This window comes from Panthera tigris, chromosome A2, assembly GCF_018350195.1.
Source record: "Panthera tigris isolate Pti1 chromosome A2, P.tigris_Pti1_mat1.1, whole genome shotgun sequence".
Lineage (NCBI taxonomy): Eukaryota > Metazoa > Chordata > Mammalia > Carnivora > Felidae > Panthera > Panthera tigris.
The window spans coordinates 133,522,940-133,595,028 of NC_056661.1; the positions used below are offsets into that span (position 1 = coordinate 133,522,940).

The 72,089-nt window shown below is 39.6% G+C and overlaps 1 protein-coding gene across 2 annotated transcripts; it reads left to right on the forward strand.

Annotated features, from left to right (window-relative positions):
• The first annotated feature begins 16,214 nt into the window (after positions 1-16,214).
• Positions 16,215-51,111, forward strand: CAV1 (caveolin 1). 2 transcript variants are annotated; one of them, XM_007089158.3, is made up of 3 exons: positions 16,215-16,401; positions 17,828-17,992; positions 48,893-51,111. In XM_007089158.3, the coding sequence occupies exons 1-3, from the start codon at positions 16,372-16,374 to the stop codon at positions 49,232-49,234; spliced, it is 537 nt and encodes a 178-aa protein (XP_007089220.1). In that variant the 5' UTR covers positions 16,215-16,371; the 3' UTR covers positions 49,235-51,111. The 2 variants fall into 2 exon arrangements, with proteins under 2 accessions (XP_007089220.1, XP_015396166.1); XM_015540680.2 differs by lacking the exon at positions 16,215-16,401 and adding an exon at positions 16,935-17,112.
• The last annotated feature ends 20,978 nt before the right edge of the window (positions 51,112-72,089 follow it).

Sequence of the window (72,089 nt, forward strand, 5' to 3'; positions counted from 1 at the left end):
AGCTCAAACCCACAAACTGTGAGATCATGACCTGAGCCGAAGTTGGATGCTTAACCGACTGAGCCAGCCAGGCACCCTACATTTTATTTAGATGAGAGGAAGATCCTATCATAATTAAAAATTTGAAATAGACCACTGAAAAAGAGCCAGTTATTGGTACTATTTACTCTAAAAGTGATTAAAGGGCCACATGAAACATGAAAGATAACGATTCTATTAAAACTATTTTTTTTCTGAGAGAAAGCCTAAGTGGAATTCTCTTAATGAAAATTCTATTACAGTAGATATATACACACAATAAGATTGTGATCATAAATATATTCAAACAAAGGGAAATGGTAAAAAGAAGATTGTAAAATATTTTTCCTGCAAGAACTTTGGGGATGATGAGCATTAATCTATCTGGGACAGATTAAATGTAGGCAGGTTCAATGCTGCATATTCATTTAACTAGGGATTAAATGAATGAACCAGGAATTCTGAGGTTTGCCCAGCATGAAACACTTCATGGTTCAAGACGAGGTTGGGCTACTTTAAAGCAGTCCCTAAGAAACTGCTCTGTCTTCTTATAAAGTTAACAGGCTAGTTCTGCCTCAATTCTTATTACTGGCCAATACTTTTTGGGTGTGGCTAACAGGATAGTTTAATATAGCTCAAGACCTTCATAGCAAAAAAAAAAAAAAAAAAAAAAAAAAAAAATCATGTTGGCTGCTACCCAGTTTGTAATTCTTGATTTCACAATCCAAGAAGCCTTCAGTTTATAGAAATGAAAAGAACTGCCAGTTCTCTGCAAGCAACTTGGCCAACTAAGCCTGTAGGGTTCCCCCTTAAATGATGCTTCCTTCAACATGTTTACAAATATTTCTTTAATAGTATGCTTGTTACTTCCTCTTGTGGAGTTGGGATTCCCTGTTAAGTCATCTAGGCTTCAGTTCTACTGTTCTTCCCATCACATAAAGGTTATTTTTGCATGTAATTGTGGTGGTGGGGGGGGGGGTCTTCAATTATAGTTCTTATATTGGAAAGTAGTATTTGCTGTCATAACTCTTGCTTTTAAAATGCCCTCAGAGTGTGCATTTTCAAGTTTCCCCTAGATCACAGCTTCTCATAGTTTAAAGTGCATACAAATAACCTGGAGACCTTGTGAAAGTCAAGATTTGGATTCAGTAAATCAGGAACTGGGCCTGAGATTCTGAATTCTAACAAGTTCTCAGGCCATGCTGATGCCGATGCTGTGGCTCCCTGGACCGCACTTTGAGTAATATAGTCCTAGTAAAGCTTGAGTAAGACATGGAGAGAGAAGACCATGAAGCAGCTGCAGACAGAAAAGAAGAAACTGACAGAGATATTTGTTGGGCCCTATCAAAGGATTCTACAATCTGTCCATAACTATAATCCCCCACACCTGCTTTTAAAACACATTCACATTTCCTCTGAAGTGAGCTGAATTGATTGAAGGCAAAGCCAGCAGTGCAGAATTAATCCCTTCCTCCAGTATGTGATTAGCAATCACAAATTGTCTCTGAAATTAGTGAAAAAACTTAATGGTCAAATTAACTTATGTGTGTGTGTGCACACACACACATTTTTTTAAGTGTGAAATGTTTTATGATTAAGCATCATTGCTTCAAAGGGAGTGGCTGTAGAGATAAATTTCCCCAGGTAAAAGCAACTCCTGGTAAATACTTTATTTACTAGGGAAAGGGCCAAAAGGAAAGAGAGTTTCCTTTGTTATATAATGGAGCTCTGACTTAAAGCCAGATGATTACAAAACAAAGGGCTTTTGTGGAGGCATCCTCCCAAATATTTACATTAACTTAAGAAAAATACAGCATCTGTATCTCCTTATAATTTTTAGTAGTATTCAGGGGATAATGTTATTTTATTCTTTATCATTTCATTATAGTTAAAATGGAATTTTTAAATTTGTAAAAATAAAATATGTGATATTCTAATATGCTGTTTAAACACTCTAACAGTATATTATAAAATGGTAAATATTGCACATATATGTTATATTACTTTATATCATATTGTATTTCATTATCCTACTAGGTTTTTCTATGAGTTAGTCGTAAGTTGGATAAGACTTATAGTTTCCATATTTCTAAAGGGTGCTCATAATTTTGTTTTGCTTGAATAGAAGGAAATGTAGTCATTGTCCACATATCTAAATATTCTACCTCTCTCAGTTAGATGTAATGTAGTAATCTTGTTCACCACTTGACCCCAATTTTTCTGAAAATTGCTATATCCAAGCATTACATTAAATATTTTCAGTCTTGGATTAGATAAGACTGGAATTACTACTTTTATTATTGATATAAATCTATCTAGATGAAAAAATGAGCCAAATATTTATTTACCTCTTATTTCATGCTTTCTGAATGCATTATGCCTAGGTTATATTACCATTTCACTCTAAGTTTGGACTAAGATTTTCCCTATTTAAAGAATACTAGACCAGTTATTTTCTTAGGGCTATTATAATCTGGTTATTAAAATAGTCAAGGTAGGTAGATAGCTCAATTTCACAGCAGTTAATTTGATTTCTTATGTCATCATAATGAGATCCTAAATTGAACCTGGAATTTTGCATGGATCTAAGCACAAATTAAAAAGAACTCAATGTGATTTGTGTTTGCTTATAATTTATCATTTTCTCAATATTTAAATTTACTTTGAAGATGAAAAACCAGATTGTTCTATGATTTTGTTTTTAATATAATTTGTTAAAGACAACGTCTCAAAGAAAAAATTTTACAGGTAAAAGAAAATGTAAGGCTGTAGGTTTTGAACACCTACTTTTAGAGATATTTTGCTACATTTTCAAAGAAAACCACAAGTTTCATCAGAACAATAATAATAAAAGTAATCCAGAACAATTAATCCAGAATAATAATAATGGCAATGACAATGATAACAAGAGATAGCCTAATGTTTTGAAACTGTCAACTATCTGGAAAATCACATTCTGCTTTAAGGCAAGAGAGTGCATCCTGTGACTGGTCTAGGCTCCTCTCTCTGAGGCCTTCTGTCAAGCATCATATGTGAGAATCTTCATATTGAAGTTTGCATTTGAGACTAAGAGATATTTTTTTGTTACCAACTATTTAATGGGAAGATTTTTAATATATAAAGCTTTATGAGAATTAAATAAAAGATAGCAAAAGGTTATAGCTCAGAAACTAGATTAAAACATGGAAAATTGAAAACCAAAAACCAGTTCCTAATGACTAATACATTTAATGTAGATTTGTGCTCTTCACACCTTCCTGTATTCACATCCTTGTTATGACCTCATCATTGATGAAAGTTGCTTGACTTTAGGGGAGGTCATGTGACTTGCCTTGGTCCACAGAAGGGGGTAGAAGAAACAATGTGTTATTTCCAGCTCTAGGCTTCTAGGAACCTGTTCATATTTTTCCTTCTCCCTTTTTGTGGCTGTGTTAGAAATAAGCCCATTGACACAATCAAAGGAGGGACACCGAGACTGGGAGCACAATGAAGGGAGGCTCTCATCAACGTTCTTGCAAGAGCAGGTATCTGAAGGACAGGCATACTCTGGGCAGTTAGGGCTGAAAATTTATCTCCTAGTGTGCAAGTCCCTCCCCTGGTTCCTCATTGGCTGAGTACTACAGAGGTTACAGCCTTACCAGGAAGTTGCCTATGCCAATCTAAGGCAAGAAGTAGTCTGATTGGAATAAATGTACATTCTCTAAGGTGACACAGAGATTTTCAGTCCCTCCTCCCTCTGTTCTTTGGCGCATGCTCATTGCAATGAATATAAGCCCTGAAAATGGAGAAGGTAAGAAGAACCAGAAAGTGAAGTGTCCAAGGGTTTGGAACTCCATTTGAGGTCGGGGCAGTTTGTACATATTTCAAATAGGTTGCAAACCTATTGCTAATTAGACCAGACAGCTTTTATTTGGTATTTCTGAAAATGAATCATCTCCCTTACTTCTCATAGCTGCTACTTCTTGATCATGAGAAGAACCTTATCCAATAGCTTGCTGGTCTAAGGAGGACAGAGACATGGAACAGAGACAGCACAGACTTGGAATGAAAAGCAGAGTTGCCCCAGAGCCACCTTAGACTACTTCAACTGAGCCCCAGACCACCCAACCCGTAGAATTACATAAATAAATGGTTGTTCTTGAGCTACTCAGTTTTATAGTTTATTTATGTCCAGTTATTGTAGCAATAGTTGATTGAAACACCCTAAAATTCAGTTTTAAAATACGCATTGGATATATGATGACAAAAAAAGTGTTGGTTGAGGGGCACATGGGTGGCTGTCAGTTAAGTGTCCGACCACAGTTTGTCAGTTATGATCTCACAGTTCTTGAGTTCAAGCCCTGAATCCTCTGTCTCCCTCTCTCTCTGCCTCTCCATCCCCCCAAAATAAATCAAATTAAAAAATAAACAAAATCTTAAAAATTTCTTAATTTTTAAAAAAGTTTTAAAAAGTATTCGTTCTCATCATCTTTCACTTTTAATCAGCTATTGTGATATCACTCAGACATAGCCATAAAGCTTCACCTGCACTGATTTAGTGTGTACAATACAACTATACCTTTACCAATTTTAGTTAGGACACAAAAAAGAATTGTATTTTTCTACACAGGATTTGCTACCCAAAAGTTTTCCCAAGAATTAATCTTCTTTCAATCATATTACATAACCAGCCAGATTGATTTGGTCTTGAATAACAAAATATTTGATACAAAAATTATAAAGTAAACAGACATGATAGGTAAAGGCCAGATATATAATTCCACCATCAATATTTTTAGTTAATTAGAAGGATAAAAGCCTTAATGCAAGGCTATCAATAAAATATAAATATTGGCAGAAGTTCTACTATATTTAAATTTTGAGTTTTAGGCTTTGTTATAATTCAGAAATACCAGATAGAACTTAAGAGTAATGTTACTGGCAAAATCTTGGCAGGATTTGGTTGAAGGGAAAAAAGAAAACTGAATGATGACACTTACGAGATTTTAACTTAGGTTCTTTTCTGGATGCCCCTGGAGCCCTCCCCTGTCCCCACCCACCCCATGCCTAGGGAAGGATCTTACAGCAGAAAAGCAGAGATAAAGCTTTTCATGATTCCAAAAGCCTTGGTGAATGCCCTGGGGGAATTCAGGGCATGTTAAAAAAAAAAAAAAAAAAGTTGGGTGTTGATGTAAGAAACAAAGACAGAAGGAAATGGCAGATAAAATTAAATTTCCTTATAACCTGCAGCCTACTGACAAATACTTGGGGCAGGTGGAGTATAATATTTCTCCAGGAACTCCCTACCGTCTTAATGTGAATGCTTTGCTAGAGGGTGAAACAACCTTAGCTTGACAATAGGTAGGCCTCCAGGATCCTGTGAGTCTTCTTTAGCATATGAAAATCCCTTTGGAAACTTCCTCTTGACTTTACCTCCCCCCAACTCCCAAGTATATAACCAGTCTCTCCTCAAGGTCCCAGAGCAGGTCTTCCTGCCCCTGGGTCCTGTCCCTTTCCTTTAATAAAATCACCTTTTTTGCATCAAAGACATCTCAAAAATTCTTTCTTGGCCATCAGCTCTGAACCCATCACTCCAAAATCCCATCAGGTGATATGTGAGTATGCCTTCCTGTGCAAGGGAGAGGAAAAAAAAGCAAAATGATTTTTGACACATGTGTGTCTTTAGCCCAGGCCCAGATAAATGAAGAGGATCTAATAGCTGAGTTATTTGTGCTCAGAGCCTGTGAGACAGCAACCCACTAGAGTTTCTCTGCACCAAGGAAGGGCATTTCTTCTCTACACCACACTCACCAAGGGAGGCTCCATGCTGCTACATCAGCCTGCCCACCCAAATTCATTAGATGTAAATAGAGCCCAAGAAAAAAACAAAAGTAGCAAAAAGTGTCTTTAGTCCTAACAGGTGTATTGAATGACCATGAAGGACAGGGTAGCAGTGCCCTGAGTGGACCAATGATTGAGGACAGATAGGATGATGTACCTATCAGCAGATCTAAGATGCACAGCTAAGGAAGAGACTCCTCCATAGATTCACCCTGAGATGCGTTGGCAATTCATATACCCCTGGAATTTAGGCGCAATCCTAACAAAATGACAAAAACCAGAAATGGACTGAGCTGAAGTTTCTGCCATCTGAAGGAATGGGGGTTTGTGAAAGAAATTAAATTCAGTTATGTTGTAGGTTTTTTTTTTTTTTTTTTTTTTTTTTTTTACCACAATACCCATGATTCGTTATCTCACTACTTCGAAGAATGAGAGGTGGACACAAAATGAGCAGTAGGCAAAAGTTTATTAGAGTATAAGATTAGAAAGGAAGAATAGTAGGAAAGCTCTCCTTACCTTCGAAAGTGAAAGCCTCCCGACAATAGGCAAGGGTCCTTGTTTTATAAAGTTCTGGTCGCCCCTCCCCTGTCCTTCCCCTTTGTTTCTTCTCAGGTTTTATCCTTATTGGCTGCATAACTCTAGGTGCTGGGTTGTCCATTCCTGATTGGCTCATTTCCATTGTATGAGGGGTCTATGGCCATACCAGTTCTTTGTGGGTCATAGGTTTTACTTACTTTTAGTCAGGTCTTTTGTCAAATTCCTGAAGGAAACCTGAGGGGGAGTCACCTGAAGGGTTTTGCTGTGGGCAGACACTCCCAGCATTGTTCCAAAATAGGTCTTTCTCCACCCAGGGACCTCAGGTCCTAATCCTTTCCCTCTCTGCCTATTTTATCCTATTTTTTTTACTATCATAGTTACAAAAAACAGAGAAAGTTACATCCCACAAAGGAATTCAGTAGTATCTATATTTTCCATTTTAAAACAATCTGAAGCAAATAAAGCAAAATGATGTTATTTGATCAAACTTGATAGTGGGTGTTCATTACACTATTTGCTGTACCTTGGGTGGATAAACTATTTTACAATAAAAATACTTTAAAGTAAAATACATTTATTTTAATTCTGAATCTGTAGGCTGATATGTGTCCTTAACCCTAGCATCTGGAATGATTTAGGCATTATCCTCAGCACTTTAAATGCATCTACCTCATTAAATGTTCATAGCACTGCTACTGGGTAGATATCAATATGTTTTCCATTTTACAAATAAGCAGAATGAAGTTAATTTAAAGAAATAGTATGAAAAGAATATTTTCTCATCCATCGTGATCAGAAAGGTCTTTAAATGTAAAAATAGTTGTTTATTTTTTAAGAAAATAAATTTTAAAAAATCATTTAAAATACTCAAAATGGAAAGGCCCAAGACAACCCGCCAATGTCAAGAGGTGCCCGAAATATCTCTGAGAGAAGATAGGCAAGAAACAGACAAAGTGAGTGTGTGTCTTCTCCAAATTAGTCCTTCCCTTCCCCCTTTTTCCTCTCTTGTGCATGAAAGCTGTCCCTTAGTGGGAGGAAATGGGTAGAAAGCAGAGTAAACTGATTCCCCTGGAGTGTATGTTGAGGAATTCCAAAAGGGATATTCAGGTGGTTGTGGTATGAAATTAACTCCTGAAAAGCTCCAGACATTTTGTGAAATTGATTGGCCATCATTCAGGGTGGGCTGGCCCTCCAAAGATTCACTTGATAAGGGCCAACACTAGTTGGCCCTAGTGTTCAGGGTCATTGTGGGGGGTCCAGGCCACCCCAACCAATTTCCTTACATTGACTGTTGGCAAAACCTGGTCCTATCCAGCCTGCCTTGGCTGAAAGTCTGTTTTGAAGAGAACTGTAAAGTTATGATGGCTCGTGTCATGGCTTCTTCCAAATGCTAGCCCAAAACTGAAAAACCCATACCATTGGGAGAGCCTGCGGAAACCTCACTGCCATATGCCCCATTGTACCCCTCACTGCCACCTGCGCCTCCAGCCACCTCAGCTGCTGAAAACCCACCAGAGCCTGCCCCTAGTCCGAAGGCCTTGCCACCTCTAGCACCACTGGCCTCTCCCGATGTGACTGGCTCTCCCGGACCACCAGTCCTAACCTCATATACCACTCCCAGAAGGCAATTAGAAGATCAGTCCAATGGAGACAGTCCCTCCTTGCAGCAACACCAGGGAGCCCTACAGATGCCACTGAGGGAAACTAGGGGACCCATCTATTATGATTAGGAAGGCCATATCCGAGGAGGCCAGAGTGTTTTTGTGGACCCTTTACCACTTTGCCCTTTACCTTTATGGACCTTTACCACTTTACTACTTTGGACCTCCTAAATTAGAAGCGCCATACTCCCTCCTATATGGAGAAGCTGCAGGCCATGATTGAACCAATGCAGTCCATATTTCAAACCCATAAACGTACCTGGAGGGACTGCCACCAACTCTTCCTGACCCCCTTTGACATGGAGGAGCATTGCTGAATTACCCAAGTGGCCCTAAAATGGTTAGAGGAGAGTGCCCTGGCTGGTATGCTAGACACCCAGGCTTATGCTAGGGCTCACTTCCCCGGGGAGGACCCCAAGTGGGACCCAAATGACTCAAGTGTAGATGGAGAGCTTGCAAAGGCTGAATGGTATCAAGGAACCCTTCTAAATGGCATGAAGGAAGTGGGGAAAAGGCCATAAATATGAGTAAAACATCAGAAGTGCTCCAGGGACCCAAGGAGAGCCAGAGTCAGTTCTGAGAGACTATGTGAGGCATTTCATCTCTACACCCCTTTTGATCCAGAGGCACCATTAAGCAGCTGATGGTCAATGTGGCTTTCATAGGTCAGCCCCAAGGGACATCTGGTACAAGCTGCAAAAGCTAGAAGGTTTTGCCAGCATGAATGCTGTTCAGTTGCTGGAAGTAGCAACTAAAGTGTTTGTCAACCGTGACCAGGGGGCGCGGAGGGAAGAACACCCAAAGACAAGGGCCAGTTGATTTGGACAAGACTGCCTCAGGGGTTCAAAAATTCCCCAACTATTTTTGGCACTGCATTAGCCTCAGACCTAAGAGCCTTCCCAGCAGATCAATATGGCTGTGTCTTGCTTCAATATGTAGATGACTTACTGCTGGCTGGAAGGGCTCGGAGGGTTGCATGGAAGGAACTCCTTACTCTCCTATGGGAAACTGGCTATAAGGTCTCAAGGAAAAAGGCCCAAATCTGTCAAAAGAAAATCAAGTACTTTGGCTTTTACCTCTCCCAGGGCAGTGCCAACTCAGCCCACCCGGAGAGAAAACAAGCTGTTTGTTCCATCCCCACCCCGTTGACTTGTCAGGTTTGGACATTTCTCGGGTCCACAGGTTTCTGTAGAATTTGGATACCTAACTTCCCATTCTTGGCAAAACCCCTTTATGAGGCCACAAAAGGGGGAGAGTGGGAACCTCTGTTATGGGAGCAAGTACAGTAAAGGGCCTTTGAAGAGATCAGATGGGCCCTTGCCAACACTCCTGGTCTGGGACTCCCAGACATGTCCAAGCCCTTCTTCTTGTACATTCATGAATGTATTGGAATTGCCGTGGGAGTCCTAACCCAGATGTTGGGGTCATGGCATCACCCGGTGGCATATCTCTCCAAGCAGCTTGACTCTGTTGCCCAAGGCTGGTCACCCTACCTATGGGCACTTGCAGCCATGGCCCTCTTAGTGTCTGAGAATGACAAGTTAACTATAGGACAAGAATTAATTGTCTGAGTGCCACATTCAGTATTGACATTAATGGAACACAAGGGACAATACTGGCTAACCAACACCAGGATGGTGAGATATCAGGGAATGCTATGTGAGAACCCATAGTGTGGACTCTAAATCCTGTAACTCTACTGCCTGTTGGGCCAGGTCATCCAGATCATGACTGCATTGAAGTCATGGATGAGGTGTTCTCCAACCGACCAGAAATAAGGGACCAGCTCCTCAAGAAGCCCGATACTGAGTATTTCACTGATGGTAGTTTTGTGAAAGAGGGAGCAAGCCTTGCAGGGTACTTCATGGTGACCCTGAATTCTATCATTGAGGTCAAACCCCTGCCAAATGGGACTTTGGCACAGAAGGCAGAGCTGATTGCTCTAACCCAAGCCTTCCAACTGGTGTCAGGGATACATATTAACATATACACAGACTCTAAGTATGCCTTCATCACCCTCCACGTACATGGGGCTTTATATAAAGAGAAGGTTCTAATAAACTCAGGAGGAAAAGACATAAAAGTATGGTAAGGAATTCCTTGAACTCTTAGACATTGTGTGAGCCCCTAAAAGAGTGGCAGTCATGCATTTCCAGGGACATCAAAGGGGTCTCCACGGCTGAATGGGGAAACCATAAGGCAGAACAAGAGGTAAAGCTGTGGCCTCCAAAGGAACAACAAATCAGTGGCTTTAAACACTGCACTGTCCCATTGGGCAGAATGGGACCCTAATTACTCACATGAGAGTACCTGGTTTAAGACTGAAAATGGAAGCTACCTCCCAGGTGGATGGTAGAAATTTGAAGACAGCCGAGTAGCAATTCTTGAGGCTCTAGCTCCAGCTTTTGTCAAGAAGTTCGATCAAACCCATATTGGCCAGACAGCTCTCAAGACTATGTTGAACCAATATTTCTACATCCCTCGACTCTCCAGCATAGCCCAAGAAATATGCCAGTGATGTGAAACCTGTGCCTGGAATAACCCACATCAGGGACCCAAGGCTGCCCCAGGGGTGCAGAGTGTTGGGGGAGCCCCATTTGAAAATATGATGGTGGACTTCACTGAGGTTCCCTGGGTCCAAGATTATAAATATCTGTTGGTCTTGTGTTCTCTTTCTCAGGCTGGGTGGAAGCCTTCCCTACTCACACAGAGAAGGCATGTGAAGTGGCCTGACTTCTTCTAAAAGAAATCATTCCTCAATTTGGGATCCCTATCACTATGGGATCAGATAATGGGCCAGAATTTGTAGCTGAGGTGGTGCGGCTGGTGGCAAAGGGGTTAAAGATCACGTGGAAGTTACACACGGCATAGGGACCCCAGAGTTCCTGGAAGGTGGAATGAATGAACCGAACCCTGAAGCAGCAATTAAGCAAACTGTCAGGAAACCCACCTACACTGCTGGTTGGCAACAATGTGTTGCCAATCACCTTGTTAAGGATCAGGCATAGCCCCATGAAGCAGATGGGGTTCTCCCCTTATAACATCCTTTATGGGCACCCTGCCCCCATTATCAAGGGCATAAACGGGGATCTAAATGAGATAGGCAATCTACCCCTAAGGCAACAGATGCTGGCTCTTGGCTCTACCCTAACCACCTTACATCACTGGATTAGGGAGTGGTTACCTTTGAGTCTGACCACAAACGCTCACCCCTTTAAACCAGGAGATGCTGTATGGTTGAAGGAGTAGAATGTCCAGCCCCTAAAACTCTTCTGGAGGGGCCTGTTCATGTCATTTTGTCCACCCCTAGTGCAGTAAAGGTAGCCGAGGTGGGTCCCTGAATTCACCACAACAGAGTGAAGCCGGCATCTCGAAACTGGGAGTGCGTTCCTGATCCAATAACGCGTTGTAAGCTGACCATATGGAAGAAGCAATTCGCAACTCCAGAGGCTCTGGGAGACTGCAGCCCTGCTTTCGTCACTCCGGAAGCTGACTAATCTACACAGAAGCTTGAGGAATCGATGGCCCAGTGGAACAAATAAACTGTCCTTATTTTCTATATCTGTTTCCTTACTGTGATGACTGTTGCCCCTTGTTTCTCACTGTTATTGTAATTCTTGCTCTACTTTTCACCACAGGATTGGCAGAGGCTGCCCTGACTGGCTGGAAGTGTGGCGACAGGTTTCTGTTAGCATTTACCTTCCCTTTGTGGATAGGATACTTCATTGGTATTGGTTTCTTCTAATCTGGATCCCTTCTGTAGACCTAGATTCCTCATCCTGTGACCCATGCATTCGCATAACCAGATCAGGCCAGGGAGTCACTATACCATACCCACTTCTCAGGCCAAGGAAAAGTCATAGAGGAGATTACAGATAGAATGAGAAATGTTGCTCATGTCCCAGTCCAGAGCTGGAAAGTTTGGGACCCCAGGGAGTTATCTGGAGGACGGTTTTCAACTCTCAGGGGATTCAAAACCCTCAAAGGTATTATCCTCTTGATTTTGGGAGCTTACTTAATCCTACCGTGCCTAGTTCCCCTGGTTATATGGTCTGTCTCCAGCCTCACTGAGGTAATGGTTGAAAGGAAAACTGCCATGCATGTGATGATGTTATGGAAATATAAACCTCTAAACCAAGATAATGCTCTTTGACCCAAAATAGGGGGTCCAAGCATCGAAGAGGGGAATGTGGCAGAGCCCCTCCCTAAGGAATGTGGTGAATACCTTAAGACAAGGGAAGGCAGCCTGGCTATGTGTGTGTGCGCGCAACATCACAACTCTAACATAGACCAACCATTCAGACTCTATGTTACCATATATGGGAGACAAAGGAGCAAAAATTGTACAAAAGGCAGCCCCTAGCTGTGCTCAGGGCTCAGCCTTTTGGGTCTTAGCCCACTGAGCCCATGATGGTACGAAAAAAGCTGCCTCCTAGAAAGAAAAGCCTCGGTGTCCTGGCTGTGTGTGAGTCACTGCTACATGATAACCACTGTTATGATGCAAACAGTAATCCCTTTTCTGAACTCACTGACAAAGTCATATTTGGGCAGTCTTGGGCTTCTGAGTGTTGATAAATGTTGGAAAGATGCTTCTTCTTAAAACCATTGTAAGTAGTCAAACCTTAGACTCCTAATCCTAGAGTGGAAATTGATGAAGCCAGTTTAGCATAACAGGACCTCATAGTGACTGGAAAGGAAAGCTGGAGAGGTGGGGGGGGTGGGCAGGAAGGTGGTAGGAGGAGGAGGCTAGAGAAGGTAAGAGAACACAAAGGGCAATTAACTTCACAATTATTTTTTAATGTGTATTTATTTTAGAGAGAGAGAGAGAGAGCACGTGTTTCTCTGTGTGCCTGCACTCAGGAATGGGGGGTACAGAGAGAGGAGAGAAAGAATCCCAAGCAGGCTCCATGCTGTCAGCTGGAAGCACAGAGCCCAATGTGGAGCTGGATTTCAGGGACCTTGAGATCCTGACCTGAACCAAAACCAAGAGTCCGACGCTTAACTGACTGAGCCACCCAGGTGCCCCAATTAACTTCACAGTTTTACCATGAGTAGGTCCTCACCAGGCTGCTTAAAAATCCTATGTCCCAGAAACTGTTAATGATAAGGGACCATAAGGCAAGCTGAGAGCCAAGCACAAGCTAGCACACCACCACCCCCCACCCACCCCAAGGTGGGATACATGTGATATTCCTCAGGCACTCCTGGTTGTCCAGGAACAAAGGAAAGGACAAAAAACAATTGGTTAAACTGATAAGAGTCTTCATCGGTTTACAAATAACCTAGTACAATTACAAAAAAAAAAAAAAAAAAAAGGCAATCTTTTTAATAACCTAAAGTCCAGGAATGCCCTACTGTCTTAGTGTTAATGCTTTGCTAGAAGGGAAAACAACCTTAGCTTGACAATAGCTAGGCCTCCAGTTATCCATGAGTCTTCTTTAGCATATGGAAATCCCTTTAAGAAACCTCCCCTTGACTTTTTCTCCCCCAAATCCACAGTATATATGGATCACTCTTCACAACCCCAGTGCAGCTCTTTCTGCCCATGGGTCCTGTCCCCGTGCTTTAATAAAAATCACCTTTTTGCACCAAAGACATCTTCAAGAATTCTCTCTAGGCCATCAGCATCAAACCCCCATCACAAAACCCCATCAGTTAACAGGTGCTCTCGTTATTTATCAACTTTAAAATGTTTCATTACCCCACAAAACTCCTTAAGAACAAATCATTTTCATGTATTTAGACTTGAATTTCCTCATCTTTAAAACAGATGGATTTGGATGAATGGTGTCCCTTTTAGCTCTATATTTTCAGTAACATATAATGCATAAGCTGACCTTAAGGCTGTTTCTTTTGGGGCGCCTGGGTGGCTCAGTGGGTTAAGCAGCCGACTTCAGCTCAGGTCATGATCTCGCGGTCGGTGAGTTCGAGCCCCGCGTCGGGCTCTGTGCTGACAGCTCAGAGCCTGGAGCCTGTTTCAGATTCTGTGTCTCCCTCTCTCTCTCTGACCCTCCCCCGTTCATGCTCTGTCTCTCTCTCTGTCTCAAAAGTAAATAAATGTGAAAAAAAAAATTTAAATAAAAAAATATATATAGGCCAAATGAGTTGCCATACACTCATTTTTTAGTAAATGATTTGGTGAAAGTTACTGACTTACCTCCAAACCTAAAGTTATCTGCAAGGGTATCAAAAAAAATATTTTGTTTTCTGTATCATCTATTCATTTCAAATATTATACCTATGCTAACAATGTTCTCCTATCTTTATTTCTCATGAAGTTGGAGCCAGTTCCCCAATTTAGCTATTACAAACCATATAATCTGTTTCTTTTTGGTTCTAGCTTCTTGTTGAGGCAGGTTAATGAAGAGTTTGTGGTTTTTCCTCTCATTAGGAATTCATTCTGGCATTGACAACGCTTCAGTGATCATTATGATTCCGTGTGCTGCTGTTGATTTGACTTCGCCTTGGATTTCCCTCCGGTGAGTGCTAGTTAAGCATTCACTCACAGGCCTCCCCGGAAAGTCCATTCCTTGCTGGAATGCAGGACACACTCTCTCCCAGTTCCTGTTGGCTTTTTTTCACAGTCAAGATTACTCATCACAGCTGAGGACTGAATAACAATAGATGGGAAAGGGTTTCCACATTTTTCCATAGAACATAACCACAACTGCTTTGCAACCAACACTTATGAAGGAAGAGTTAGATGAACAGCAGTTTTTCAGCAATCATTAGAGGTAGACTGGGCACCACACAACACACTGACGCTGACACCACTCTTTCCTAGCATATCATGTTTGTTAACACACAATTTGTTCAAAGAATTTAGAAATGGAATTTGGCAGAAATAAACATTTAAAATCCCAATATTTTAGGAGATCATCAGTATTCTAATAATGACTAGCCAGCAAAATCAAAGTCATGCATGCCAACATTTGTGATATTTGTCCTGACATGTAATTAAAATTTTTTTTAAGTTATATTGTTTTTTTGCTACCAACAATAGCCTGTCCTTTATACTTTCTTTTATATTTTCGTACCTTCTCTCCATCTAGATAATTAATTCTAAGTGTTCCATCTTCTATTCCTCTTCCCCCCCCCCTCCTTTTGTGCCCCCACCTGTATGTACAGACTGCCTTTATTTTTAATGTAACCTGTGCCCCTTCAGGTTGTTCTCAGCTTTTTTATTTCAAGCCATAATTTTACTTTTGATTGTATATGGAACCTTAGTTAAAATGTCCTTTCTGAATAGCGAATATCTTGACTCATGATAGCTCAAATGTAAAATGACTGCTTATTGTTTAATTCTTATGTTGCTTTATAATAAAGAAAGCAGCCCCAGATTCAGGAAGAGATAGAGCATTTTAAATGCTGACAATTTTTTAAACTTCTAATCAAACAGTAGAAAAACCAAGTCTCCTGTAACTCACAGCCAAGTACATTAGAAAAAACTCCTCTATGATAAACTTGCAGCCCCAGTTAAATATTTCTACAATTGTAAATATTTTATGTTATTTTGTAAATACGGCATAACGTGTTGGCATAAATTTCCTTTGTTCCAAAAAGAACAGTAAACTTTAACATTTTCATTTATTTCAAAGCATTTGGGAGAATTTCAGAAGTGGTTTGGGAAATATTAAATTCTACATGCCTGCTTCTCCAAGTTTCCCATCCACACCGACTAGATGTAAAGGATTGTCACCAAAAGCACACCACACACGCGCGCCCACACAAATTCCTTCCTTGTGTTTAGACGAAATGCACCTAAAGGTCCCGGGCCATTTTTCATCCCTTCCTCTGTGCAACAGGGAGATAGCTGTGTCTTGATCAGAGATGGAACCTGGGCGATGGGAAGAAACGGCTCAGAACAGAGCAGAATTCTTTCTGAAGCTCTGGTGCCCATACTGGGCATCTCTGCTTGTGCGCCGTGTCCCTGCACTCCCCACCCCTTCAGGGATGATGCACTGCAAAAACATTCGCTCTCCGCAGGACGCCTCTCAGTGGTTCATAACTGGGAAAATCTTGCCCCAGGTTTAAAATATCTGCCCAAGCAACTCAGAGCGGGTGAAACGCTTTTTCATTGCTCTTTCCTCCCTGCGGGCGCTCCCCACCCTCCGCTGCCAGAACCTTGGGGATGTGCCTAGACCCGGCGCAGCGCAAGTCCCGGCCAACCGCGAGCAGAACAAACCCTTGGCCGGCGGCCAGGAGGCTCCCTCCCAGCCACCGCCCCCCCGCCAGCGCCTTTTTTTCCCCCATACAATACAAGATCTTCCTTCCTCAGTTCCCTTAAATAACAGCCCAGGGAAATCTCAGAGCCTTCGTCCAGCCACGGGCCAGCATGTCTGGGGGCAAATACGTAGACTCCGAGGTAGGCTTGGGTGGGTGCGCGCCGGGCCCCGGAGAGCACAAGAAGTGTCTCCTGCTATCTCCCACTCCAAATATTCCGACTGCTTTCCTTGCCCCAGCCCTCTCTTGACTTTAGAACACTCCTCTCGCGCTGGCACCTCTGAGGAATGGGCCTGGGCGGGGAGCTGAAGAGAAGGCAGGAATGTTTTAGATTTTCCTATGAGAAAGGGGCCCTGGGCCCCCCAAACTAGAGAGAGGAGGAAAAGAGGACGGGGGTCCTGAAATTAGGTCTGCTTGCCGGACCGAGGACGTATTTCTAGGTGGGTCCGGGGTGCTGCTTTATTTCGGGACTCCCACCGTCCAATCCCTGACTGCTGGGAGGCGGCGAGCTGGAACGCAGGGTGGGAAGTCATTCACCCGCAATCCTGGGGACGGTCCCCGCGACTCCCCGCCAGGCACCTGGACCGGTTGGCCGGAACGGCAGAGTCATGTTTGCACTTTCCAAAGCTCTTGGGCCACCTCAAGAACTCTTCCTGCATCTTGGCGCCTGGAGGGGGTGTTTGGAGAAGGATGGAGCTCTACTCTCCCCAACTACCACCACCAGGTCCAACTACCCTCCTGCGCTCGGGCTCCGCCCGAGTGTGGAGACCTCGTTTTCCCAAACAGGGCCGCCGCTCAGCCACCGGCCGGCAGCCTAGGAGTGACCTGAGGGTGGGTCGAGGGCGCAGTGCAGGTGAGATACCATTGTTCTAGGGAGTTTAGGGGGGTTGACACATGGCTTGGCCCAGAGATGGGGGCTTTCGGGCTGTGACCACTACGAGCGCGGGGAGAGCGTAGGGACAAAGAGCGCAGAGGGAGATTGGGGGGTGGGGCGCGAACAGGTGCGAGGGATATGCGACCTGGAAGCAACAAAAATGGGGACAGCCCATTTTTGGGTCGGGGGTGTTCAACCTGGATCTGAAAGATAAACTGGAAGAGCTTACTGAGAGGAGGAATGGGGGACGGGAAAATGGAGCAGGTGAAGCACTCGGGGCGAGCGTGGCGTGGCGGAAAGAGTGGCTGGACAGACGTCAGAGATCGGATCCCCTCGCCTGCTGGGGTCTCCGCGGGGTACCGCGGGGTACCTCCGACAGGGCGCGCGCTGGGCGGGGGCCTGGGCTGACTGCGCCGCGGGGTTTGCCCTGACCCCTGGCGGCGGGCGGGGGAGACAGGAGCTCCCTGCCTGGTACGGAGGGGTGTGGTGTCCTCTGCTCGATCCTCTTAAAAAGCTAGCGGCGCCAAGGAGTTTACTGTGCGCTGAGCCACCGCTGCCGAAGCGGTTAGTTCGATTTTGAGCCTCGAGGTTTGCTCCGCCGCCAGCCTGACTTCTGATCACTTGTTTTCCTTTTTGAAATTTTCTTCCCATTGCCCGGACCACCCTCCCCCTCCTGGCCGTCTGCCCTCCGCAGGGACATCTCTACACTGTTCCCATCCGGGAACAGGGCAATATCTACAAGCCCAACAACAAGGCCATGGCAGAAGAGATTAACGAGAAGCAAGTGTACGACGCGCACACGAAGGAGATCGACTTGGTCAACCGCGATCCCAAGCATCTCAATGACGACGTTGTCAAGGTAAGGTGAGGCGGCCAGCTTATAAAGGACGCCCCCCCCCCCCACCCCCGCCCCTGAGACGCTGTCAGGGTTGGGACAGCTCTCTTCTGGCAAGCAGGCTGTGCATCCTTCTGTACCTTTGCCACACATATCGTTTTCTGGGCTTGATGTGTGGGAGCTCCAGCAGTTTTCAGAAATGTCACATATCCCCTCCCCCCTCCTGCTGGCTAGTTCAGCCGGAATGTAGCTAATGGAGTTTCATATAACTGCACTTTTCCTACAACTGCACTTTTCTCCTGGCAAATGAACCTCTGGATCTCTGCAACAGATTGACCCACACTCCTCGGGAGGGTGGGACAGTTGCCCTGCAGGTCACCCTCTGTCTATTCCCAGGCTTAATGTCTAGTGAAGGGTGGTGCCCTATTGCACATAGAATTAAAGCAGTAAGGTCATTGCATAAGGTCTTGTGCCAAGATGAGAACCGGAATGCAGAGTGGGCAGATTATCGTAGCTCCAATCAAGATATTTTCTTGAAAATAATACAGTGGGTAAAAATGCTTCAGACTAAGTACAAGTAATACATATAGTACATATTATATATAATAGGATATAATATTATACATATGAAAGGTATTTTAACTGGAAAGGTATTGTACTCATGCACAATCAAGCTAATTTACACAACCAAAAATAATGTGTACTTCTTGATTTCTCCCATAGACACCTCTAGTTAGGTATATAAAATTGTTTCTTCAGTGACTACCTGAGTCAGCCTTCCCTCAGCTAATGGGACACTCAGGTTGGAGTTCCTTTTTATACTTTCAGAATGTTTTTAGTGATTAAAAAAAAAGTTAATTGAAGGAGTTATTGGCCAAATTTAGATTTCAATCAGTGGTCAGTTTTTGATTATCATTATATTATTCAACTTCGACCCTTTTAGCAAATCAAGTCAGAGAAATTTATTGTCTGAACCCATCTGGATTGGGAAATCATGGGCCTAAGCCATTCTTGGCAGAGAGTTTTCTTTGAGGGGTGGGGAAGGCCAAGGAAAATCCTGGCCTGAAAGATTACAGTGTGAAGACCCAATTCTGCATAACCCAGAACAGCCAATGGGGCAGATGAGTGATTTCCACGTACCCAGCCTTCTATCTGTGGATGGGAGGAGCTAGAGCTCAGAAACTGTTCACATTTATGAATAATATATTTCAAAAAGGGAAACAATTTAACCTGTAACTGGAAGGAAAATGTAACTGTCAGAACTGACTCTCTTGGCTTGCTGATGGAGGAAAAAGGAAAACTGGAGCATTAGCGGGTTTTTCTACTAGCCAGATTATGGAATATTTAAAAGCCGCAGCAATAACAAGAGTAGTTTATAAACTGGAAATTAAAGTTGATAAAAACGATTTACTAGAAGCATTACTTCAAAGGGGCAAGGGGGGCGGGGCAGGGCATTTTTATTTTTTGCCAGTCTCATGTAGCTTTGGATGAGAAGAGATGCCAGGAAAAGAGGCAGATTTCAGAAAGGGCCAGCTTCATTGGAGCCTCCCTGTTGTTCCACCATAGTGTGAGTGGGGTTCCTGGAGCAAGCAAGCCTCCCAGGATGAGTCAGAGAAGCCAGCAGTGTGGATGTGGGTCTCTACACATAGCATGACTAAGCTGAGAAAGAAAGGCCCCACTGGGAAAAGAGACTTCAACACAGATGGAAAAAAGGCATAACAGGCTTAGAGGAAATAGCAGTTTACAGAATAGCATTTCAAAGAGCAAGTGTGGGGATCCTCATATTAAAAAAAAAAAAAAAAATTAAAAGGAAGAGTTACAGCAAGCTCCTGCTGGCCTAGAGAAAGCAAACCCCTCCCATTTGCTCCTATGAGCAAAACAAGACAGTTAGACAGAAAAATCCACCTTGGGAAGATTTTGGAGACCAGCTGCTTGGTCAAGAGAGGACTTCAGAGAATGCTCTACAAAGACAGACCCAAGCTACAAGTACAAATTTTGCCCAAAGAGTGCTGTCTGCCAGTAGAGCCAGGAAGGGTGGCCTATATTCTATGGAGACTCCTATTTTATAAGTGTTTTTCTTTGAGTCCAAGCACAGACATAATGACAGAAAGAGGGATGATTCTCTCCAATGTACATGGCAGTAAATAATAAATTTCCCGAAATTTTCCTTTTGATGACACAGACTTCTTAAAATAACAAAATCATCCCAAGTTCTGTGAATGCACAGTAGCTTAAAACTTCATGTGATAATAGAAGAAGCAGTGGTCAGGATACCAAATCAGGTAAGGAAAGGCCTGTTTGAAAGGCAAGCAGCTCCATAAAAGCTGCCTCTGCTGAGTCTGTCATCTCTGGCCTCTTGTGGCTCTTTCAATTTCAATTTCAAATAATTAACATTAAATAAAATTTAAAATTCAGTTCCTCAGTCACACTAGCCACAATCTGAGTTCTCAGTATATGAGGTTACTGGCTCCTGTATTAGCACAGGTACAGAACATTTCCATCATCATGGAAATTGCTTTTGGACAGCGCCAGACTAGTTCCCTGCACTTTTAAAAGTCTCTTATACCAAGTTTAAAAAAATAACTCTAGAAGGAGAAGAAATGAAACACTGATGTACAGTGTGAGGAACAGCATGGTTCATCTGCACAGTGTCCTTTCAGTCTCATAAAACAGCTACTTAGGGAGGAAAAGAAAACTCAGAAGCTGGGTATGCCATGAATTTATATTTTAAGAGGGTAGAGTATTATCACCTATTCCACTAGTGATAATGACATAAATTGGTCTATACAATTCATTCCAATAAAATTAGTTTATCTCACTAAAGGTTTGCTATACTATGAGATATCTATATAGACATTTGTCCAAAAATAGTAGGCTATGAATGCTTTTTAAAATTTCTTCTGATTAAAGTGATCACAACTTCAGACCCTCATTCTCTCTCTGAGATTTCTGTCTTCTTTTTATGTTCACATTTTCATTTGTATGTTTACTATGCACTTATTTGTAACTTCTATATAAATAAAATGGGTTCAGATATCATATTAGCCATCAATCAATTCCTTTGTTAAATTCATCATATGCTAGACTACACACTGTGTTACGTACTACAAAGGATAATTCCCAAAATAAGTCCTAACAATCACAAGGATTACAGTTAGTGAGACAAGATGTAAATAGATAAAAAGTTTAAAAAAATACACACACACACCATATCACAATAGTAAATCACTGCCAAATGGTAACTAATGGGTCCTTTTTGCTTTGACTGCCAGGAAACATATAGCTAGATTTTAAGTTTCATTAACCCATGTTACTTACTCTTTCCCACGTATGGTTTTGTATTTTCACTTTCTTTTTTAAGACAGGATATTTTATGTGGTGTCTACTATAAAACTTCTCATCATCATTTTGGAAATAGATCAAATATATAATGTAATAAGTCAAAAGTAAGTATTATTGAATATTGAATAATAAAAAGGTTTTTAAAAAGTGAATGGTATTATCTTGATCTTGCTAATCAAACAATGTAGATGTATATCGGATTATCACATTGTACACTTTGAATACATTCAATTATACTTGTCAATTATTCTTCAATAAAGTTTTAAAAAAAGTGAACGATATTGATGTTAAGTGTTAGGGAGACCTTCCTGTGGATAGCACAACAGGGTGAGGGAAGGGAGACGAATTATAGTTTAATAGAGAAGAGCACAAAAGAGTGCAATCTGAGTGGGATCACAAAGGACAAATAGAATGCAAATAGCTGAGAAAAGCACAGGAGGACGTTCTAAATAAACCAGGCAGAGATGGGAATGTCTCATACAGGGCATGATGGAAGGTTTAGTAGCCCGTTTTGATCGGAATTAGAGAGTTCATGTGGCAGAACGGTACATCATAAAGATGAGCCAGATGATCATGGCCAGACGGCAGAGTCCTTTATTCAGCACTCATGATAACTTTGGACTTTATCATCTCAGCAGTGAGAAGGCAAGAAGACTTCAAGTTTGAGTATGACATGGTGAGGGTGGGCTTTCTGGAAGATGACTAGTTTATACTATGTAAGGAAAGGTAGACAGTCTGGATGAGCAGAGAACTGTTACGAGGTAATTGTATTATGGTCTAGACATGAAATGAGAAAGACGGTATGCAGTGGCACTGGGGATAAAAAGCACAAAATGACAGAATTTTAGAATTGGAAGAGAACATAATGGTTACCAGCCTAACTTCCAATTATTTAAGGGAAATTTAAATAAGGAAGTTTAAAATTTTATCCATGTTTTCAAATGATTACTGTCCAAAACAGAAATTTTGAAATATAAGGAAGGATAGACAAGATTATGTGATTCTTATAGACTATTGCTTTGAGGGAAGGAATGAATTGAGATGATTCTGAGATTAGTCCTGAGAAAAATCAGAACATATGAGAGAAGAACTTGGTTGGAAAATAAAAATATGCATTTGTAACTTTCTATCCTAAAACTTGAATGTAATAATTCTTAAATATTTTCAGACACAAAATTTTCTTTGGAAGTCAAAAAAAAGTCATACACATGGTAATCAGACTGGTTTTGATTTCAAAATGACGTCCTAATGCATCCCTGATCCCTTTCAGCTAGAAAGCAATCTAGAGCCATTGACAATTAATCTCAATATAAAGGTCATTTTTAATTCTCTGTTTATTTGATATACATATAATCAAAGCATAAAACTTAAAAGATCAGATGGTCTCAGAGCACTCAGTACCCTCTTAATATTTTCTTCTGTTGGAGTTGGTTTTGTTGGTTTATTTGTGTAGGAGATAGCTTCACAAGATGGTGATAGACATGCTGCCACATAGGACGAGATCATGCATGGAATTCAGAATCTCCAGCTTGTAAAGGAGCATTATGGTCATTTTTGGTGGGAAATTATTCTCACATCACTGAATAAAGAATGATACTAAGTTGGGGGTTATTACTCATTCATAAGCATCTGAAAACACAAGTTTAGCCAACAATGATATACGTTTTAAATGTTTATTAAAAGAAAGTCTCTTTTTCTTCTCCATCTCCTGTCATCAAAAGACACTGAAAGGTTAACTCAAATTTGGTTTGGTTATGAAATTTCATAAAACTTATTAAAATTTAGACAAGATACACCAAATGTCTTTGAATTATGAAAAAGTTCATGGTGTGGCTTATTCTTCCAATTCACAACAGCATTGGCTACATTTTAAAAGAGCTTAAAGTAAGAACAGCTGCAATAGTAAACAGCATCTGGAAAGTCCAGTAATTTGAAAAACCACCTGCTTATGCATCCTGCCCACTCAAGTCCATAAAATAACAGACATTTTCATATTCTGAATGAAACTGCTTTAATTTGCCCTACTTTTCAACATAAGTTCTCTATGATGAAACACGCACAGAGAATTGGCCCCTGCAAGAACAGGGCTGCGTGCACTGATCTGTGGGGTTCTGGACCCTTTCATGATACTCCTGGCTTGGTTTGTGTGAGGAAAGGGCAAGGGTGCTGTTTTCATACAAAGGTGATTTATGCCAAGAAACACTCTTTTTTCTTCCACACTCTGGATCTTATATATATTATCTGCTTTACAGTACCCTAAAGCCATAGAGAAAGAGATTTGCTTACTATACTTCTTTTAAAAGAAGTTTCTTAAAAAAAGAAGCCCCCAGCCCCAAGATAAATGCCTGGTGTATAGGTACTCAGAGGCACCTTGATAGAGTGGAAAGAGTATTGTGCCAAGATAAGAAAAAATATTTTTGCAACTTTTGTAACTTTCTTCTCTAAAACTTGAATGTAATCATTCTTAAATATGCACAGACACAAAATTCTTTTCCTTTAACAGTCAAGGGAAAGCATACACATAGTAATCAGATCAGTTTTGGTTTCACCATAATGGCCTAAAACTTTCATGATCTCTTTCAGTTAGAAAGTATCTAGTCCCATTAGTGGAAGACTGGACACCAAGGAAGAAGTAAAGAATGGTTGGGCCAACAGTAGTCCCCGAGAATTGAGCTTATAAATAGGAATCAAACTTGTCTGGCTACTAAAAGCTAATAAACACCAGCCCTAAAAATATTTTGGGCAAGCTATTTTGTTTCTATGCTTCAATTTCTCTAACTATAAAGAAAAGAATGAGAATCATTCTCATATAATAGCATTCCCTCAAAAAGTCATCTACCTTTAAGTAAATAATTATTACGTACTATGTCAGTGGCTACCATATGGAGCAAGATAGATAGGAGCACTACTCACAGAGTATAAAGCTATTTCCTTGCCTCTATATAGTTTACTTTGCAAACTTTTGCTGGAATTTCTTTAACAAATTCTACTGTCTGTTAAAACTTTATAACCTTCAGGGCTTAGTTCAAAAAATGACTCATTTATAATGCCTCAAATTGTTCCTGAGCCAGTAAACAAGGCATGGGCAAAATAAGGAACATATATATTTTTAAACAATTTGCCTCTGTTCCTGTCCTATTTAAAATGTAATTAAATTATGGAAAATATTTCTGTCCTTTCATATTCTCTCTTCCAGCATTGGCTCTCAACTTCTAATATTCCTATTGAATCCTTAAAATTTGCAGCTCTTTAAGAACCTTATAGCCTCTTTACAAACCCAAGAGGGTTATAAAAATGTGGCTAGGCATCAGAATCACCAAAGGAATTTTTTTAAAATACAGGTGCCCGGGAAGCCTGGGTGGCTGTCGGCTGAGCATCCGACTTCAGCTCAGGTCATGATCTCATGGTTTGTGAGTTTGAACCCTGCATGGGGCTCTGTGCTGACAGCTCAGAGCCTGGAGCCTGTTTCGGATTCTGTGTTTCCCTTTCTCTCTGCCCCTCCCCCACTTGTGCTCGCGCTCTCTGTCTCTCTCTCTCTCTCTCTCTCTCTCTCTCTCTCAAAAAATAAATATTTAAAAATTTTTAAAAAAATACAGGTGTCTGAGCTTACTCAGGATCTATCTATCTTACTAAGGATCTATATTTTTCAAAATTCCCTATATGATTTTCACAATGTAATTACATTTTGTATAGGTTTAGAAAGTTTGACTTAAAGACATACACCATGGATGGCTCTATCCTAAGAAAATAGAGGACTATATACTAACACTGTATAATTCTAGATATTCTCCCTTCCAGAAGAATATTTGAGGATTAGGCTAGCTTAAACCTACCAGAGAGTTTTGAAACACCATGAAAGGCTCCCAAATCCACTTTGCTCAATGATTCTCCATCCCTTGAGGCCACTTGGGTTTATAGCCAACCATAAACTTAGCACTGCAGGGTGACCTAGGAGTGGGTAGCCACAGGCTCTAGTTTGTCCCATTCAGACCAGTTGGTAGTGATCAGCCCCAAGTAACTATTGGCCTCTTAATATGGCCCTTAATAGTGCCATAATAGGCCTTAATAGATATGGCCTCTTAATAGTGCCCCTTCCGCATTCAGAAGTGTCATAGCTTAAGAGATAAACTATATGGTCATAGATGGATTGGCAATGGCCTATAGCTGATTCCTATAACTTGGATTACACTGGAAATCCCTACACACACTAATTTTTAGCAGAATGGGCAAACTTTCCACACGCCAGGCATGACATGCCTTTCTTTCCAGCTGACCCCTTCCTGCCCTTCATCGCAACCATCAAGCTGCACTGTAACTTGAAGGAGGAGCTCTTAAGTGCCAATCTACTCTTCTGTCAGCCTTTAGTTTCTCTCCCTGCAACACAGGGTTAATGAAACTGACATCCTTCCATCACATATTTTGTCAATTCCTCCGTCAAGGATTAAAATGTTTAAAATAGTTTTAACTATTTTTCAGTTAGTCCAGGAAACATAAAATGGCATGCTTTTCACATGAACCATTGTTTAGGGTTGGGGGAAGTGTTTTTAATTTTGTCTTAAAGGAAATCTGCATGATCCATGTACGGTGCAACTATCAGGGGAATTCTTTGATAGAACGGATTCACACCTGCACAGAATACATATTTCCTGCCTCTCATGGGAACTATGTTGATGTTTCAGATATAAAATACATCTTGTTTTCTTTTATTGAACCTTGAAAAGATGTCTTCTTGTTGGTCATTATTTCATGGCAGGGGAAATACATATTCCTAAAGGCACAACCAAGCTTCCTCTTCAGCTACTGTCAGCTGTTTAGGTAATTAAGAGCCAGGCATTTTTAATTTGGAGGAGGCTTAAATAAATTTGATGTTGTGTATATGTGCTTAATATTCTATCTTACAGCAATTTAAAAGTAAAATTTTTAAAGCTGTATTCAATATATAAACCTTTCCTGAGCCCAGCAAGGACATTACAGTAAAAATGGACATTGATAGAGTCTATGTAAAAAGATAAATTGTGTCTAGAGCTTGCATTGGATCATCTCCTATTTGTTGCAGGTATCAAACACAATTACATCTTCTCACTTACAATGAGTAACTGGAAAAGATGCTGATATAGGGACCCAAGTAGTTGAGAAAGTGTAAGACTGGGAAAAAAAGAAGCAACGATAGAGAAAAAAAGAAGGCCCCTTCTCCCCATCTTGCCATCCACTCTGTGCTAGAATGAGCTTTGCACATGCCAACTCCAGTATCCCAACGTCCATTTCTTTCTTTGCACAATGCTGCCATGTCTGATGGCACGGTCAGTGGGGAGAAAGCAAGGGACACAACCAATACCCAGATCAGCAGGGTCTTCTGTGCCTAGCCAAGGCATTTGTCCCTTTATAAGCCACAGCAATCCACCAAGGCATCATTAGGCCAGGAAGCGAACTGATGAGATAAGGCCTTTACTAATAAAAAGGGCTAAATTCAAGCAGTGGGGCCATCCAAAGGGTGCCAGATGTGCAGGCAAGAGTCAAACAGGAGATGGGATGCTTCTGCCAACATTCCTACACACTAGCTCAGTGGTACAGATTACTTACTCCTCCAATGACCCTTTGAGGTAGGGACTATTATTATTATCACCATTATATTCCCTTTGCAGATAAGGAAGCTCAGGCTTATTCATTTACTCAGAATTACATAGGTAAGAAGTGGTTGAGTCAGAGTTTGAACCTAGACAGTGAGATTCTAGAGCTCAGGTTCTTAACCATTGTACTCCATCCAGTGCCTCTCTCTCTCTCTCCAGCAATAGATCATAGTCCAAGCAGACAGTCATGTCACCACAGTGCAGAAAGAGATGACTGTGTTCTCAGAGTAGGTGGACAGCATTTGGCAAGGGGGATTCCAGAAGTCCTCTGAGTTGGGAGTGACAGGCCTGTAGTCCTAAGGTCAGACTCTAGATGCTGGCAGGTGGGTTGGGGAAGGAGGGAAAAGGACCAATGTGAAGACTAATGTAAGACCCCAGACCTCAAGAAATCTAGATGCTGGGTGAGTTCCCAATAAGACAGGGAGGGTCAAGTCCCAAAGACCAGAATTGGGGTACAAAGTGGGGATGTGGTCTCAGTGACTAAAGTGTAATACATGCCCAGAACCAGACAAGATGCAGTGCTGGCTTGTGCTCAATCACCTGGGTCTTTAAAGCATCCTGATTGCCCAGGTTGGCCAAAGTGCCTGGGGTGTGGCTGGTCCTACCTGGATGTGTGGGGAGGAGGAGCAGATGTGAGAGAATGAGGCACGTCCTGACAGGCACTTTCAATTTAACAGCTTTATTTAAGGTTCTCAATTTGCCTATTCGATTTCTAGACATTTGTGCTGTTACAGTAACACGTTGTGAAAACAGAAAACAGTTGAGAAAAACCTTAGTTTTATGCTAGTAGGAGAAATGCCTCTTTAATCCTGAAAGTAGTTTCTCTGAGACTTCCTCCCTAGTAATTATGTATTTGTTCTCAAAAACAAATGCCAGAAGTAAGGAACAGACTTAATAAGGCATTTTACAAGGCACCATTAATCTCTCAGAAGAACAATGGCAGTGTTTTATCAATCATGGCTCACTGTTGGCCTTTGCTATATGATTAGCAGTAATAAAATATAGCTGGAAATGGGTATACCAAAATATGTCAAGGAAATGGAATTGCATTCATTGTAGATAACCAATTATTTTGGTTAGGTGAACAGATCTCTTCCTTACTTGATCCTGAGCACCATGCTTTTTAATAGGGAGAGAAATTGCCCAAAATAGTTAATAATCACCATTTCACCAAACTATTGTAAGTAAACACCTCCATTACTGTAGTTATAGAGGTGAGAATGAGAGTCATTCTCAGATAATGCACTCCCTTAGAAAGGCCATTTAACAAATATTTAAGAAAGAAGCATGCACTCTAAACCAGGCACAAAGGATGTCCTGAGTCCTTCCACACCAGAGTCTTCCTGACAGAACCACAGCCTTCTGCCAGGGCTCATCTGAGACATGGGCGCCTCTGTTAGCTTTTGCTGACCAATCTCATAGGAATTGGTTATCTCTTTTCTTCGCTTCCACCACATTTTGTTTTTATCTCTATTTTGGCATACATCAAAGCCTTCTAAGTATTCTGCTTCTCTATCCCCATGTCCTCCCCACCTTCCCTTTCCACTGCATGCCTGAGTCCTTCAGAGCTGGACAGTGACCCCCTGGTGGCCCCAGAACTGTGGCTGCCCAGTACCCACCCCAGGGCCCCACACTGAGTCTGCCATCAGAAAATGGATGTCAAGTTGAGTCTGCTGAAATTCTTCTTTAAGTAACCGAATGTCTCCTGCAAGTGAAAGGACAACAGGATTACATTATTGAGTGTCTTCCTTTGCCCCTTTCTCTATGGCAGCCACATTTTAAACCTTCTAAAAAAAAAAAACATATCCAGATAATAAGGAAATCCAAACATATCAATTCTATTTACTAAAGTAAAGAGAAAACATGTTCTGTGTATATGTTTATTATTAAAAATTTTATTTTTGTCTCCAGTTTGAGGAGGACACAAATGCATCTCTCCTGAGCCTTCAGTGAGCAGGCTATGGCACCTGGATGGTCTCCCAGGGCCTGGGGGATAAGGATAATCTCCTAAGTTTCTGGCACGTAGGGCAGGCAAATTCCCAGAATGCCAAGAGATGCCATTATTGATGTTTGATGTTGCCCACTGGGGCCAGAAAACTGACAGTTGGATATTGGGACACATGAGAAATCCCTTACAAAGAAGGGGGTAAGAATTCCCTGTCATACCATCCATATGCCTCTGGACAATGGCAAACATCAGAGGAATGACTAAGTCAGGAGACAGCTCTGAAGAAAAATTCAAACCTTCCACACCTGAAGGATCCAAAAGCTTTGAGAAACCCAAGCTTCTTTTTCCTTCTCTTTGGCTTTATTACTTCTAGATCTTAAGTACATAGAGCTCTGAGATTTTACTAACTGGTAGGTGGTAACCATTAATCCACTATTCCAACAGCATAGAAGTTTCTTTGTACCTCAGAGGTCCTCTCTCATAGGTCTCAGGTTTAAGAAGGAGAAGGAGGAGAAAGAGAAGAAGGAGAAGGAGGAGAAGAAAAATGGACCAATACATATAGATGTCTCTAGAAAGGATCAGACATCATTCATTTCATTGTTGATGTCTGTCCCAAATGAAAAGAAGTTAGCTCCTTTTCCATCCTTTCTCTCATCTCCTGTGAGAGGAAGTGGATTTACTGCAATATGTATAAAAGTAAGACTTTTTGGTTTGACTCCAGTTTCCCTATCAACAAGCTAAGTATAGGAGACCAGGATCTCATTTAGTTAAGAATAGATAGGACTAGGAAGTAGCCATCAAAAAAAGGGTGATGATGTGTAATGAGAATTTTAGGTGTGACTGGTATCTAACATACAGCCAAGACCACAGCCCTACCTAGCACATTTAATATTTTATCAATGACTGGAATACAAGAGGACTCACAACTTACAAATGACACCAATTACAATGACCTTGTTAATATCTGTGATAAAAATAACATCAAAGTGGTTGTGACAAATTGTAAGTAGCCCATAAATATAGGGCCTATATTTATGGCCCTATTAAGATAAAGGGCTATACAAAGTGAGATAATGATAAATGACTAGAAATAGAACGCATAGATATTAAGTAGGAAACAATTTATAAAAATTTTATAAAAATTTATAAAAAATAAGGTAAATTTATAAAAAATAAGAAAATACCAGGAAAAGGTTGTCATTTCTGTGGAAATTTGATGTGGAAAACCAAGATGCTTGGTGAGCATAATGGATATGGAAACCCCTTGTTATAATTCCACAGTCTATATAAGGGACCAAGATCTCCAGGGTGATAATCATTATTGTGAATGTGCCCTTAAATGAATCCACAATGCTCCATTCCCCTTGGGCAATAGGGGATGCAAGCTAGTCTACCAGTTTTTCATAAACACTAAACATCTCAGTAATATAATGATACTTTAAAGGAAGTATAATAGATGGAATCAAATGGACAATGCAATCAGAAGAAATGTCACCTACAAGATTCTCTACTTCATTTCCTATTTGTTAGACTTATTAAAAATGCGTTCTGTTTTGATCTTATGAGGGAGGTAGAGATGCTAGAAAGATCCCACAGAAGAGCAAAAGGAAGGAGATAAGGGATGAAGAGAAACCTCCAGGTATGGCTGAGAAGGGACTGCTTTGTCTGGACAATTTTTTAGAAGAGTTGGAAGGGAACATGGAATGACAGCTGCCTTTAGGTATTGCCAGGTTATTATGAGACTTACAAGAAAAATACTGCTCAGACACAATCACCATTCAGGACAAGGAAAAGGGAGGAAGGGATGTACACTTAAAAAAAAAGTGTTAGGTTTCCTGGGAGAAGAAATTTCAAGTAATTAGAGGGGTTAATCCCAGGAATGTGTCACAGAGGTTGTTTTATAATAGTTGTGTGTTAAATTCCTTACTTGTCTATGTAACTGCTCAAATTCCTCTACCTCTGCAATTACAAATAGATGTATAACAGCATTGACACACAGTCTCATAATTAAGCACTGGCATACATATGAGCACTTTTCCTCTATTCCAGCAGGATACCTGGTTTGTTTGAGGGCAAAGAGTAGTTGGTACGGCATTGTTTTAAACAGTGGTTGGGAATGCATGTGGTAAACATCTGAAAGTAGAACACTGAAAAATGCATGCATTGTATGTACCAAAAGGTCAGTATGAAATATTATCTCTATGGCAAGCCTGCCCATCCACTCCCACCTACACATTGCATATTCAAACAATTTCACAGTTTGTATAAACCTCTATTGTGATTTAAACTCACTAGACAGTATGGCTTCTGCAAAGGGGTGGCTGTTTTGTGACTTTAGACCACATGATTTAGGCATAAATCATCGGGGGAACATCTCAAAATACTGTTGTATCCCATCCCCAGAAATTCTAACTGAACTAATTTATGATGGGGTCCAGGCCTATGTATTGTTGTTATTTGTTTTTTTTTTTCTTGTTGTTTTTTGTTTTTTGTTTTTCTGAAAGCTTTCCAGGTTAGGCTAATGTACAGCCAGATTTGAGTCTGGTTTAGACTCCGAATTTCTTAATAATAAAATTATGTGCCATCATAAAACTTTCAGGACCATAAGGGCCACCATGGGGAAATTATTCCTTCTCAGCGTCTTCATTTTGGGGAATCCTTAGCACTCCAATCCTTAGCATTGGAGTATGATATTGTCTCTCAAATTCCTATTACAAAAAATACTTTCTGGAACTCTAGTATAGCAACTGTATAAGACAGACTTTGTATGTGGGATAAATCTCGTGTCACTCATGTAATCCAGTCCTGTTGTTTCTCTTTTCTTTTGCTCATTCTTTCTATTCTCCCCAAGAGGAATATCATCTGGTTAGAGTGTCATCCCCATTCCCCTTTTTCTACATGGTTCACGGCTCAGGCATACTAAGAATGGAGCTAACAACATGCACTGGGTTTTCTTCTACTGGTACAGAGGCCACAGGAAGCTTCACTGGGCCTAGCGACAGGCAGGTCTCTGTCGTTTCTCTAGTGCCTGGCACAGAGAAGAGAGAAGTGCTTTACTGATGCCAATTACTCCTCAGAGCAGATGGGGAAACTGAGCCTCAGAAAAAGTCTGAATTCTACCCTTTCTTGGACACTGACCTCCAGTGTTGCCTTGAGCCTTAGAAAAGTCACTTGGACCCTCTGGACAGCAGTTTCTTCACCTATAGCAATCAATAAGAGACTAGATGGTCCCTAAGTTGCTTTCACTTCTAAAATTCTATGATCCGGTTGACCAGTATTCATAAGAGTGGAAGCCTGTAAAGGTATATGAAGTCCATTCAGAGAGAATGGTGGAAGACTCCTCATCAATACTACTTTTACTTTCTTCCTAGATTTTACCAATTGTCATTCTCATTCTTAATATTCAGGCTGTGGGATTCAGTTAAATCATCTTTGAAGTACTGAGCTAACGACAGATGACATGCTGAATATACTACCAATAAATATTTGGTACTAAAGAGATGAGGAGCTGGAGTTCATTTTCCCTTCTCATCTGTGCTCAGAACTGTGGTCTTCCCTTTTATTGTCCTTGCCTCAAAACTCTGCTTGTGTCCCAAGATAGACCAGAAAATTAGTTCCAAAGTAGATTACAAACTTTCAGTAATCTTTTTTGTAACCAGTTTATTCCTCTTCATTCACTTAACAGATTACACCCTTACTTATAACTTTAGAGCAATGGTCTTAAAAAAGTCTGACTAAATAAAAAATGCTCAGACTTTCTGAGTGCTGACAGTTGTCAAATTCACCTAGCCCATGTGGCCACATTTCTGAAGTTCTTTTAACAGCCCATCTGCAAGCAATAGAATCAGATGACTAAGAGCTATGGAGCAGAAGCACTATTACTTTGAGTCAGATTTTCCCATTAGCCAGCTATAATTTATTTCTCTCTGATCCATACAAAGTTTCAAATTTAGGGCCCTGTATGATTTTAATCCTATCACTTAGCGCCCAACCTGTACGATGCCAAAGCTAAACATGATTTCAGACCACCTGAACATTCTTCAGGAACTAATCAACTCCCTAAGCAAAGCTATGTCTAAATCCATAGGTTTGAACCCAAATTTCATGAGAAGCAAAAATTGAATTAATCTGAGTTTACTGTTATTAATCACCTTTGATCACTCTTTCACCAAAATTACTAAAACTGTGTTAGAATAACTTAATGCGATCAATAAATGCAATTACTAACCCTTGGATGGGATAATAACATATTCAGAACTTCTTTCCTAAAGGACATTTTATCAGGTTGGTGCTCTTGTAAATAGAAGAGAGAGAAATATAGCTAAGCAAATGGCAGCCAGCATTAACTAATTCATTCATTTATTCAGCAAATATTAATTTAGTACCTAATATATTCCAGGGAGGTGAGAGCCTGAGTGGCTTAGTCAAGTGTCTGACTCTTGATTTCAGCTCAGGTCATGATCTCACAGTCCTGAGACAGAGCCCTGAGTCAGGCTCTACTCTGGGCATGAAATCTGCCTAAGATTCTCTCTCTCCCTCTCCCTCTCCCTCTGCCCTGCTTGTGCTCTCTCTCTCTCTCTCCTTTCCTCCCACACACGCGCGTGCATGCTTGCGCACACACACACACACACACACACACACACACACACCACACACCAAACTATATTTCAGGGAGGTTATAGTCTAGTAGCAGAAATAATCTCTCTCTAGCTCTTACCCTCTCTCTCTCTCTCTTTCTCAAACACACACTCACTCAATCAAACCATTAAATAAGTGTCAGAAAGGCTGGATTATAAAACATCCAGGTAAGAAAAGGGGTGGGGACCAGAAAGAAGTCTTTGAAGAAAGAACATTTAGATTAATACATGACAACTCCAAGATAGCCAGGTGAAGAGTGATGGAAGGAGTGTTCCAAGCAAAACTAACAGGAGGTAGGAAGGCCCTAAAACAGGGAAGGACTCGGGTCATTGTCCTGAAAGAAATTACTCAAAATTCTAGTCTAAATTCAAATTATTACTGATTTGGGGAGTAGCAAGAAAGAAAATTCCTCTGTTACCTTAATAATAAGGTGGTGCACCACAGAAGGACATCACCCCTCCCTGGTAATGATTCCTGAATAAGCTTGAGCAGCCAGAGGTCATCTCTATTTTATTTGCACTGCCCCCTTTTCAATGACTCATAACCAGCTATGTTTCCTTGTTTCACTTATTCCATCCTCAAAAGTAGGTGTTTCATAAATACTGAACAAATGAATGAATGAATGAATCAATCAATCAATCAACTCACAAAGCCATAGTACTATAAACCAAAAGTGCCTGCAATAAATATACAAGCATTCTAGGCTATAAATATTTCTAAAGTTCAGGTCCTAGCTCATCGCATCAAATTATGATTTTCTAGAGCAGTAGTTTTCAACCAGGGATAATTTTGCTCTCCCTCCTAAGGGATATTTGGCAGTGTCTGGAGTTATTTTCAATTGTCACAGTTTAGGGGGTACTACTGCATCTATTGGGTGGAGGATAGGGATACTGATAATCATTCTACAGTGCACAGGACAGTACCCCTACTTTCACCCCACAACAAAGAATTATCCGGCCCAAAATGCCAACAGTGCTCAGATGGAGAAACCTTGTGGTAGAAGTTAGGGTCTGTGTCTTGAGAACCACATAATGGCTGTGATTATCCTTGCTTAGACCTGACAAGAACTCTAGTTTAGATCCTTTTCCTTACTTGCCTAGCAATGTAGGCAAGTAGATTTATTTCATTAATTTTCTATTTGTTTAATAAACAGACTCTAAGCACTGGAGGGGAAAATATTCCAGCAGTGAGGTAAGATGAATGCTATTAGTAACCCTAGTTGACTTAACTGAATGGTAGGAAATAACTCCCACCATCAGGAAGTGAATTGTAGAAACTGAAAAGAAGTTAAGAGGGTTGGAAATGCTCTGGTTCAAACAAATGTCTATGCAGACCAATCGGTAGTTTGAAAATGGTGAAGACATTTCCGTTTCTTGTGTCTTTGTTAGAATGGAAAGAGCTTTTATTTTCTTTAGTGTGGTAATCATTCATATTTGTCCCATGACACACCCAGAAGTTTAAAGAATAACAAACTCCCAACTGTAAACATAGAATTTCGTGAGCAAGTGAGGCCTCTAGATGAATCCTTATAAATGCTGTTTGGAGGTAGAATAAGATTTCCATGCATTAAGCAATGCAGGACTTTTCTATTAAGAGAACTTCCAATACTTCCAAGGGCTGAAGTTATTTCTCCTCAAGGATGGCAAACAAGAATCCCCAAAGGCACCATTCCTTCCTGTTCAAGTTCACTGCTTCAGTCAATTCTCCTATCACTAGCCCTTACATGGCCTATTTTTACTCTGTTCACTTGTTCCATATCACTTGTTTGGTGACACTCAACATCAGCAGGTGCCACCAAATCGATATCAGAAGACTGAAGATTTAAATAAGGAATCAAAAGATATGCAGTCTGCTTTGTACTGAACCATCTGCAACTAAGCACTTTTTGTGATCATAAATATGTGAGGCCATGTTGGCAGAAGAGATGGTTCAGGTTCCTAAAGAAGGTTCAGAGCCAGCTCATCACAGGTACACTAAATATAGTTTTACATTTCTATCTGGGATCCCCAGAAAAAGAGGGTGGGCAACCTACTCCAGGAAGCATGAAAATGCTTTGGAACCTGGAAATCATCATGGAGGATAGTTTTCAGGAATTTGAAAGGAATGTATATTCATTTCTTAGGGTTATCTTAACAATAATCCCACACAGGGTGGCTTAAAGCAATAGAAGTTTATAGTCTCATGGTTCTGGATGCTAGATGTCCAAAATCAAGATGTCACCAGGGCCATGTTCCTCCTGAAACCTGTATGGGAGTCCTTTGTCTCTTCCTAGTTTCTGGTGATTTGCTGGCAATGTTTGGCATTCCTTGGCTTGCAGCTGCATAACTCCAATCACATGGCCTTCTCCCTGTTTGTCTTCTCATTACCATCTTCTTATAAGGATGCCAGCCATATTGGATGAAGGGCCCACCCTACTCCAGTATGACCTCATCCTAATTACATCTGCAAGACCTTGTCTCCAAATATGGTCACATTCTGAGGTACTAAGGATTAGGATTTCAACATGTCTTTTTGAGGAGGACACAATTCAATGCATAACAAGATGCAAACTAGGAATGTATATTTTTGTTATCAGAACAGAGAAATTTAACTTAAAATTTTAAAGTGTAATACAAACCCTAGGGTAATTCTTACTTCCTCCTAAGAAGAGCAAAAGATGGAGAAACCTGTTGGTTACCTTCAAATGATTGAAAAAGAAGAAGGCAAAAAGGAATTAATCCAAAGCAAAGAGAGTCCCATTACTTGGTGTTGGTGCCACCTTCTGACAAATCCAGGAGCTCAGTCAGCTGGGGCATCATCTTCCCCAGGATATATTTGGTTGCTGTGTGCCTCATGTTTATAATAAACTCCAGAAGGCTAATGCACTTGATAGAGATGAGTGATGCACTTTGATAGAGATGACTTAATCCTTCTTGTTTGCATAATGGCAGGATGCAAAATAAGCACTCACCTGCCTGAAACGATTTCAGGAATGCCAAGAGTTCTCCTTTTCCAAAATATCTCCTCCATTCTCCCAACACTGTTACTGAAATCCCTGACATTTCCCCACTTCTCCTGGTTGGAATTCTTGGACCAGAAGCTCCTGATGTAGCACTGACCATTGCCCCCAGGCACTGTCCCAAACATTTTTCATAAGTTAAGTCATTTAGTACACAGAACAATCCTATGAAGTAAGTACTATTTGACCTCCAATTTACAGATGAGAAACTAAGAGAGAGAGGCTTAGAGCTTATGTAAGGTAACATAGCAGAGTTGAGATTCAAACCTAGCTTTCATGCTATGAACCAGGGGAGGAGACAATATTGCCTCTCAAAAGTAGGGAGCAACACAGTAACTAATCTATTATCATGCCCACTCAGAACTGTCAGATTTCTCAGACACTCAGGTAGGGAATGAAGTAGGGAATGAAGCCTAAGGCAGCTTTTGTTTCTCAAAGTATCTTCCCCAGACCCTTTGCATTAAAATAGGGGAGGGAGTACAGATACCTGGACCCTACCCTCAAACCCACCAATCTAGGATCTCAGGGCCCAGGCATCTGCATTTTAACAAACATCACCCAGAAACTTCTTGAGTGTACTAATGTTGGACAACAACTGGCCTTACAGGAATGGAATAAGATACCATCTTATGGTAAACATGGAAAAGCCAGAGAGAGATGACAAGACAATGGGGACCCTGGTGACCAGTGGTTAGTCAAATGACCCAAGGGTCCTGGGTATAAAGGAGCTTGGTTGCTGGGGAGTGAGGGTAACCTCATTTAGCATGGAGGTTTGACAGCAGGAGGACACCCACATCCTCTGGCTTGGATCAGATGCCCTGTCCTGGTGACAATGGTGATTTGCTGAGTCTGAGAAGCATTCTGTATCAGTTTGGATGGGAAGCATGGGTATAGGCAAGGGAGAGCAACCAGACATGTGGACTCAGAAATTCCTATGTGACTCCACTTGAATGAGCAGTATTGCATAAACAAAATGAGAATTTTGATGTGGGGCTGAGGAGAATGGTATGATGAATTGAATGAGGATCCTGAGAGACAAGTCTTGTATTTGATCCAGTCAATGATTACAACCTCCTTGAGGCTCAGTCTCATAGTCTGTAAAATAGGGAAAATAACTCCTGCCTTGCAGCTAGCTCCTCACATACAGGATGTGATATGAACCCAGAGGCATATAGTGCTATATAATGTAAGTTATTGCTATTCCAAGGCCTCTGTAAAAGTCTGCTGCCTCAGAATATACAGTTGACCCTTGAACAACATGGGGGCTAACAGTGCCCACACCCTGTGCAGTCAAAAATCCATATATAACTTTTTTTAAAGTTTACTTATTTTGAGAGACAGAGAGAGAGAGAGAGAGAGAGAGAGAGAGAGAGAGCATGTGCTAGAGCAGGTAAGGAGCAGAGAGTGAGGGAGAAAGAATCCCAAGCAGGCTCCATGCTGTCAATGCAGAGCTTGACACAGGCATTGAGATCGTGACCTGAGTCAAAACCAAGAGTCAGATGCTTAACTGACTGAGCCACCCAGGTGCCCCTGAAAATCCATATGTAACTTTTGACTCCCCCAGAACTTAACTACTAATAGCCTACTGTTGACCGGAAGCTTTACTGATAACAGGAATAATTAACACATATGTTGATTGTAATATGTATTATGTACCATATTCTTAAAATAAAGTAAGCTAGAGAAATAGAAAATGTTATCAAGAAAATCATACAGAAAACACATTTATAGTGTGGTACTGTGTTTACCAAAAAAAATCTGTGTGTAAGTGGACCCAATAGTTCAAACCTAGGTTATTCAAGGGTCAACTGATTCTGCCACCCTAATACTCTGCCTTTCTCTGTACATTTTCCTCCATTCCTGCTAAGAAAGTAAACAGAGTCCCTTAAATGCTTTCTGAAGTACAAATTAGTTGTAGGCCTCCTTTCCTGAACTGGGGACACACAAACACACATATATGCAACAGGAATTCATTGGGAAAAGAACAAATTCACTCCCTCACTATCCATTCCCCACTGGGGTGCTCTGCTGGTCCCCTGCAGGGCTGGGCCTAGCTGCTATTCCTGTTTCCACCTTCACTTTCTCTTGGTGACGCCTCCTCACTGTACTTCAGTGCACACCCCCTGCGTTTGGGCCATGTTTACATAATTGTAGTTATTCAGATCACTGGGACAAAACCCAACCAAGCAAAAATATGCTTTCTAAATCATTTTTTCTAAATCATTTTTCCTTAAAGATGAAGACTTCAGAGCTTGGATTGCCCCTTTCCATGGTGCCCAAGTCACCTAAATGATAACCACTTCATTTTGATCAAAATGGTCATGGCAATATAGGGTTGTGGTAAATAAGAACATCATTTTGAACAAAATGAGACACCAAAACAATAGATAAATAAAAGCGCACTTGTGATATCAGGTAAAGAATTCATAGGAGATAATATGATGGTTAGTGAAACGTTATATATGCCTACATCCTTTCGATGGACATTTATAACTCCTTTAAAATAGTATACTTACTGAAGAAATGTTTATTTGATAATTGTGGGTGCATAGTACTACTAGGTATCATGGAAGATATCAAGCTGAATGCAACAGACACAGACCTCCCTTAAGTCCTGGTTTGGTCCAGTCACTTATTAGTTAAATGACCTCTTCTTAGTGGGAATATAAAAGATTTTTTGCCATTCTTATTATAAAGATAACCTAGAATTTCACAACTTTTTGAATGGAAGCAGATGAGTGAAATAGGGTACTCATGTGAAATGTCATTATTCTGAGGCCTCTGCTGTGTCTGGAAAGCAACAAGGGGGAGGTCAGTCCAAAGGGAGAGACCCAAAGGTCCCAACTGGAGGCCCAGGTCAGGGACTGCAGATCTCCTCCAAATTCCTCCCCCTGCACCCACACCATCTCCTCTTGTTCACAGAAGTAGGTAAATACCCCCCTTACCATCTTCCAGCTTGAAACCGTGATTAATAATGCAACCCTCTCTTTCCCTCTCCAGGAGGCAATCCTCTGTTTTCTGTAAGGTCAAGTTGCCTAGTACCTACCACCCCAAGGCAGCTCAAAATACATCAGTGTTCCACCCCAGATTTACATTTTTCTTAGGGCTGTGTGTGGACTCTCTGGGAATCCAAGTAATCGCAGGCATTAACAGAACCCAGGCTGCCTATTTTCAGTTGAGGCTGCAAGAACACTGTAGCCTTTTCCCTCAGTGGTGCCAGTTTGGCCCAGTGAACACATGGGTATTTGCCCTTGCCCCTGAGAAAATACATGGGCATTAGGGCAAAGTTCCTACATTCTGGTAACATTTAATTGTGCTAGTCCTCAACCCTCTCTACACCCACACATTCATGCACATGTATTCCATCAACTTCAAAGGCTGCTCAACATGTTGGAAATATACATGAGAACAGTGAAGTGAGCTTGCAATCAGTCTAAACCTACTTTCTGTGTGACTGGGTTTGGTACATACGTTCAGATTTTAGAAGTACGTATTTGATTTTTTAAATGTACTTTTGTTTATACTGGGTTTAGCATCATGAAAATAAATCAGGATTTCTATTGCCAGTTAGAGTGTTTTTCATAATAAATAAGTCATTCATCCTTGTCCAATAATACATATTTATAGGATTAAATTAGGAAAAGCTTTCAAAGAGCATTTCCATTCATTATCCACTGACTTCCATGTGCCATCCAGCAGGAGCTCCCAAAGAGAAGCAGAAAGCAAACTAGGACTTCACGGCATGGAGGGGAAAGAGTAGCATGAACAAAAAGGAGCTATCACTAAATCCAAAGGGGCAGGGCATAACTCTGGTTTAGTCTTTTGCATGAGAAAAGAAGAGAAAGCTTGTTAAAAATCAGACTCCGCAGGCCCCACAGCAGAGAATCTGATTTGAGAATGAAATGGGACCTGAGCGCCTTTTAAAGAAGCACTCTCCTCCAGTTGATTGATTCCTTTGCTACATGGCCCCTGCTAAGAACTCCTTGGAATTGGGGATCCCTGAGTAGTTCACTCACAAGTATTAAATATAAGAGTCCATGGGCACCTAGGTGGCTGAGTCAGTTAAGCATCTGACTCTTGATCTCAGCTCAGGTCTTTATCTCATGGTTGTCAGTTCAATCTCAATGTTGGGCTCCATACAGGGCATGAAGCCTACTTAAAATATAGATAGATAGATGATAGATAGATAGATAGATAGATAGATAGATAGATAGATAGATATAGAGATATCTCCGGATTTGGTGATGGACTTTCTGGATGGAGTAGATGAAGCTGGCTCTTAGTCTTTGGTGCCTATCTGGTTATAAATCCAACCCACTTTAGGTAAATGAATGATGGAACCATAAATAGCCTAAAACTTTTCTAACATGCTGTTTGACATACACTGAAGAAAGTTGAAAATGCTCTTTCCTTTTCATATATTCCTGAATTTTTCCCCAAGACTGAATTCTAGTATGTTTATATACATACGTTGTATGTAATTTTATTTTTTTAATGCTTATTTATTTTTGAGAGAGAGAGAGGGACAGAGCATGAATGGGGGAGGGGCAGAGAAAAGGAGACACAATCTGAAGCAGGGTCCAGGCTCTGTGTTGTCAGCACAGACTCCGACGTGGGGCTCAAATCCACAAACTGCAAGATTATGACCTGAGCCAAAGTTGTACGCTTAACTAACTGAACCACTCAGGCACCCCTGTAATTTTCTGTAAGTATGGAGAATTGAATTAATAGAAAAGAAAAATAAAATATAAAATAAGAAATGATAATCAAAATAAAGGTGGTTTGTTTTGGAATTGTTTTAGTTATCCAGGGTGGCATAACATTACCCCAAAATTCAGTAGCCTAAAACAACAAACATTTATTATCTTGCAGTGCATCAGGAGTCCCAAGTGTGACTTAGTTTAGTGGTTCTGGCTCAGGGTCTCTAACAAGCTGCAATCCAGGTTATCAGAGCTGAAGTTACCTCAAGGTTCAGCTGGGAGAGGACCCACTTCCAAGCTCACTCACATGGCTGATAGCAGGATTCAATTTCTCCCAGGCTGTTGGACTACAGGCCTCAGTCGCTCAATGATTGTTGGGTATCATCCTCCTTCATTTCCTTCCACATAGGCCTCTGCATAGGGCAACTCACACCTGGCATCTGGCTTCTAGCAGAGTAGGCAAGCAAGAGAGTAAGAAAGGAAGCAAGACAGATGCCACACTCTTTTTTAACCTAATCTTGGAAGTGCACCCCATTACTCTTGCCATGTTTTTATTATTTAGAACGAAATCACTAATTCCAGCCCATACTCAAGTGGAGGGTGTTATATGAGGCATGAACACAGGAAGTAGGGGAGGAGAAATCATTGGGATCCATCTTAGATGCTATTTATCACACAATATGTTCATTTGTCTCTTTCATAATTTATCATCCTATTTGTGCTTTACTGAAACTAAATGTTAATGTAAAGCCAGTATTTTTTGATATAGGTTAGTAACATATTCTGGGAGTAGTCTAGTAGTGTTAGAAAGATACATTGAGGTTAGAAATTGAACTCAGGTCTCTAAATGTGGAGATATACAACTACTATGTTAACCAGCAGAAGAGACTATTAGTTACTGTATCACTTAGGGGTGTTTTCTGCTATAGAAAACTGGAAACCTGAATAGCTGTGGCTTAAAATGAGTGTATATATGTGTCACATAAGAAGTCTAGAGACGGACAGCTATTGGCATTGTTTTTATAGGCTGATAATGACAAAAGCAACATCTTCTATACTCTTGGCCTTTAAAATATACACGTCACTTCACCACAAGATGCCTTCCCTACATTAAGGCAACACATCATATTCTAAGCAGGATAAAAGGGGAAAGGGCCACATCATGCACCTCTGTCTCTTTTCAAAAGGAAGATAAAGCTTTCCTGGAAGTCCCACACAGCAGACTTCCACTTATCCAGAACTGGGCCACATGTTTTCCTTAAACCAATCTCTCAGTACAGAGACTAACACTACCATGGCAAGTCTAAACCAACCATGTCTTATCTCTGAGATCAAAGAATTATTGCTAGTACCTGAATAAATCAGGATTCTGTGGATGTTGGGCAGACAACACACAAGTCTTTCGTAAACATCTTGTATATTGTTATTTATGTGTTCTTTATAATCACAATTTCCACTAATAGTCTAAAAAGATATTTTCCCATAGAAACAATATGTAAGCTTCATTGCTTATGAAATCCTAAATGTACTTAAAGTTTCTTTCTTAAAAAAATCCTTATTCAGAAATAAAATGTCAGATTTTTGAGACAAAAAATGACTCTGTATTTTATTAATACTGTGTACATATAAATTTTTAAAAAAAAATATTGCCATGACATACTTTTAACAAGATGAAATCTTTTTAGATTTATTATATTAGTCAAGTATGATCAAAACACAAGACAGATTGTTTTCCTTAACACCTGCTGCTAGATTTTTGTTGACTTATGTTTCTGAAATTATAGCATCATAAGTCAATGTTGCACAAAGGAATTTAATGTCATTTATAAAAATCTAGTAGTATAAACTGTTGATTCCTTACAAAACATCTATTAAGACACAGAAATATCACTGAAACACATTTATGCCTTTGATCCTGAAGTCTGCATAATGATTCTTTCCAGAAGGACAACTTGTTCCATAGATTATATAACAGAAAATCAGTTCTTGGAGGTGCAGGTCAAGCTCATCTGAGGCATCTCATTTTAAGAAAATAAATGGCACCTGCACCTCTTGGTTTTTGTTTTAAAGCAAATCTCTAATTCCTCTTCTGCTCCAAACCTAAGTGAGCAGATAAAGCCCCACTCTAGGCAAGCCCTACTCTCATGTAAGAGGAGTAAGTCCCTGAAGAAATGAGACTTCAGAGTGATATGAGGGATAAATTAACCAATGATGGATGTAAACAGTGAACATATTGGAGATTGTCAGAGAGAGGTGCTATCATTCATTCAACAATAGATCTGCAGGACCTATTGAAAGCAAGATGATGTTCAAGTTTAGATGCAAGTCTAGCTGTCTTGCTGTCTTGCTGGCTACAGAATGTAGCAGCTAGATTGACTAGTGATGTGTAGTGATAGCAGTAGCAGAGGAGCCTGGAGAATTCCTAAGCCTGAATTCTAATCCTGTGTCTGCCATTAAGTGGGAAGGTATCCTTGATCCAGTCATCTGACAGTTTTGGCTGTCAATTTCTCAAATGGGACTCCATTTCTTTTAGGATTCCTTCAGCTCTCAACATCTATGAAAATGCTGAAGCAATTATGCTTTGAGTGATGGGGATTGTGAACCGACTTTATATGGAATTACTGATTATCTAGCAGAACTTTATTGGGGCTCAATGCATTGTGAATGCATGTCAAAATGAAGATATTTTAAAAAATACTCCCTCCTGCTTATGTCACCCTAGATAAATGTACAAAAGCATTCATCTTCACGTTGCTAAAGGACATTTCTCGTAACCTTACATGGAGATAGCTTTCAAGTCAATGCCTTGGAATGTAATGAGAGACTTACAGGAGACCTAGAGATACGGACGGGGTAGATGGAGAAGGGATATGGTGAGACAGATGTAATTCCTAGGGATATAGTGTGGAGCACAGGACTAGACGCAGGCCTGGGAATCGGGAAGTTAAAGTTCTAATTGCAGCTTTTCCACTAATTCACTTGGGACTTTAAGAATGTCTGGCCCATTTTAATAATTCTGTGCCTCAGTTTCCTTATCTGCCAATTAGAGTGAGAGTTCTTGGCTGGGTGCCCAGGATTGTGAGAACATACTGTGCAAGGCCAAGAAAATGCAATCAGTACCAAAAATGCAAAACATCCTAGTTACTAGATGTCCTAACTTAAAATGGAAACACTATCAACAATGATTCCTTTAATAATCAAAATGTGAATATTTTGAGAAGCATATCTATCTGGGTCAAAATTAAGCAAATAAGACTAGTATAGGGACTTGTAATCCCAGGTACACATAAGCAGAAAGAGCTTACCCTGGAAGTTGAACAAGTTCCAGCTTTCCCACTTAACATTTGTGTGACCTTGAGTAATTTCTTAACCTCCCACACTACCCTCATCTGTAAAATGTGAAAAATGGCATGCATCTCAGAGGGTTGTGGTGAAGATCATTATAAATGGAAATTACTTCTTTTGAATCACTTGTGCTTTGTGGTTGATAGCTTCAATAATAATAATAACTGTCAATTAAAAAGCTTAGCCAACCACAGCAAGGAATTTTTTTAATGCTACTATTTATTGGGCATTTGCTATATTATAATGCTCTATCCCTGTACTAAGACTTTACGTACATTATCTCATGTACTCCTCACAAAAACCTATTATTATTACTGTTGTAGAAATGGAAGTAGAGAGAAACTAAGCTTTATTTCTGGTTCCAGTGTGTTTCCTTTACCTGCCTTGCTTTCTTTTTCTCAGCTGAATCTAAATGGCTATACTTTTAGTAATCTTTAGCCATTTAAAAATTTCAGGACTAAAGCAGCAACTAATTGAATATACTTATATAACATGTTATTTTTGTCATGTTGCTCTCTACCCCTGGAGACCAGCTCTAAATTTACATGCAGATAAATCATGCTCACTGGCAGTTAAGAATTTTCAATATGTTTGTTGAAAAAAATGAATTTATAGTTAGGTTTAGAAAATAAATTTATTATCAAGAAATCTTATCCACATTCATATGTCCATAGATCTTCACTAAGGACCAACTGTATATATGATGTATATAACATTGTTTGTTTTTTTTTAAATTTTTTTTTAACGTTTATTTATTTTTGACACAGAGAGAGACAGAGCGTGAACAGGGGAGAGGCAGAGAGAGAGGGAGACACAGAATCTGAAACAGGCTCCAGGCTCTGAGCTGTCAGCACAGAGCCTGACGCGGGGCTCGAACTCACAGACCGTGAGATCATGACCTGAGCCGAAGTCGGACGCTTAACCGACTGAGCCACCCAGGCACCCCTATAACATCATTGTTAATATCATCCTCAGAGACCATACTGTGGGAATTCTTACAGTTACCAGAACTGTAAAATTCAGCAATTTTATATTTTTTGTTAATGTGCCTTTTAATTATGAAATACTATAATTGCCTTGGAGAAGATTCAAAAAATATTTTTTCTAAAGTGATATGTTGAAGAAAGTGTATCTTTCAGACCAGATTCAAACCTCAAATTTACCTCTTATCTATATGGACAAATTATTAACATTTCTGAAGCTTGCATTTTTCCTGTAAAATGGGAATAATACATTAGGAGTTGATGTGAGTTAAATTGAGAACAGTGTCTGACATAATAGCCAGTCAACAAATGTTAGTAACTCTCCCTTCCCTAGGAAAAGAATCTCAAGGCAGCCATGCTTCAAGTCTGCTCTGTAAAGAGGTAGGAATACCCTACTCTAGTAAAGTGCTTCCTGCCCTCCTTTGATAGTAAACTGTTTTTATTTTTTAATAAAAGTGAGGTACCCTCTCCCGTTGTACACTCAAAATGTATGTTCCCATTTCTGGGCACTCATGGACCACCACTGCCCATCTTTTAACCCCATATTAAGAATGTCTGCTCTTGTGTATTAATTTTGACTTCACAAAATCCTTTTACAAAAGAAGGTCACCTTTTAAAAACAAAACTATTTGGTATCTTGCAGTTAGATGAAGAAAAACCACAGACTTTTATTTCTTTTTAATTTTTTAATGTTTATTTATTTTTGAGAGAGAGACAGAGTGCGAGTGAGGGAGGGGCAGAGAGAGAGGAAGATACAGATTCCAAAGCAGGCTCCAGGCTCTGAGCTGTCAATACAAAGCCTGACGCAGGGCTTGAACCCATGAACCATGAGATCATGAGATCATGACCTGAGCCGAAGTCAGACGCTTAACCAATTGAGCCACCCAGGAGCCCCCACAGGCTTTTATTCTTAACAGCTTTAGGAAAATACAGTATCAAAACAAAACTTGACAGTAGACAATTAAGTAAATTGCACAGATTGATCTGACTTGCTACCTATTTCATACGACCTTTTAAAATTTTAACACAACTAAATGTTTACTACTGAGTCTAGATCTAAATCAAAGAAAAATTAGAACAATAAATCTGTTTAACTTCATTTACATAATTGCAGACATACCATTTTTACATATTACATTATTAGGACATTGGACAATAGATCAAGAAACAGAATGTTCTAGAAAATAAACTTTATTGGTAAGCATCATGTACTTTTTCCAAAAGAAGTTTTATTGTGTTGAATCAATTGTGGCTTCTTGGCACTGAGAAGCTCCAGAGAGTCACCAAGTCCTCATTCCCTAATCCTGAGCTTGCCTGGGTTGTTGCTGGCAATGATCAACTTGTCTGGATTTCAAACTACATTAGATCCCTTCATATACCTGCCTTTGCCAAGCAGTTTAGTTGGCTCTGTCCTACTGTTCCATTGTTAATTTTTTTTAATCCTATACTTCAGTTAAGTTTATATAAATCCTTGCAGAAAGAGAAAAGCTCCTGGGAATTCATTGGTAACATGTACTGTAGGAGAGAATGCTGTTAGGAAAGGTGTTGAGTTTGCATTCTGGTCCCACCATTGCTGTGTGCATCACATTAGCAAGTCCCCCTCCGTGTCTCTGAACTTCTTTTTTTTTTCTTTTTTATGTTTATTTATATTTGAGAAAGAGTGAGAGAGAAAGAGAGAGAAAGAGAGAGAGAGAGCACAAGCAGGGGAGAGGCAGAGAGAGGCAGAGACAGAATCTGATGCAGGCTCCAGGCTCTGAGCTGTCAGCACAGAGACCAACGTGGGGCTCAAACTCAGGAGCCGTGAGATCATGACCTGAGCCGAAGTCAGATGCTTAACCACCTGAGCCACCCAGGCGCCCCTCTGAACTTCCGGATCTTCTTTTGTAAAGCGATACCAACCTACCTTCTCAGATTGGTTTGAAACCCCAGGTCATATGGAGACGCATGTAGAAGCACTTGGTTACTATTAAGTGCTATATGACTGCAAACTCATTTGATTACTTCCTAGTGGCCACCAACAGGGACTACCACAGCATTCACTGCTGTGGACCACTGATATTTGCATCTGTCTTTACTCAAAACTTTACATATTTTTGAATAAATATGTATTTCCCTTACCATGTTTTTAACTGTCTTCCTTTCTAACTTTCTTCTTGCTGTTAATGTCACGTTGGTTTCCCCTAGCAGGCAAATCAGAATCTCAAAGCTCAGGGCTCATTTTAGGCTTTTCTCTCTCCCTAACCTTGAAGTAACCAAATCTTGTGGGGTCTTCCTTTAACATCCTTGAAATTCATTCTTTTCTTTCTTCTTTTTCCTGGCTATTCATTTTGGGCCCTCCCATCTCAAACTTGGGATATAGCAGTCTCTCTGCCTTGAGTCCCTTTTCTCCAGCCTGCACACTGCTGTTAAATTCATCTTGATAAATGGCTGCTTTTCCTGCTCCAGTATCTTCAATGGACCCTCCACTATAGGTAAAATAAAATCAAGATTGGCCTCGACCTGTCTTTCTAGCTGTGTGTACAGGTCTGTCTGCCTATATACTCACTGTATCACCCTTCCTTATTCCTGGGGTCTTGCTCACACCATTTCCAAGGTCCCTTCTTCCTCTCCAAATCATACCCCTATTTTCCAAGCCCTGCCCAAGCCCCACCATCCCTTGAGTACTCATAGCTCATAGTGAACTAATTTGAAGAAATTCTATCAACTGAGTTTTCAAAGAGCCAGTATTTGACTATACAATAGCTCCTTAACACTGTGTGTGTAGTTGTGTTGGTCATGTCATTTACAGTTTACTGTGTACCTTGTATACTTATCCATGTTGCCAGGTTTTACTTGAAGGCAAGAATTTTATTTTATTTTATTTTTTAATTTTTTTTAACGTTTATTTATTTTTGAGACAGAGAGAGACAGAGCATGAACGGGGGAGGGTCAGAGAGAGGGAGACACAGAATCTGAAACAGGCTCCAGGCTCTGAGCTGTCAGCACAGAGCCCGACGCGGGGCTTGAACTCACGGACCGCGAGATCATGACCTGAGCCGAAGTCGGCCGCTTAACCGACTGAGCCACCCAGGCGCCCCGAAGGCAGGAATTTTAAAGAAATATCTACAGAACATGTTAAAAGTTCTCCTGGATTCCACCCCCAGAGATGCAATAAGGTCTAGGTGGGGACCAAATATCTGTGTTTTCTCCAACAGGTTCCAAGTGATGCTAATGCTTCTGGGTGCCTTTGAGCATCTCATACAGAACCTGTTAATAAAAACTAATATCTATTTATGGATACTCAATAGTGGTTGCTTTTCTTTTCCTCTATTATAGCTCACATTCTGTCACTTCTTCCTTTTAGATTGATTTTGAAGACGTGATTGCAGAACCAGAAGGAACACACAGTTTTGATGGCATCTGGAAGGCCAGCTTCACCACCTTCACTGTGACAAAATACTGGTTTTACCGCTTGCTGTCTGCCCTCTTTGGCATCCCAATGGCGCTTATCTGGGGCATTTACTTTGCCATTCTTTCTTTCCTGCACATCTGGGCAGTTGTACCGTGCATTAAGAGTTTCCTGATTGAGATTCAGTGCATCAGCCGTGTCTATTCCATCTACGTCCACACCTTCTGTGACCCGTTCTTTGAGGCTGTTGGCAAAATATTCAGCAATATTCGCATCAATATGCAGAAAGAAATATAAATGACATTTTAGGGATAAAAGTATACCTGATTCTTTTTTTTTCCTTTTAATTTTCTTGGTGCCAATTTCAAGTTTCAAGTTGCTAGTATAGCAACAGTATATGAATGAGTTTTCTCGGTTCAGAACAAAGAAATCACTCAGTTTTTGTAACTATTATTTGTCTCTTCTGAGCTATTTCATCTATTTTTTTTGGTGGTCTCAATTTTTTAAACCCATTTAAAGTTTTTGCCTTACATTCTTATTTGCATGTGGATCATTGTTTTATTGGCTGAGACATGGACCTATTGTTGAAAGGTAATTTGAGAGAAATATGAAGAACTGAGGAGAAAAACAAAAGAACAACCTCAAGTGCCTATTCTAAAATGTTGATCATTTTATGGTAAGGGAAGAATTACAGGCTATAGCCATTGAGTGTACAGGTATGTGGGCAGGTTTTAAGCAAACTCTTCCCCCACAATCTGAAGTGTTAGTAGATTGCTGCCATTCACTTTAAGGATCCAATCGGATCAAGTGATCTTTATCAAGTTAGAAAACATAATCTACATTCACATGTTGCGACTACTGCCTTACACTTCTTGAAATTTTAACCTGTGATACTTTCTGTGCCTGAATATTTGTCATATAGATAATGAGACCTAAGTGCCTTCCTGTTCTTCACATTTTCCTTTTCAAATAGGGTCCAACTAATCAACTTTCATTAGGTCAGCAGTCTCCCTGAAGACCAAAAATTAGAAAATCCATTGCCTAGTTCTCCATGCTTGTTTCTGACTTTCAGAAACAGAGTTGGATGAAGTTCATGTCTGCATCTGATTACGCAGCATCTTTATCCATATTGAGTGTGGTCTATATCAACCCCATGAAACGAATTAAGGTGGACAAGTGGGACTGAGCCCTCTCTGGGCTGGCAGGAGTGGAAGCCAACTTTCCCTGCCTCTCATCAGCTGAATGAGGTCAGCATGTCTATTCAGCTTCGTTTATTTTCAAGAATAATCACGCTTTCCTGACTCCAAACTAATCCATCACTGGGGTGGTTTAGTGGCTGAACATTGTGTTCCCTTTTCAGCTGATCAGCGGGCCTCCAGGGAAGGGCTCATAAAATGGAGGCCATTGTGTGAGACTGTCAGACTTGTTGCAAATGTGACCCCTTCAAAGTAAAGCACTTGTAACCGTCTGTTATGCTGTGACACACAGCCCCTCCCCCTGCCAGGAGCTTTGGACCTAATCCAAGCATCACTTTGCTCAGAAAGAAGATGGGGAGGAGGCAGTAATAAACGATTGAAGTAATTTTGCTGGAATAAATTCAAATTCTTCTGAACTCAAACTGAGGAATTTCACCTGTAAACCTGAGTCATAAAGAAAGCTTCCTGGTACATCTAAAAGCTTTTTATTCCTCCTGCTCATATTAAGATTCTGTTCTTGGGGACATTATTTTCAACCTTCAGTTATATGCTTATATTTTTATTCTCATGCACCCATTGGAACTCTGCTTGATTTTACTTTTCATCTTTTCTGTTTTCCTGACACTTTAATTATCAACCTGTTACCTATGTTTAAGTTTTGCATTTAAAACAGACACTGGCATGGACATAGTTTTACTTTTAAACTGTGTACATAACTGAAAATGTAGTATACTACATACTTTTTAAGTGTAAAGATATTTTTATCTTTATATGAGGAAAATCACTTGGGGAATTGCTTTGTGATTCAATCTGTAAACTGTGTATCCCAAGACATGTCTGTTCTAGTCCCTTTTGCAAATCAATTGCTGGTCCAAAAGATTGCTGAAATTTTATATGCTTACTGATATATTTTACACTTTTTTATCTTGCATGTCCTATAAAGGTTACAAGCCTCCACAATAAAAATGTTTAACAGTTGAACAGTCAGCATTATTATTTTTCCCCAAAACAGGCATGTATGTGTCAGTGTCTATGTCTGTGTCTGTGTGTGGTGATCATGTACATAGTGTGTGTATATATTTATAGTATGTTTGTGGGAGGTAATGGGCTTCTGCTTATCAATTACTGCAAAGTAATTTAGGTGGAATATTTGTTCTAAGGCCATCACCATGCATGAGTTACTTCAGATAAAAGTTATAATTAATAAGAATTATTTACTTAGCAGTTTACCCAATGCTTTATTTTTTTAAAGTTTTTATTTAAATTCCAGTTAGTTAATACTCAATGTAATATTAGTTTCAGGTGTATGATACAGTGATTCAACATTTTCACATAATACCCAGTGCTCATCTCAACAAGTACACTCCTTGATCTCCATCATCTGTTTAACCCATCTCCCCACCCACCTTATATGTCAATTAATTTGAGACCCCAACAACTTTGTGATGAATATTAATATTCTCATTTGGTAAATGACACATCCAGGGGCTAATGCTTTGAAATTTGCTGTGTCTTAACTGGGATTTTGTTAAAAGGGCTATTTCAGTCACAGTTTGTTTTTGGCCTTGGTTAAGTTTACATTCAGAGCTGCTGTATTAGGGTTCTCCAGAGAAGCAGAACCAATAAGAAATACACTGGTTGTTTATATTCACAAATATATTGGTATATATACAGAATAATATAAATAGATACATAAAGACATAGAGATAGACAAATAAAGAGATTTATTTTAAGGAATGGGTTTACATGATTTATGGAGTCTAAAAAGTCTCAATATAATGCAGGGTGAGTTAACAAGCTGGTGACCTAAGAGAACCAATGGTATAATTTCTGTCTGAAAGCTGGAAAGTTCAAGACCCAGGAAAAGCTTATATTTTAGTTAAAGTCCAAAGGCAGTAAAAAAACCAATGTCAGTTTGAAGGCAGTCATACAGGAGGAATTCTCTTATGCAGAGAAGCATCAGCCTTTTATTCAGTCCCTTCAACTGACTGGATAAGGCCCACCTACATTGGGGAGTGCAGTCTGTTTTACTTGGTTCTACCAATTTAAGTGCTATTCATCAAAAACACCCTCACAAAAAACACCCAGAATAACATTTGACCAAATATCTGGGTGCTTTGTGGCCCAGTCAAACTGACACATAAAATTAACTATCACAGCTTCCAAAAAATTTTTGCAAAGGGGATCTTCTAATCTCTCTCAATCTGAAATTCCTTTCATGAAGTTTATAGAGTCTCTCTCTTTGTTGGACACTCAAGCAGGCACTGAGGCCACTTGTTTAAAAACCCAATCTAGCATTTATATTTATTCAATAAATCCATTTCTAGTACATGAAGTAGAAACATGCCTTTAACCACTGCAGCATGTGAAATCCTGGCCAAAGTTATGTACCCAATTCAAGAAAAATTCATGAAGTGACTTTAAAGAATGATTATCCTTCTTTTGGTTTTATTATTTGAGTTTCTGAATGAATGCATATTAACAAAATAAAGGCTTTACTTAAGTATTTTTTGGTTCAGCCACACACATGAAACAGTTCCATTTCTGGACATATAAATAACTACATGGCTTCAGACAACCTGTATTCCATATTGGGAATAAGCAGCTCCACGCACTCAGTAAGTGTTAATTAAATAATAATACACATCAACCACACCAACCTAGTGGAGTAGAGGTCTATCTGAACAGCTGACTCATACCTTCTCTGATGTAGGCACTGCTATTTAAATGTTCTAGTTATAAATTAAAATTCATATTTATAAAACTGGGAGGAAAGGGGAGAGGTAGAGAAAGATATTTGTAACATAACACAAAGGGTAAAATCACAGAAGAAAAGATCATGACTGTGATACATAAAAATGTTAAATTTCTAGGGGCGCCTGGGTGGCTCAGTCAGTTAAGCATCTGACTCTTGGTTTGGCTCAGTTCGTGATCTTGTGGTTTCGTGGGTTTGAGCTCCACATCAGACTCTGGGATGGCAGCACGGAGCCTGCTTGGGATTCTCTCCTCCCTCTCTCTCTGCCCCGCCCCCGTTTGTGCTCTCTCTGTCTCTCTCAAAAAACAAACTTAAAAAATGTTAAACTTCTGTATATTAAGAACAGTAGAAACAAATATAAAATAATGATAGTATATGTGCTGCCGAAGCGAGCACATATAAAACAATGATAAAGAGTGCTAAAAAATGTGTGTTGTGTATCTATATATATGTGCGTAAATGTATATACTGCAAAGCATTATAGTACACTTAAAATATAGACAACTCTCATAAATCAAGAAAAAGATGAGTACAGCAGTAGAAAAATAGGCAAAGATATGAAAAGATAATTCACAAAAAAAAGTGCACAACAATCACATGAAAACACATTTATACTCATTAGTAATGATGTAATAAAAAAGCAATGAGATACTTTTTGCCTGAGTTTGCAGTAATCAAAAATAAAAAATAATATTCAAGTTGGTGAGAATGGAGGGAGGCAAGCACATTCAACCACTGCTTCTGTGAATGTAATTGGTACAAGCCTTTTGGAGGACAATGAGATGTACTTATGACTGATCCAACAATTTCACTTATTAATAAAAATAACAGATATACCAAGGTTCATCACCGTAAATGTTCATTATATTATTGTCAGTAGTAGAGAATATTGGAAACAACATAAATATTCAGAAATAGGGAACTGGTTAAATGAATTATGGTATATACATTTAATAGGCTACTATTAGCTTTTAAATATTCTTATTTAATCAAGAATTTAATGACATGAAAATATGCTCATGATGTTAATTTAAAAAGTAAAGTTAAAAATTGTATGTAAGATATGCTACTTCTTTTTTTGCTTTAAAAAATGGAGAGGAGGATTCAAGATACTACATCATTTCTGAGTGTTTTACAAGCATTATGTCATTTACAAAATCCTCATTTTGCAAAAGATTTCATCCTAGTGAGTCACCCATTCACATAACTAATAAGAATCTTGTTTAATCCAAGTGTATCTGACAATCAAAGCCCTGCTCCTTCTGTTCCTCTATCTGCACTGTATGGTTTCTGAGCCCTAACCTTTCCCCCTTTTCATGAAGTTTTCTGTTCCTACTGGCTTGCAGAATCATTTCATGCACTCTTAAATACATAGTAAGTAACGTGAGCAGAGTTGGAGTAAACTTTGGCAATAGTTGAGTATTAATAGTTAAACATTATAATAATTTCTGCATGCCAAACATTGCTCTACTTTAAATATATAGTTCACTTAATCCCCCCAATAACCCTATGTGGTATATACTATCATTATTATCTCAATTTTATAGATAGGAAATTTAAGCACAGAGAAGACAAGTAACTTGCCCAAGTTCAAAAAATACCAGTAAGTGACATGGAGTCTGACTCCAGAGTCTGGAACCTGAACCATGGCACCAAACTACAGAATTAACAACAATGTCAAACCAAGAAAAGCAAATTGTACCTCTACCTAGAAAGTAATGGTCAACGGTATGGATGGCACTTAAAATGTAAACTAAAACATTTTACATCTAAAATATAAAATTAAAATTACTCTCACAGATTTACCGAAATCTTTGATTACAATATTTAAATATAAGTTTTACCACATAAAAATGTTTTGCAATAGTGTATATTTGATCACATCATAGTTTAGTGACTCTCAAGACCATAAAATGACTAAGTGACAAGTTAATGTACAGATTCTAGGACAGAAAGTTAAAGATGGAAAGAAACATATAAACTTTTTGAAATGCACCATAATATTTATATTTATTCAGAAAATTCAATAGCGTATTAGGATCCAATTGGATTTAGATAACTGACAGAACCATTTTACCATTAAGATTTAAAACACTTCTATTTTTTTTCTAGGAATCCTTTCATTTACTTGACTTTCATATGCATTCTCAGATCTGCCAGTTGCTTGAGTAATAATGAGTTTTTCTAGGTATTATTCATCACCCAACTTACTGAAGCCATCAACGCAAACTCTCTCCTCTTCCCACAAGGAACAATGAATCTACTTATATTTGCTACCATTTTCTTCTCCCATTTCCTTCTGCTAAAATGGAGGAAGATTCCCTGCTCTGACAAAAAGCCATTTCCTTGACATGTGTCCTGAGTTTCATTCCTTCTTATTTTCCCAAGACCTTTGCTCTTTGATTGTCAGCTCCGTGTCTTTTCCATCAGTTTCTCTCTGTATTCTGGATTGTTTGCATCAGCCTACAAATACCATGTATATCTTTCTCATGAAAACAAAACAAAACAAAACAAAACTAAACTAAACCCCCTCCCTTGAAATCAGATCCTCCTCCAATCATCAACAATTTTCTCTTTCTTTTACAGCCAAATTTCTCAAAAGAATTATCTACAGATAGCAAACACTATGAAATTATCCTCGCTATAACTGTATTTTTAAGCCAAATAGGTTTTTACAATAATTTTTTACTTCAGGTGCTCAGATGTAAGCATAGGCATAGTCACAGGTCAGCATCATCACTGGTCTTATGTGGCTCTCATTATTTTATTTTATTTATTTTGTTATTTAGTTATCATTAATTAGTACTCATGAAATCATCACTTAATCAAAGGACAAGTACAGTAAAAAGCAAACAAAAACCAAAAAAACTTACAACCACTCATTCGATTCTTCTCTTGCTCATTCACCTGACCCCTTCCACCCATATGAAGTAATCATTCTCCTAAATTTTATATTTATCATTTCCTTGACTTAAAAAAAAACTTTTATATATAAACAATCTCCCAAGCAGAAATTACTTAGTTTTAGCTATTTTTATGTTTTTTTTCTTTTTTTTAAAGTATCATTGTGGAATGGAATATTCTGACACTTAATTTTTTTCATTTAACTTTATTTTAAGAATCACCCATATTATTGAATATAATTCTAGTTCACTCATTTTCGCTGCTATGTATTAGTTCAGTGTGTGAACATTCCACTATTTTTTCAGTTGCCTTTTCATGGGCTCTTGGGATGCCAATGGTGCTGTTATAAACATTCTTGTACATTTCCCCTGAGGGGGCTTATGGATATAAGTTCCTCTAGGGGTTATCATCACTAAGACTAAACTGCTTGATCTTGACCTATGACACATCCCCAATTTTTCTAGATAATTACAAATGGCTTTTCAATCATTATTATTAGATAGCAATTCACATGTGAACCAGCATTTGGAACTGGGACACTTCTTAAATTTTGCTAATCAAATGGGTATAAAATAGTATCTTATTTTAGTCTTGATTTATATCTCTCTGATAACCAGTGAAGTTGAGCATCTCTTCATATGTTTATTGGTCATGTGGCTTTCCACTTCTGTGAAATGACCTCCCACATCATTTAGCAATTTTTTCTTAGGATAGTTTCACTTACATCATTGAGTTGTAGAATTTTGCCAGTTCTTTCTTGACTATGTATCTTGCTTTGGAACTCTTGCCTCATCTCCACTGTCACTACCTCAGTGTGAGCAACCATCATTTAAATCCTGGCCTACCTTAGCTAGTCTTTCTGTTTCCACTCTTGTTCCCAATCTAACTCATTTGCCCATTTTGCTATACAGCAACACAGTCACACACATATATACATATGTATACACAGGTTAAAGCCCTCCAGTGACATTTTACTGCATTTAGTATAAAATTTAATCCCTTTATCAAGGCCTTTACCAAAGTCTTACATGACCCACCCCCTACCTATTTCCCTCACGTTACCTCATACCACCACCTCTTCACTATCTGTGCTCCAGACACACTGATCATTCAATTCCAAGAACATGTTAAGCCCTATCAGCTCACAGAACCTTGCACAGCTGTTCCCTCTGACCAAATGCTCTCATACCTTCCTCTACTTTACTGCCTCTTTCTTATCCTTTGGGTCTCAGCCTTAATGGCCCTTAAGAAAGAAGTCTTCCATGTCTTTCCTACCTGAAGCAAGTTCTCCCTTCTTAATCTCTATCTTAACCTCTTGCCTATTTCCCTCAAAGCACACATCACATAGAGTAATTATTTTATTTATCTGTTCACAATTTTTTAGTTTTTATCCTCTTTAGGTAAACTCCATGAAGCACAGATTTCACCATAATTGAAATTCCCCAATTGATATTTGTCAGATGCATAAAGGACGGATGGATAGTCAGACCATCCTGAAGACTATGAAAGCATGAGGTACCAAGTTTCTGCTTTACCACAAATAGTGTCATGAAGAAAGTTAACTAACACATTCTGATATAAATTACAGCATTACCAACAACATACTGGCCATTTGCTCTTCTTCCACTTTATTTTTCCATGATTTTGTTCCCTCATCAAAACTTTCTCTACTGTATCCGTTTATATATTTTGATATGTCAAGATATGAGTTTCACCAATGAAAATTTTAGCAAAAACTACTCATAGATATTTGATACACGTATTTTTCTTAATTGAATAATAGCAAACACATGTTGATACAGTTACTAAGGAAAAAGATGACTTTCCAGCAGCTGTTGACTTCATCAATTCCACTATGTGATGAGTCACATTAAATTCCACAGAGCTAGAAAGTTATAAGGAAGGATTTTTTTTTAATTGTGATGAGAGAGGAGTGGGAAGAGTGAGACATGGGGAAAACAAATAAAATCAAGTGGAATGAGGGATTTGATGCTATAGAAAGTTGAATCATTTACTGTATATCAACCTAGTACTTTAAGTGAACAACTGAAAAACATACTCAAACTAGCATAAAGTATAGAGTGTTTGCAATAGGAAGAAGGAAGCCAAAAAAAAAAAAAAAAAAAAAAAAAAGATAAGAGCCACCAGCCTGAGTCACTCAATGAATGGGCAAACCCTTTTTGGAGTGAAACCAACTCTTCTTCATTTTTATTAATATTATGCCAACTATTAATGAGATAATAACTATTCCAGGCATTAGTCAAAGTCCTTTTTGAGAGGATATTTTTTAAATCCTTCATTACATTGCATAACCTCTTGGAAAAGGTGAGATTTAGTTACCTTCCAACTCTGAACAGAAAGCTCTGTCAACTGCACAACACAAGTAAGCAATGTGAAATGCATAGCACAATGTTCACATTGATGGATGTAATTTGGCTTGACATTGACTTTACATTTTCACAATGATTTTCTTATTTGCTTCATTGTTTCTAATATTGCCCTCAAAATAAAATAACTTCCGTATATTGAATACATAACATATGCCAAGCAGTGCGCTACGCATTTCACAACTAGTAGTCCTACAATAACCATATGGCTTATGTGTTATTATTATGTGTTAAGAGGATACCATTGCTCTATCTTTGAGATCAGAATATAGAAGCTCAGAGGAGTTAAATAACTCACTCAAGGTTACCCAGTGAATTTAACACTCATGACTATTAGTTCCAAAGCTCTTCTTTATGGAGAAATTCACTCTGTTCTTGGGAGACATTGCAAAAGCAGACCACCATTTGACAGTATTACAATAGCAGTATGTGTTATTAAGGAGAAAAAAAGAACACTAAATGGTTAAAAGCCATGAAGCCCAAGGTTCTGTTTACATATGGTTCACTTTGTTCCTTTAAGAGGCATTTATAGAATAACTATTTGGTATAGCACAGAATAGAAAGATAAGACAAGGATGGGTGGGGTGAAGGTCTTTGTCAAGGAAGCTCAGTAAAAGCATCATTGAAGGCAACTCCAAGATGGAATTAATACTTTGCCATTTTTCTGCTGAGAAAATAGTTTTATGTAGAATAAAAATTATTGATAATAAATTTCATGGTTTAATATGATGCTTTTAAAACTGTGCTCTATAGAATCTAGAAGTGTTGACTAGGTTCCCTAAGATGACAGAGATTAGGGGTAAAGATGAGAGGAATTACATCCACCACTTCCTTAAGACAGACCAAGCTCCATTATAATTTCTTTTCATATTACATTTCAGCATAATATTTTGTTTGATTAAATGAGTTGCATCACCAAGAAAATTTGAAAACCATTGACTGATTTGTTGATGAAATAATACATATTTTATACCAACTTAGATCTTAAATGTTTATACTTGCTTTTGTAATTATCACTAAATATGTTCTATAATATTTTTTGAAGATGCAGGTTCAAACCAAGGAGATGACCAAAGTCAGAAAGTATCTATCAAAACCATGAGTACATACCAATTAAAATATATGATTGCCTTGCAAACTCTCACACTCTGGTTCTAATAGAAATGAGTAATGATTTGAGTGGGATGAGTAGGAAAAAAGTAGCTGTGTCATTTATATTCCTGAGGAGAAAATAAATTTAGCAGTGAGGTTTTTGGCATTAGGACACATATCATCCAGGATGATGTCAAATATTGCCCAGGCAATTTACAAATAAAATATCAGTCTTCAGTATCTACATTGGACTAGAAAAATTTCTTTAGATCCTCTTATTTAAACCTTAAACAATAATGAATGCAAATAATAAGCCATTCTGTAACACAAAAAAAAACCTTGAACTTAGAAGCAGAAACCTGTAACCAAATCCTCAATCAATCTCAGAACCAGCTATGAGCATGGAGAAGTCATATAACTGAGTAAGCTCTCTTAGTCAAGCTGGCAGCCATATTGCCTCCTACCTCATTAGACTGAAAAATGTGAAAATGCCTAAAACAGGGCCAGACCTCATGGAAATTAGAAAGTTTCAGACAACCCCTCACTCCATCACCCTATCTCATTCTTTCTAGTGCCTGAGGGTCACTTGCGTGCTTTTAACACAACCAAGTCATTCTTTTGCCTATCTTCATTGAACGTATCTCTTCTGTGCTCATCAATATGAACTGAGTCAAAATGCCCAAATCTACCTGGGCTTTTACTTCAAAGATCCATCATCGTCTGACTTCCATTTCTGTGTCTCTACATTAACCGACTCAAGAGGGGCATCTGATTGGCTCAGACTGGATTATGTATTGGCTCCTCTTACATTTATTGTCTTATCTGGTCCAGTCAGTCATAGCTTGGTTTTAAAGGCTGCCCATTCAATAAGTTGTGGAAAGAAGGAGAAGCTAATTAGCAAGACAAATGTGACAGGCAAACTAGCAAACATGTCTATTAAAATCAAAATCTCCATAAAGCTTTAGTCTTCTGGACATCTCTGTCCTCCTGTATTCCCATTAAATAGGAAGAGAAGTATACTCATAACCCCATTTTACATATGTAAAGAATAAAACACCAGAGACAAATGACTTACCTAGGGTCACTTAATGAGCGACTGGTGGAGCAAGAAATAAATCCAGATTTTCTGAGAGTTTAGGCTGCCAGTTCTCTCTTTAGCAACTAAGATTGCAAAGATTTCAAAACAAACAGCAAGTGCAACAAATGTTGTATCAGTATCAATTGTAGAGGCAGAAACTCAGGCTCAGATAAAAAGAACTACCCAAGGCCACTAAAGTAAGGGAATAAACTAGTTTGAAATAGACTTCTGTCTTCACAGCAATGTGCTTTCACTCCAGGGCAACTTCCTCTCTATAAAGTAACATTAATGCCAGTGAGAAAAGAACCTGAGGGTTAAATCCTTGGCGCCAGTCCTAGATGGTGGTGAAGAACTCCCCTTCATCCCCTCCAGAATTCAGCCAACGAATAGATGCCTCTTTCATACGAGTCTTGGAAAATACAGTTAATATTCAGCCACTGCCCACAAATTAAACGAGGAGTTATCTTACTGTAAATGACATAACTATTTCATTATTTATGCAATTTAAATGAGACATAATAAAGAGAAAAGAGACAAAACAGCTGCTGCCAGAAGTTTCAATAAAAGATCACTGCTGACCACTTAGAACTGTGAGACTATTATTAAATACAAATATCTACTGCACCTGACCCATGGTGTTGGGGAAAGCAGAGAGAAGGCTCTCTCTGCTTTAAGCAGCAGAGGGCAAAGAGAAGTGTCATTTGCAGGAGGTCTGACGGCCTGCATTATGAATAATGTTGCTGAGCAAATTTGGGAGTTGTCATGGTTCCCACCCTATGGTCTGGGCTCATTTGTAAAATAGAGCAAAGGGAGCTCAGTGCTTTGAGACTGTTAATGCAAAATTATGACAACTTTATTATATAAGGCAGTTATTATTTTCTGTGTTATTCATGTACACGGATAGAGAACACAGAAGATATGGGTGTAATTGTGTTTTCCTCTCATAACTTTCCCAGGCAGAGAGAGCTGTTCTGGTCCTCAAGGACTTGAGGTATTTTTATTCATATCTTCATTGAACTGTAAGATACTGTGGGGCAGAGACCAATTTTTGGCCATCATTTTGTCCACACAGTTTATCTGCTAAACTGAATTGATAATTTTGCTATAGAATTTACTGTGATATATCCCAAGTTCTATAATAATTGTAAGTTCTTTAAATAGAGGGACCAAGTCTGATCCCTTTACATCTTTGTAAATATGGAGCAGTGCTATTCAGTAGAACTTTCTGTGATTATAGAAAAATCTCTAATTTCCATTATAATAAATGGAAAGCTCTTAAAGGAACTTTATTTCTTTAGGAATCTGTATTTACATTGTCCAACAGTAGACACCAGTCAGTCATATGTGGCTATTTTGAAATGTGGCTAGTGTGACTAGGATAAAAGAAATTTAATTGTATTTAATTTCAATTGAAATCACTACTGGTTCATGGCTACTGTATTGGACAGAGTAGCACTGGAGTCTAGGATGGTGGTTGGCACAGAGTAGCTGCTATTCAAATGGTTTTGAATGAATGAATTACTGCACATACCTAATGAAAGCTTCATAAGCCTACATCCCTCCAAAAGCTCTCATCTTCACAATTCTGGGAGCATTCAAAATCTACCCATGTTCTTGGCTCAGTTAAGGTTAAATATGTGGTCTAAAGGAAGAGAGAATTTAGTCATTGGCTGGATATTATGAGGAAAGCTTTTTGTAGCTAATTCAAAAGATGTATTTCAAAGTGGCTGATTTGCCCATACTACCCAAAGCAATCTGCAGATTTAATGTAATCCCTATCAAAATACGAACAGCATTTTTCATAGATGTAGAACAAATAATTGTAAAATCTGTATGGAACCACAAAAGATCTCAAATATCCAAAATCAATCTTGAAAAAAGAATAAAAAAGCTGGAGGTACCAGAATCCCTGATTTCAAGATATACTACAAAGCTATGGAAATCAAAACAGTATGGTACGGGCACAAAAACAGACACATAGATCAACAGAACAGAATGGAAAGCACAGAAATAAACCCATAATTATACAGTCATTAATCTTTGACAAAGGAGGCAAGACTATACAATGGGAAAAAGACAGTCTCTTCAGCAAATGATGTTGAGAAAACTGGACAGCTACATGAAAAAAGAATGAAGCTGGACAACTTTCTCACACCATACACAAAAATAAACTCAAAATGGATTAAAGACCTAAATGTGAAACTAAAATCATAAAAATCCTAAAAGAGAGCACAGCCAGTGATTTCTGATTTCTCTGACATTGGCCATAGCAACATTTTTCTAGATATGTCTCCTGAGGCAAGGGAAGCAAAAGTAAAAATAAACTATTGTGATTACATCAAAATAAAAAGCTTTTGGGGGTGCCTGGATGGCTCAGTCAGTTAAGTGTCTGACTCTTGTTTTCAGCTCAGGTCATGATCTCACGGTTTGTGGGTTAAAACCCTGTGTTGGGCTCTACTCTGACAGTTTGGAGCCTGCTTGGTATTCTCTCCCTCTCTCTCTGCCCCTCCCACACTCTTGTGTGTGTACACATACTCACATGCTCTCTCTCTCTTTCAAAGTAAATAAAGTTTAAAATAAATAAATAAATAAATAAATAAATAAATAAATAAATAATTTAAAAACCCCTTTGAACAGCAAAGGAAGCAACAAAACAAAAAGACAGCCTACTGAATGGGAAAAGATATTTGCAACTGATATATCTAATAAAGGGTTAATATCCAAAATATATAAAGAACTTATACAAGTTAATACCAAAAAACCAAATAACCCAATTAAAAAATGGGCAGAAGACTTGAAGGGACATTTCACCAAAGAAGACATGCAGATAGCCAACAGACACATAAAGAGACATTAAATATTGTTCATCATCAGGAAAATGCAAATCAAAACCACACTGAGATATCACTTCATAGCTGTCAGAATGGCTAAAATCAAAAACACAAGAAACAACAAGTGTTAGCAAGGATGTAGAGAAAAAGGAACTCTTGTGCATTGTTGTGTTGATTCAGCCACTGTGGGAAACAGTATGGAAGTTCCTTAAAGAATAAAAATACAATTATCATATGATCTAGTAATTCCACTACTGGGTATTTACCCAAAGAATATGAAAACACTAATTCAAAAAGATATACGCACCTCTATATTTATTGTAGCATTATTTACAATAGCCAAAATATGGAAGCAACCCAAGTATCCATCTATAGCTGAATGGATAAAGAATATGTGGCATATACATACAATGGACTATTACTGAGTGATGAATAGGTCATCTATAAACCATATTTTTACTTCTAGTCTTACAGCTTAGGACAGAGTGCTTAAGTAGAAAAGCAATCTACCTGTCTGCCAGCTGATTGACTTTGGAGCTCAAGTACCATGAAAAGCACTTGAGTTTTCTTAGTTGCAAAATGGGGAAATCCTATCTGCTGTGTTTCCTTCCTGGGATGTGGTCAATAGCAAATGAGATCACACGCATGAAAATATATAATGCTAAACAAATGCAGAATATTATTAAAATATGTTACTTATTTTGAATTAAATAATACTTTTAAATAATGATTGTTATAGCTATGATGCTTGTGTTATTAGCAAATAATTGAATATACATTGTCTTGCAAAGTAAAGACATTGCCCCCCCCCCAAAAAAAGTCAAAAATCGCTTTCTTCCACTTTAATTTCCACTTTGATTATACTTAGGAATGGCTACCTAGGGTTCCTAAGGAGGCTGGACCCTGCTAGTCGCCTAGACTTGGCAATGACCCCAGTGCCCCAAGAGAGTCCCCATCCTTCAGGAATAGTATTTCTCTGAATACTGACAACTGTGATCTTTGGGGACCAAATACAAGACATCCTTTGGGCATTTGCATGCTACCAAGAAGCACCCCATTATGACAGAGCTTGGCCTTTCCACCAGTCAGGCTAAATGGGGAGATTGGAGCATATTAAATTTATTTAGAGAAAGGAAACAAATGTAATATTACTCACGTCCTGTGTTTTGAAGAAAAATCATACTGCTACCCACTTTATGGCTGTGCCTGAAAGCAGGGCTGACTTCCAGTCCACATTTTTTATAGGGGCCGTAATGAGGTGGCTTTTGGATTCATCCTTTGTCACAGCCCCATCTCCATATAACTGTGAGGACTGAGTTGAAGACAAATCTAATTAACACTTACTAGGCTGTATTCAAAAACCAGTGTTTTTCTCCAACCCTGAAACAATTTTCTTAAATCAAATGAGTGTACCTAGGGAACTGACTTAAGCTAATTTGGTTGCTCATGAGTTTTAGATTATTCTGGCAGATATCAGTCATTTTGAGTAACTATAAATGAATGAAAATTATAATTATTCTTCCCCACAATCTCATTACCGAGGGATATTTTTCATTGAAAGCATATTTCAAACCAAATAAGCCATGTGTTCAAATATCTATTATAAGCAGGCCCCAAAACAACTAGATAACCTGAGACAATAAGTACAACAAATTCCCAAGCAACATCAGATCTAAAAGAGTTACTCAAGCATATATCAGTGCTCTTGTGAAGAATTCATCTGAACTTGCAGTCAGAAGTCAGGCTACTGGATCCTCGATGTTAAGCAAAGCCTGGAGAGCTAGGGGGTCCAAGAAAACCACTGTGAAGGGGGTAGACAGCTGGGCTCTCTCTAGACTCTTATTCCTTATGGTTCATACAAGGGCAATAGGTGGTGCCTGTACAATATTTCCAGCTAATCCACATAACTTGATCATCACTCACTTCACTAAAGAAAAATTATTGTAGCACCCCTTGCGCTAACTAGCAAACTTTCTTGCACTCACCGGAGATAAAGTTATAATTGTATTGCTGGTTATATTCTTTCAAGTACTAGCTTTATATTCACAGAGTGTTAATTTCTTAGCCCAGTATTTTGAAAATTAACTATCCACTGCTAACGTAAAATACACACACACACACACACACACACACACACACACACACACACACCACATACACACATATCCTTCTGTTTGTGCTAGAGAATTATAATTTACAGAGAATATAACAGTATTGTTTTCCCTTCAGAGTTCTCCCCCTGAATCGTTGAGAGGTTTGAACTCTTTCTTCTTCTAGTCATGGGCTTAATATTGGAGTTCAGTGTTTCCCTTCATTGTCTTTCTTCTAGGACCCCCATAAATATAAGCCTCTGGTAAGCCCACAGAGCTGGCCCGAGATAACCACAATATATGAGATCATTGTGAGCATGCAGCTTGTACATGCCCTGCTGCTGGCTCTTCCAGCCAGTCAACACACTAGAGCCATTCTTAAAAATAAGTGCAAACCCAGTAGTGTTGTTTCCAAACCTTCAGGAGCCTCCCAATTTCTTCCCAATGTCCAAAAGATATTTCCTCCCAAGTATCTATTTGTCTCATTTGAAACACAGTGTATCTTTTCACTGAACTGGGGATAGGATATCTGAAAAAAATTTCCACCTGGTGCCAAACAGCCTGGTACCTAAAATTTATTAATTTTTTCTTTCTTCTAGGAACAGAGGATATTAATTAATTGTGGGTTCTTATAACAAAGGTGGTTACATAGCTATCTTGAGAGACAATGAATAATAGTGTGTAAATCCCCTTCTTGAACTTTTCTTCCTTTAAGAATCCTATCTTCTCAGTCTCTGTTTTGAATAGTATGTCTCCTTCAACTAATGTTTCTCAAACTGTAAATGCTGACCTATTATAGAATTGCAAAATTGATTTAGTGGGTAATAGCTTTCATTTTTTAATGAGAATAGAATAAAATAGGATGGGATGGGATGGGATAGGTGAGGATAGGGTAGGATAGAAATATTAAAGTAGATCACAGCAAAGGTAATAGGATGAATTTAATGAGACTTGTTTCACTTTTATGAGTGTGTGTGTAGTGAATTGCAATACAGAGCCCATTTCTTACTGAGGATAATACCACAAAAAGTTTTAGGCCACTACCATAATTTATGTGGAGATAAATTTTCTTCGGATCTCAAAAAAGTAAAAGAAAATTCTAATGGGAATCACCATGTGTCAATCAAGATTAGCTAAGGGAGGAGGTTGGGAGTAAACTCTATCATGATCCCAAAATATCTGCATGGGGAAACATTATTTTGAAAGTATCAGAATAACCCCGGCATGAGGCCCAGGCTATTTTCTGGAAAAGTAGAGTCTTTGCATTTTCCTAAAAGCAGACCCTGAGACAAGGATTCACATACAAACCATTTATTTGAAAAGAGCAGGAGACATCAGCTGGAAGCTAGGAAAGTGATACAGGGAAGGAAAGACAGCTATAAAAGTCAGCTACTATGCTTAGCTTGTGTGTACAGAAAACTTGGATCAACACTGCACAACACATGCCTTGGAATTATCCCGCGCTAGGGGGAAGAGAAAAGGCATTTATATCCAGTTCCCAGGTTGATTACAGCCTGATGCCACGGCTTAGGGTAGAGGTGCTAGTGTTAATTCCCCGGAACTTCTAGCCTGCCCTGCTGCTGGGCAGAGTAAGGCAAAGAAGTTTCCCTGCTCTACCTTCCAAAAAAGCACTTGGACCCTGAGATGCAGATAGTGAAAGGTCCAAGGGATCCTCTCCATCCTTGTCTACTACACTCAACTGGGGACAGTGAGCAGACCACTCTGTTGTAACTGAGGGTGGAAAGAATATAAGTTATGTCAAGTATTGTTTTGGCTCTCATGGTTGGTAGCAAATAAAGGCTAAGTAAAATCTTTATGGTAATCCTAAAATTTCTACCACTTTTGTGATGAGAACAAAGCCTGCAGAGGAAAGCCCTAATTTTAGAAGATTTTAAGCCACTTATGCCAGTTTCCCTGGCTCTGAACCATTAGGCACATACTCCAACTTTGCCTGCTGCAAATCTGTCCCACCAAAAATGAGAATGCAGTCTGAAATTCTGGGCATGAACCCCTGCATGGTTTCTTTTTAAAAAAATTTTTTTTTAATGTTTATTTATTTTTGAGACAGAGAGAGACAGAGCATGAATGGGGGAGGGGCAGAGAGAGAGGGAGACACAGAATCGGAAGCAGGCTCCAGGCTCTGAGCTGTCAGCCCAGAGCCTGACGCAGGGCTCGAACTCATGGACCGTGAGATCGTGACCTGAGCTGAAGTCGGACGCTCAACTGACTGAGCTACCCAGGCGCCCCCCCTGCATGGTTTCTGAAGTAGCCCACTCTTCTGGCCTCAGTGTCCCCAGCCACCGGAAGGGTTTGTAGTAGGCAACTGCAGTCCTCAGACTCAGCCCTTCCCTTTCACTTTCACCCTAGGCCTGGTTCCCTAGTTGTAAAAGTTCTCTCTGGGCCCCCAGCACCATGAGTGGGAGGGCGATTTGCTAAAATTCCATGGCCACTTGGATTCATTGAGCTGAAATGGACAGATCCCAGGCATCTCCATATCCTGTGCTGGGAAATGCTCCACCTGAGAAAGGTATTACTCATAGGTATGAGTGAGTCCAGAGGGCACTACTGAAGGATATTAATTCCATACTTTCTCATCAATTTTACAACTGCAGATTCACAAGGGGGTTCTTGGCCTTGCCAAGAAACCTGGCCATTGTCTGGCCAGGAAAATGAACGAAATAACCAAAATGAATTTAAAGCTGTAGCGAAATAGACCTTGAAGACTCAACCAAAACATCTACTAGATCCAAGGAAAAAGAGAAAGGGTTTATGTAACTGTATTTCTCAACCACAACCAGCTGAAGAAACACCAGACCTTTACCCTACTCACTTCCATGGTTCCATTTCACTGAATCTGGCAGCGTTCTAGAGACCCTTCTCAATCAGGTGGTATGATCTGGAATTTGACTTTCCATATCATGTCCAATAGATTTGTCTCAGACCCTGAACACCCACCCAGAGCTCAGACTATAACTTCTCCTACTTTGTTGTATTAACCAAGGAATTATCTCTAAGTTTCCATCTTGGATTTCCTGGAGATAATTCTGACTTCTCCCAGGACTGAAGCCTGTTTTGGCCCAGATCACTTGGCTGTGATATTCTACTCTGCAACCCTGCTTGGTTCTTCCAAGCCTTCTCTTCTCCCCTCAAGGGGACTAAACCCAATTCTCCATGTCTCTGCCACTGGCCTCTTCAAACTAAACAGGCTCTCTTAGAAGCAGGTACAACTTATTATCTGACTTCAAACCCACCCAGTTCCTGGCATCAATACCAGCCATGTTGGGAAACAGACTTTGGCCACTATGACTGAGACTGGTTAATTATGCACAAAACTTGTTTTTACCTTTTTTTCTGGGCATACAGCTAAACTACATTTCCCAGCCCTTCTTGAATGGCCATGTGACTCAGATCTGGCACTGGATTTGGGGCAGAAATTATGTGCTCTGCCTGAGCCATAAAACCCTCCCACATGTCCCTCCATCTGTTGGCTGGATGTCTAGATCGAAGGCATCTATGAAAAACATGTGTTGAAATGGCAGAACATCTCTTCTCTTAGGTCCTCCAAAGACTATGTAGAGGAAAATGCCATCTTCCACCCCACCTTACTCTCCAGCACTAATGGGTTCTTACATGAGTACAAACTGAACTACTGAGATTTCAGGGTTTATCTGTTACAGAAGTTGCACTCATATTAAACCAATGACGACACCTATGTCAAAGGCTTGGCCCATAGCCAAGCTGGTTACCCCAGCTGTCTGTAGCTGGCGCCCCTTTCCCTCACAGTTGTGGAGGTCTTGGCTTTCTTTACTTCCCAAAGAGGCAGTGTTAGACATACAATATGTGTGGATGGGTGGTATATACTGTCAAGGAGATGTTTTCTCAAGGGAAAAACTGCTTTTCCATGTTTTGTAATCAGAATTTTCCATGGTCATTCAGTGAGTCAGAGGCAAAGTGAGGATTCACGTTCTCCCTCTTCTGGGGTAACTCTCCTCCTGCAGAACGGGGTTTAGGTTCTGTGCTTAGGAATGTGGAGAATCAATCATGAGAAGAGTCATGAAATCAGGATCCTACCTTGTGACATAGACCAATGTGATTTAAGTCAGCCAGTCTCAGACAAGTAAGGAAGTTTAAAGTCAGCTGGATAATTCCTTTTTGGTTTAAATATAGTACTGTTCACTCCCTCTCCCAAATGATTCTATCCCATTACTATTTTCAAGTCATTAAAAATGCACATTCCCATTGTTTAATCTGTAAACTACACTGTCCAATTCATTTGTACAAAGAAGCAAATTGAAAACCACACTTAGCTAAGCACTGGAATGCATAGCAAATTAGTTTAAGAACTGAGAAGAAAACATGTCTAACAGGGGATCTTGAGGCTCCCGACCCTGTGCCTGTCACCATGACCAGCTTGCTCCCTCCAGGAAAGAGTTCATGTAACTCCAAAAGAAGTTTCGTGTATCCTCAGGGAATTTAGGAACACTTCATCAGCCCTACCCCGAGGAGAAAGATTCCTCAGAGCAGTGCAAAAGGCAGAGGGCAAAGAAAGGGGGAGGAGGCACATGACATGTAGCAGGCCTCGTCTACAAAGAAACGGCTGGGCCTTGCCGAGCCTATATTTAGTTCGTTCAGTGACATCTTTGCACCTCATCGCCATCTCTCACGCTAGCAAAGGCCTGTGAGACCAAACGTTTTTCTCATTGTAGCAACGTTCTGACTCATGAGTTTAAAAAAATATGAGAACAATAAGACCCAAGGGGACAAGAGAGTTCCAAAAAATAATAATAATAAAGGAAACAGTTGAGCATTCTTGTAGGCTGAATAAAAAATGATGGTCCTGGAAAACTTTTCAAGCAGACTCCAAAAAGTTCTTTTTTTTTTTTTTTGGTTAGAGCACAAATCCAAATTGCACCAAATACTAGTTTATAATTTCCAATGAGTTCAGAAAAACACTAGCCTCTTTTTATAATGAGTGTTTGCAAAACGAAAAACTGTTAGCACTGACTATAGACCAGCATTGCAGGGCTGACTCCAAATGCAGAAGTACCATATTTAGGCCAAGTAGTGGCCTGTTTTGGTTTGGTCTTGACCCCTAAAAGAGGTTAGAGACAAACCGAATATTTTCAATCAATCCTCCTTTAAATCTGTGAATAACTTACTGCAAAATTTTTCTGGACCAGATAGTAAATATTTTTTAGCTTTGCAGGACATATGGTCTTTGTCACAACTAGTCAACTTTGTCATTTCATAATTTGACTGTGTTCCAATAAAACTTTATTTCATTAGACCAAAATAGGAGCCGGCCTGAATTTGTCCTGTGGCCATAGTTTGCTGATCCCTGACTTAGTGGTCAGACACACTGTTAATGAGGCCAGGCACTCAAACACTGCCCAGGGCTTCACTCTGTTCTATGGCCAGAGATGTGCCTCCACCCCCACTCCAGCAGGCTGTTTCAAAAACCCTCTTCTGGCCAAGGAAGACCAAGCAAAAGAGGGTGAATTTATTCCTATATTTCTATCAGCACCACAGGATTATCAACTCAAACTCCAACTTTATAGGAAACAGAAAGTTATGCAAAAATTGAAAATGAGTATATATTTTCTTAGGTCTGAACCTGACAGGAGAATGAAGTTTCTGAAAACTCCTGCATCCACCAGGAATCAAACTCTTAGCCAACTTATCTGAGGTTGGGCTTTTATAAGACCTGGTTTTTGGAGTATAGACTAACAGTGTTCAGGGATCACCATACAAAATTTGATTTCTAGGAAGTGCTCACACCCAGAGCTGTGTAAGTGGTGTTTGTGGAACTAGAGGCCTGGCAGACTCCACTGGTTCTTGCCCAAGCACCAATATTAATGGATGTCCACCCAAAGTGTGAACACTCCTGCTCTCATAGTATCTGTTGAGGTTCTCTAGAAAAATAACAAAAGGAATTACCTCCTTGATAATCATATTCAGCCTTATAAATAACTCATTTAGGCATGTATAATTAATACATTTGTCCCAAGGAAATCATAAAGTCTTACCATCCCAAGTTAAATCTCAAATTCTACATCCTGGTTCTATCTCTTTTCATAGGGCAGAAAGCATGGACTTGGATGAGAAATGAGGAGTCTTTTTTTTTTTTTTTTAAGTCAAGGATAAGTTTTATAAGACAGAAATTTTAGAAGAGACTAGGGCCTCATTTTGATCCAGCCCAATTGTGAAGGGCATGTCCAGAGCTGGGCACACTCAGCCTCGAGTACAAGCAGGGCATGACATCAGGGGAAGATGTCAAGAGGCAATAAACAGGCCAGTGACACTTGTCTTGACCACACATGTGTAAGCCTGTCTGGTTCACCTACCAACAGGAGCCAACAGAAGAAAGCAACAGCATGTGGCTATGTCCATGGCAACCACCTGAGAAACTTTCTCATTGCTCCATCTTAGCTCTCAGTTCAGCTTCCCCAGCTTTGCCCATCTTCTGAGACCACCTTCATGAAAGGTAGAATTGAGTAGTTATTAGAAAACTGGACTTTACAGCAGTGGTTCTAAACCCTGGATGCACACATTAAAGCCACCTGGGGAGTTTATTAAAATCCCAGTGTGGAGACCACACCCCAAACCAATTTAAATGAGAATTTAATGGTGTAAAGCCAGGTATCCATCTGTTTTGAAGCTCTCTGGCAACTGGTTTAAAATCTGATGGCCTGAGTTCAAAGTCCAGGAAAACCAACTACCCATTCTAAGTCTCAGTTTTCTCATCTGTAAAATGGTAATAATCAGAGTGTCTGATTTATAAGGTTATAAGGATTAAATGGGCTGATTCATGTCAAAATC

Bases quoted from the DNA above. Each gene is read 5' to 3' on its own strand.
- CAV1 (XM_007089158.3), top strand. From the start codon at position 16,372: ATGTCTGGGGGCAAATACGTAGACTCCGAG. The intron at 16,402-17,827 runs GTAGGCTTGGGT...TGCCCTCCGCAG, and splicing joins GCAAATACGTAGACTCCGAG to GGACATCTCTACACTGTTCC. The intron at 17,993-48,892 runs GTAAGGTGAGGC...TCTTCCTTTTAG, and splicing joins TCAATGACGACGTTGTCAAG to ATTGATTTTGAAGACGTGAT.